Source organism: Phaseolus vulgaris, chromosome 1, assembly GCF_051622355.1.
Source record: "Phaseolus vulgaris cultivar YP4 chromosome 1, ASM5162235v1, whole genome shotgun sequence".
In the NCBI taxonomy this organism is placed as follows: domain Eukaryota; kingdom Viridiplantae; phylum Streptophyta; class Magnoliopsida; order Fabales; family Fabaceae; genus Phaseolus; species Phaseolus vulgaris.
This window is the reverse complement of record NC_143498.1, coordinates 10,256,945-10,325,311: the sequence shown is the minus strand read 5'-3', so window position 1 is coordinate 10,325,311 and position 68,367 is coordinate 10,256,945. Positions and strand designations below refer to the sequence as shown.

General features: G+C 34.7%; 3 protein-coding genes and 1 pseudogene across 4 annotated transcripts; 3 read left to right on the top strand and 1 right to left on the bottom strand.

Annotated features, from left to right (window-relative positions):
* Positions 1-3,218: 3,218 nt before the first annotated feature.
* LOC137813499 (rust resistance kinase Lr10) lies at positions 3,219-5,870 on the top strand. The gene is made up of 2 exons (XM_068615790.1): positions 3,219-4,115; positions 4,295-5,870. The coding sequence occupies exons 1-2, from the start codon at positions 3,356-3,358 to the stop codon at positions 5,383-5,385; spliced, it is 1,851 nt and encodes a 616-aa protein (XP_068471891.1). The 5' UTR covers positions 3,219-3,355; the 3' UTR covers positions 5,386-5,870.
* Positions 5,871-19,927: 14,057 nt separating this feature from the next.
* LOC137815484 (uncharacterized) lies at positions 19,928-23,547 on the top strand. The gene is made up of 4 exons (XM_068618601.1): positions 19,928-21,077; positions 21,287-21,584; positions 21,675-22,260; positions 22,369-23,547. The coding sequence occupies exons 1-4, from the start codon at positions 19,928-19,930 to the stop codon at positions 23,545-23,547; spliced, it is 3,213 nt and encodes a 1,070-aa protein (XP_068474702.1).
* A 1,342-nt stretch (positions 23,548-24,889) lies between these two features.
* Positions 24,890-39,611, bottom strand: LOC150029511 (LEAF RUST 10 DISEASE-RESISTANCE LOCUS RECEPTOR-LIKE PROTEIN KINASE-like 2.1). Its single transcript, XM_068615788.2, has 4 exons — positions 38,784-39,611; positions 37,260-37,283; positions 27,515-27,538; positions 24,890-26,246 (listed from the first exon to the last, which is right to left on the bottom strand). The coding sequence occupies exons 1-4, from the start codon at positions 39,556-39,558 to the stop codon at positions 25,009-25,011; spliced, it is 2,061 nt and encodes a 686-aa protein (XP_068471889.1). The 5' UTR covers positions 39,559-39,611; the 3' UTR covers positions 24,890-25,008.
* An 8,462-nt stretch (positions 39,612-48,073) lies between these two features.
* LOC137813498 (rust resistance kinase Lr10 pseudogene) lies at positions 48,074-49,661 on the top strand (annotated as a pseudogene). Its single transcript, XR_016519422.1, has 2 exons — positions 48,074-48,224; positions 48,420-49,661. The product of XR_016519422.1 is annotated as a rust resistance kinase Lr10 pseudogene (transcript).
* Positions 49,662-68,367: the final 18,706 nt, after the last annotated feature.

Genomic DNA, 68,367 nt, shown 5'->3' with positions numbered 1-68,367 from the left:
GCTGAGACCACACCCTTTTGGGTCTTCTTTCAATCGGAATGGATGAGATATGTTACTGATTTTTCCACAGGAAGAAGGGGGGCAAGCATTTTCTCCATGAATTAGGTGGAGCAGAAACAGCAAGACTATCAAAGCTCTCTCTCTCCACATGCTCACGCCCAAACTTTTTTCTGTTTAAACTTTTACTGCCAAAAGAATTAAAGCGGATATTTATTGGCAAATTTCACAGACATACGAACAGTGTATAAACCAGTAAAAGAAAATTTATATATTTACAGTAAAAGTATATTTTATATAATTATAATTTTAAACTTTTAAAAAGTCATTAATATTTTTATTCAAAAATTTATCATTTTTATTATTTTAAAATTTGATATATTTTCTTTATTTAGTCAAGTCATTTTTTTAAAGCTAGTTGATTAATTAGATTTAAGTTTTCTTTGTTTTTAGAATTTTTTATTTCTCAATTTTAAGGGTTACATCTATTTTTTTACAACTTTTATTCTGTGTAATAAAATATTAGTTATGTGTAATAAATTATGTAATAAAATATTAGTTATTTCATTGTTGAATTGTGAACTATACCAAATAAAGAAATAACTCGATAAAAAAAAATAGCATAATGATTATAATAAATATTTGATACCTCAAAGTTCAACCAACCCTTTAAATGAGTTTTTCATTTTGTACTTAAACAACAAAGTATAAAACATAGTTTATCAGTATAAGTTCTTTCATTCACAAACATTTTTTGTTATGTGTTTTGTCTCATCGAAGAGATGCAGCTATGCTTGCTTCATCTGATCAAACAACACAAACACTTTGATTGTACACTTTGTGATGCAATTCTTCTTGAGTATTGGATGTAATTGATAGAAGGCAACGAAAGACTTGTAGATTTGTGGAAGAAACATCGAATAACTATGCAAGTTTATGGGTTTAGGTGTGAGTTTACAAGGTGAAAGGACCAAGGAAGAGGTTGGACCAACTTCCTTGAGTTTCTAATAATGCAAGAAACATTATAGAGAGAGACTTTGATAGAATGCACTGAGAATTCTAGAAACAAAATTTCATATATCAATCAATTCTGAAAATTACAAGAGAGGAGTCTCTTATTTATAACCTAAGGAGACTCCTAAAGAGACTACTGAGTTCTCAAAATACTTTTCATTCCTAGCTTGTCATGTTACAATCCTAAACATAAGGAACTCTCCACTCTTGTGTTGACACATGACAAGGAGTGATTGAAGATGCCTAGTCTTTTTTGGAGAGAAAGATATTCTTATTCTATAATTGGCTTAGAAATACAAAGCCAGAAAATATTATTATATTATTTACAAATTTATACAAGACTAAGACATATATTACTTCTTGTATTCTTCCAAAATGATCCTTTGCTCTTAGTTGAAAGAAAAAGTGGCTTTAGCTAGGGTGGTCCTCCATTATTTCGTCTTATAAGTTTTTATTTGAACAAATAAAGGTTATATGAAGCCTAAGCACTCATAGTACATATTGAAGACTTATAAAGGCTTATTTTGTGTGCAAATAATGTTTGTTTCTTCATTTCTCTCAAGTGTATCTTGCTCAAAATCTCTTAAGAAACATGCATAAAGCTACTTCACGCAAAAAAAATTTCTGAAAAGATGAAATGAAAGTCCTGTGAATAGCAAGTTATCTTAGGTCATATACGTAACACAATCTGCCTACACTTGATAAGTCATATAGTGCGTAAGAGAATTTGCGTAAAGAAGACACATGTTTTTAACGTTTCATGAAAAGCATTCAGTGCGTAAGACTAAGAAAATTAAGGATTCAAATTCTTAGAACAACTTCCAAAAATATTTGTAATGATGCTCTTTTCTTCTCAACTTGTATAAAGAATATATATATATATATATATATATATATTGTGAAGAAGATAAATATATTTGTAATTACTCTTTTCTTGGTTTAATATGCTCTAAACGATTGACGAGTGTTGATATGTCAAAGTGGGAATATAACATTCATAATAAAGACATATTATTTTATATAAAATAAAATTTTTTTTAAGAAAAATTAAACAACAACGACGAAAGTACTTTACTATACCGACATTGACACAGATAGACGAATGCTTAGGAAACGAATGAGATTAGATACCTTAATAATTTTATCCGTAAACGATGAATACTAAACGTTGTGTATATGAACCAGTGGAATGTTGTAGCTATGCGTTAAGTATTCTGCGAAGAGAATACGTTTGCAAAAATTAAATTCAAAGGAATTAACAGAGAAAAACTTAAACTAAACTAAAAGGAAAGTTGATAAAGAGAGACACCAAAATGTACTTCATTATAAACATGGGTGTCACAAATTTCAAAAATATCCTATTCAAAGACCTTTATTCAACAAATATGTTTTACGCTACTAATTACACGTGGCACATAAAATAATGTTATTAATGTCCCACTTATCTTACAAGCAAAAAATACAAGTCCATTAAGTAATTTTGTCAAAAGAAAAACATTTTCTTCTATTCTTTTATGATTTTCCTCATACTCATAGCTCTTTACCCACTCCTTTTCGATGTATCGAGTTTCTTGACTATTTTTTTTCTTTAAATTCGAAATTTTAACAACTACTTTTTATGAATGGACCACAAAGTTTTTTTTTCACATTAATGTCACTTTTAAGTAGTGAAGTTTATTTAATAGTTTCATTTTCAACGATACTTTGACTAAATCATCCCAATTATATTTATTGGAAGATGCGCTTATGTTTAAAGATAAGTATGGTTTACGATGTTGAAATTTGCTTATATTTAAGTTCATTAGTTTTTTTTTTTTAATTGAAAGTAAAGAGAGAGTACTTAGTAGTCTTTATGTGTTTATTGGAACAAACTTTTGTTGTTGTCACATGCACTGCTCATTAGTCTTTGGCTTGACTTTTCTGCATTATTACGCATTGAAGATATAGGACTTTTGTGGCAGTGAATTTCCAAGAATTTGATAAGGTGGTCTTGCATACAAGAGTGACTCTCAGTGCATTATTGTTGTTTGGGGGAGTCAATTCTTGGCACTTAATATGCACCTTCCTTGACATTCATACAACTAAATGTGAGACGTACGAACCAAATTAAGGGACTTCACTTTTCCATTAAAAGAACTATTTTAAAACACAGACTTTGACTAATTTTTATTTTTATTTTTTATGAGAAAGACTTTGACTAATGAGAAATCGTAGGTCTTCTTTTTTATCTTTTCTGTGGTTTCTGCAACTGATTGCAAATGTAAAAAACAAATACAGATTAGAAGTGTTAGCATAAACTAAAAGAGGAAGCTCGGCTAACAGCTGTTTCCCGTAAGAAATCAAAATGGCAAGTGTGTTGCTCTTCCAACATGATTCTGCACTGATGACGCTATTGCTGTTGCTACTGCTAATGCTTCTTCTTATCACAACTGGCAGCAGCGCTCATAACGAGTGCGATGAGGAATTGTCTTGTGGGCCGAACCAACCCCCTATCAGATTTCCCTTCCAACTCATCAAGGAGATGGGCGAGCCATGCGGTTATCCCCGTATTTGTCTTTCTTGCACTGAAAATAATAAGACCATGCTTGCGCTTCCTACTATGAAACTCCTAGTCACTTACATAAACTACCGATATCAGGAAATTGGCTTAACGGACCCCGAAAACTGCTTTTCCAACAAGTTTAACCAAACCATCAATTTTATTCGAACTTACCAATTTGAATCACTACATGATGGACCACACAATAACTTGAGCTTCTTCAACTGCACTTCAGCTGAGCATTCACACCTCAGAAACTACTACGAGGATGGCTCAGATTCACAAGACATGGTCTCCTGTCCGATTTACGTTTCTAATTCTTTTGAAAGTGTCCTCCAATTGGATCTAACATCCTGTACCAAGATGTTCGACCTCACTGCGCCATTCGCATCCATCCACTGGAATGAATTGGTTTTGAGATGGTCCAAACCAAATTGTGCTGAGTGCAAAAGAAAAGGCAAGAGATGTACATGGAAGACCAACAACACCACAGGAGACATCGATTGTTTTGAATGCAAACCGAAGAGAATTCACGTTCCTAAATCTTTTATTTTTGCTTCTACAGGTAATATCAGAGACTCTTACACATTCGCTTTTTAATATAGTTCAACTTCTTATTCCTACAATTTAGGATGTCAACAATTGAATGGCATAAAAACTGAAACAAGCAATGTTTAAGTGTAAAGACTGAAACAAGTACATAAATCTTTCTTTTTTTAATGAAGTCTCCAACCGCTATTCTAGGTTCGATCCTTTTGGGGCTGCTGGTCATTGCTGTCTTCAAGAGCATCCTTTATTTTAGGAAAAAGCAAGAAGACCAAGCAAGAGTGGACAAGTTTTTAGAGGACTACAGGGCAGAAAAGCCTGCAAGATTCACCTACGCTGACCTTAAAAGAATCACCAATGGCTTCAAAGAAAAGCTAGGAGAAGGAGCTCATGGGGCTGTGTTCAGAGGAAAACTTTCGAGTGAGATTCCGGTGGCTGTGAAGATCCTCAACAGTACGGAGGGAGATGGGAATGAGTTCATCAATGAAGTGGGAATTATGGGCAAAATCCATCACATCAACGTGGTGCGTTTGCTTGGCTTCTGTGCAGATGGACTCCATCGTGCTCTTGTCTACAATTTCTTTCCAAATGGTTCCTTACAAAGCTTCATATTTCTACCAGAAGACAAGGACCATTTCCTTGGATGGGAGAAGCTTCAACACGTTGCTCTTGGTATAGCTAAAGGGATTCAGTATCTTCATCAAGGTTGCAATCAGCCCATTATTCACTTTGACATAAATCCTCACAACGTGTTACTTGATGACAACTTCACTCCAAAAATCTCTGATTTTGGCTTAGCCAAATTGTGTTCCAAGAATCCCAGTTTGGTGTCCATGACAGCTGCTAGAGGAACTTTGGGATACATTGCACCTGAAGTCTTCTCCAGAAACTTTGGGAACGTGTCTTACAAGTCCGATATTTACAGTTATGGAATGCTGTTGTTAGAAATGGTTGGTGGGAGAAAGAATGTGGACATGTCTTCTCCACAAAATTTACATGTTCTATACCCGGATTGGATCCATAACCTGGTTGATGGAGATGTACATATCCATGTTGAGGATGAAGGTGATGTTAAGATTGCAAAGAAACTAGCAATTATTGGGCTTTGGTGCATTCAGTGGGAGCCAGTGAACCGTCCATCCATAAAATCTGTGATACACATGCTACAAACTGAAGAGGAAAACCAGCTTGGTGTGCCTCCTAATCCATTTCACTCAACAACTTCCACTACAGCTAAGGGACTCAGTTCCACAAGACGACCTTTGCAGTTGGAAGTGATTCAAGAATGATGGAACAAATCTAATTACAAAATAAAAACTCAAATTTATGAGACAACCAAGAAGCTAGTTATATAAAATAGAAAAAATTAATAAAATTGAAATCCTTTCTATAGCTAGTTTGTTACTTCTCTAGGGGTTGTCGAGGTTTTTCTATTAGTGTTGGTAATTTTAGAGGTTTAACTTATGGGTTTACTGGTAGTTTTACTATTTTTAACACTATTGCTAATGTAATTTTTGCTAAGTTTTACATGATTATGATTGCTATTGAATTTGTACATTTGAAAGTATGTAATTCATTAAGGTTGGAATATCACTCACTACTGTGGCTCAAGCTTTTTATACCAACTTTGAGGTCTCTTGAAAGATTAGAAGTATATAGAGTAAATGGAAGTCTATAAGTGAAATTTTAGATTTTAAAGCTAATTTGGCTATTAATACCAAGTATGATTTTCTTATGGTGAAATTCTTTACTCTTATATTCGATTGTTTTTTTTTTTTTCTAAAAGCTTTCATATTATATATGTATTATGTTACTAAGGGACAACTTTCTTAATGAATAGATAGATTTGACTTTTTGAAATTTTTGTTATTTATATTTTTTTTCATAAATTTAACCTAATTCTCTTATATTTTTTTTTTTAGTTTAACATGTCGTAACATTTTGTTAGAGTATCATATTCATTGTGAATGCATTTTTTTTTATATAAAATAGAATAAAGAAAAGTATACTTGATGAAAATAAACTCAAATTTTTAACCAAGTAAATCTAAAGTAAAGGAACTATAGATAACTAAAAGACATGAACAACCTCAAAATGAAGTTATTTAACAAAGACATAGATAAATGTACTTCATTAGTCATATATCCATTAATATAAATTTTTTTAGAATAATACACAAATATCGATAAATATTTTTTACACGATTAATTACACGGGTCACTTAAAACAATGTTGTTAATAACACTTATCTTACAAGCAAATATACATGTTCATTAAGCAATATTCTAAAAAAATAACCTCTTTTTTATTTTATTTTATGATTTTCATTAAACTCATAGCTTTACCCTCTCCTTCTCCATCTATTTTAACAATGAACAAGTATTTTAACCAATTAAAACAGAAAAAAGTTCTAACTTTTTTTAAATCGAATAGAGGATTAAAAGCTAATATAATTGATTAAAAACCTTAGTATTAGTTTTTAAACTATGATTTTGAAACTATAAATAGAGTACATGATAAATATTTCATATAACACATTTACAATTTAAAGTGAGATAATCTCACCTTTTTTAAAATTTCTTTTACATTTTTAGCTCTTAAGATTTCAAAATCAAGGGTGTACAAGTGTTCATCATTGTGTGCTTCTACCATGGAAAGCGTGGTAATAACTTTTTCTGTTTTCTTTTGTTTTTTTAACTGAATTGTTCCATTGTTCTGGTTCTTGGTGATCAAGAATTAATAAACTATATATTCTATTGGGTTATAAAATCTGATATAAAGCTAATATCTTCTTGGATCAAGGACTGTTGTTGATATCCTCTTGTAACTGTTTGATTTGTTTGTAATAACTTTTTTAAACTAGTGGAATCAACAATATTAGGTTCAATTGTTTAGACTGGATGCACAATCTTGTTGATACGAACCAATATAAAATTCTTTATGCAATCTTTCTTTCCTTTTCATATTATATTTGTGCTACAATCCAATTTCTTCTAATTTTGCTTCCATTATAATTGCATTCATATTTTTAGTTTGAAAATAATTACATTAAAGAACTTAAAGAAAGGGGATTATTTTTTAAAAATATTTGAAACTCAATTCACTCTCTCTTGAGTTAAAACAAGTCATCCATCTTTTTATAACAATTGGCCTCAGAGCTATTTTATGAGAAATATTCAAAACAAAGATCCTAATTTTTTGAAATGGCTTTACAAAATCAAAACCTTTTTGGAATGTGCTATTATGCATAACATTTGTCTACGTGCAAGATTCTAATAATATCTAAAAGACTCTTACTTAAAGGATGTAAAATGGATCTTTTAGTATCTTGTAGTCAAGAGGGGAGGGGTGAATTGAAGTTATAAAATTTTTGCAAACACAAACTGATTTACAGTATTTCATAAGAAAAGGAACAAAATGATCTTGAAAAGAATAAATTTATTTTTCAATACACTTTAACAAAACCTGAACTTGTTCTGATTAGTATTGTGATCAAACAGAGAAATCTTCATAACAAATGAGTTATTTTTACAGTAGCTATAAAAACAAGATTTACACCAATAGATCAAGCACAAGTTCTTTTTTATACAATTCTTTTAAAGAAAGTGAATCTTTAACAAAGATATTATAAAGAAACTGTTTGTCCTTAAATCAATCAACACTCAGATTCAGAAAGCTTTATTTGTAATTAAAAGAATTTTCTAGAACAATATGAGCAAGCCCAGAAATAACAGATTCAATTTTAAACGAACAAATTTATTTTCGGACAAATTATCCAATTAATCAGAAAAGAGTGTAGGGATGAGAAGAATGATGCAAGCACAATCTATATTGGTTCACTCATAACGAGCTACATCCAGTTTCACCTCACTCCAAGGTGAAATTCACTAAAAACAGTTCCAAACAAATACAACACCTTGCAGTTCTTGAACCCTACAAGAATTAGGTAACCAAAGCTGAAAAGCTCTATTTCAGTACTACTTGCACTTCAAGAAACCATATATCAAGAAGTGACTTACACAAACACCTTTATACAAGAATGAATTAAGGAAGGATAACGCCTGAAAGAAGATGCAAAAACTAAAAACCAATAGCCCAAATTGCAGCACAATTGCACTAGCACCTTCACCAAGATCAAGGCACACTAAGAACAAGCACTCTTGAAGTTCTTTTTGAAAACCTTTCAAAAACTCATTCAAATCCTTCTTCTCACAAAAAAAAAAAAACGTTTGATCTCTTTTTAAACCGTGATTGCACAACAAACTTTCATGTGAGAAATTCCTTTCTTTATATAGAAATCAGTTTCTAACAACTTTTCAAAAAACAGTTGAAAAGCTGTTATAAAAAGAACAGGTTAAATCCCAAACAAACAAATTGTTTTTCTGAAGGACTGCTAGCTCATCTTAACTGAAATAATTGCTTAAACAAACTTTGGTGCTTTAACAGAATTTTGAAAAACATTTCTACACTTCAAAAATAAATCTATTTTTTTACAAATAAACAGATTTATTTTTGTGCAGTAACTTGATTTTTTTAGGAAACTTTAAAGAGATTTTTGGAAAACATTGAATGACTTCTAGTGCTTGATCTTACCACCTTGATTAGGCATATAGGGTAGGTCATGAAGCAAAAGGCAACCTTAAACTCACTCTAACCTATATACAAGATAACCTAATTACACATTACAACCTTCAAAGCAAACTAGCTATTTTCTTCGTCAAACACACACTAAGACTTGACAGAGAAGAAACTTCATCCATCTTCAACAATCTCCCCCTGTTTGATGGAGACAAATCCATATTGCTTTGCATAGCTTTGAAGGATGGTCATGGTCAATACCTGTACTGCACTAGATTCCAGAATATACACAGAAAACTTTTAAAGGTAAAACATAGCATAACAGATATGAGAAGTGTTATACCTCCCTGCAATTTAATACCTGAACAAGATCAGCAACTTACATGAGCTATTCTTCAACTAAAAACAACCTGTATTGAGCTATTCTTCTCCCCCTTTGGATTCATCAGACAGAATGGAAGCATAGAATAAAAAAAAAAACACACCATAGCCATACATGACAGTTCAAAATAAAAACCCATGAAGTGCTATTACAATTCAGAAATCAAAACACAACCAGTGCAGAAAATTAAAAAGCAAATTGTTCAACAAGACATAAAAGTGAAAGATTTGAAAAGGATCACTTGTGCTTGTAGTAAATTTCAACTAGCTGCTCCTGGACTCCTTCAATTTGATAATCTAGGTGTTGAAACCTAGCTTGAGTAATTTCAAAATAGGTCTTTTGATCATCTGTGAGAGTATCAAGCCTGTCCAGAACATGTCTTTCAAACATTGATAAAGGTTCACCTCTATACTCAGGTGCTTGGTTTGCAACCAGTGCATTGTAGTTTGTGGCAGCAACATCTTCATTCATTCATGAACGGACTGGTGATTCCTCCATGTGATGCATAGATGGTTGAGTTGGTGATTCCACCCTGTGTGATGATGAATGATGCATCATATAGCATGATGCTTCTGCAGCCTGCACAGTTTCATCTTCCATAGGCACTCCAACATTATCTTCCTCTGCATCTCCATGATTGGAGGCTTCATGCTCAACTCCGTGAGCAACATTCCTTCTAAAAACCCAATTGTCTTCCTCCTTATGAAAATCCATTTTCATGAGAGTAGATTTGTCTATCTCACTTGATGCTTTGATAGTATCATTTCTTTCATTTGTAGTATCCACTTCAAAATAGTCAATTAGTTTGGATACAAATATTGCATATGGAAAGCGATAATATGGGAGCCTTGTTGATTTGAGCATATGTTCCACCATAGTACTCACGCAGTTTACCTTGAGTTGATTCATTATGCAGTAAAGCAATATCAAGTCTTCCTCATGAAGAACACCATGATTGCTACCTCTAGGAGTGAGTTGACATGCAATTATGTGAGCTAAGAGTCTTGGAATTAAAGTCAAATTACCTTCATGAAATCTGACCACTGGTTCAGTGGGATTCCTCACACAGCTTCTATAAAACTGCATCATGTTGAACTTTTGAATCCCATCAATATTCCCTTTGCTCACTTTCAACCCTGAGTACTTAATTCCACCAATGCTGCTCCAGACCTCTCTTGTGATTTTTAGCTTCACTCCTTTCACATAGGAAACAAGATTCTTGTCATCTTGAACAAGGTTGCTATAGAACACCTTCACTAGGTCTGGATAGACATTTCCAGTCATTTCCAGGAAGTGTTTCAGCTTTTGATGCTTGAGAAAGGTTTTTGCTTCTATCAGATTTTCACTACTCAGCCATGAAAATTCCAACACCTTGGGTACATTGATTTTCTTTCTGCTTGTCTCATGTATGAACTTTGTCATAGCTTCAGAATTCCAGCAAACCAGTTTTCCAGAATACCTTGGTTGTTGTTGTTTCTCTCTTGATTTCTTCTTCTTTCTGTGTGAAGAAGATGTCATTGCTAATCTGTTTTATCTACACTTGTTCCTCAAGAGATATAGTTCCAGCTAGAAAGAATGTTAGTGCAAAGTTCATATGATGAAATATAAAACCTAATAAAGTAAAGAATGTGAACCTGAATAACTTGTAGCAAAGAAGGAAAGTGTGAGATACAATTGTTTTAAACCAGATTTATGTAGAGCAACAAATTGTATTTCATAACTCACAGGTTTGAAAACAAAATCAAGAAACCAGATGCAGTACAAATTTGATTTTATGTAGTACAGAAGGGTGCAGTTTTGAATGATGCATGAATATATTGAAAACATGTTTTTGCTAACAAATCAAATATGTTGCACAATAAATGTATCAAATCAGTTAGGATTTCCACACACGAATGTCATAAACTTGTTGGTCAATAACCAGAAAACAGTAAAGAACCAATTAAACCTCTATATTTTGATTGATCCACTGATTTTCCTGCATGATCCTGATCCAGTTGACAACTTGTTGAGATTGGAGTGCTGATTGCTTTGCATTTGTCCATCTCAAACTTCCTAAGCAATTCCTTGTAGTACTTTGCTTGATTTATGAAGATTCCATCCTTGAGTTGTTTAACTTGCAATCCAAGGAAGTAATTCATTTCTCCCAACATTGACATCTCAAATTCACTTTTCATTGCATATAAAAATGTTTCACATATCTTTTTATTTGTGGATCCAAAGATGATGTCATCCACACAGACTTGCACAAGTATAATGTCTTCTCTTTTCTTCTTTATGAACAAGGTTCTATCATAGGTGCCACGGTTATAACCTTGAGAAAGCATAAATTCACTTAGCCTCTCATACCATTGTTTGGGTGCTTGCTTAAGTCAATAGAGTGCCTTCTTTAGCTTATACACGTGTTCTGGATGTTTGTAGTCTTCAAATCCTGGAGGCTGAGAAACAAACACTTCTTCATTGATATATCCATTTAAGAATGCACTCTTTACATCCATTTGGAATAACCTAAATCCTTTTATGCTTGAAAATGCTAAGAGAAGTCTGACAGCTTATAGTCGTGCCACTAGTGCATAAGTCTCATCAAAATATAGTCCATCTTCTTAGTTATAGTCCTTAGCAACCAACCTTGCCTTGTTTCTGGTGATAGCCCCTTGTTCATCCATCTTATATCTGTACACCCTTTGGTTCCTATGATGTTCATCTCAGATGTTCTTGGAACTAAAGACCATACTTCATTGTATGCAAACTGGTTTAGCTCTTCCTACATAGACTAAAGTATACATTCCCTATTTTGATGGAAATAAAAATGTTGAAGCATATTTAAAATGGGAGACAAAGGTTGATAATTTTTTTGAAAAACACCAATTGGATGAATTTAGTAGATTTTCCTTGGCTACCCTAAGTTTTCAAGAATATGCTAGGTCTTGGAGGACACAAAGGGAAACAGATGTTAGAATTGGCAGAAAATCAAAAGTACTGAATTGGGATGAATTGAAGATGTGTATGAAAAGAAAATGTGTTTCGCCTTCATATGTGAAAAAGAATAAGCTTAGAGAAGAAATGAAAGAGTTTGAAGAAAAAGGAAGAAATTTTATAAATGGAGAAAATAAATGTTAGAAGAGAAAAAGAATTTAGAGAAAAATTACAAGCTCTTAAAGAAAGGAAGATACAGGAAAAAAGAGAAAGACAAAAAAGAATTAAAGGAAAATCCTTTTTCTGGAGTTGAACAAGACATTGACATAAACTCTTCTTCTATAGAAAACCCTTGGGAGAATATGCTTGAATAAAAATTTGTGCCTGGACAAAAAGAAGAAGAGGAATCTAGAAAGGACGAGGAGTATCTTACAACACCTCTTACAAGCATAGTTGAAAAATAATCCTTAAAGAGAGATTGGAATACTTTGAACTCTCCTTTTCCTTTAAATCATGATGCTTACTATTTTTCTAAAAAATCACAAAAACAACACTTTCTGATGTTGTTGCTTATCTTGAGCAATGAAAAACACAAAGGAAACAAAAAATATTTTTGAAAAGGACCCTATTTCTTTTCAACAAAACTTTTATAAAAATAAAGAGCCTTATTTTCTTACTCTTTTATTTGAATATCGTTGTCTTAACTTTCTTATCTCATTTTTCTTAGATGTTTATTGTAGGTTAATATTTGACCCTGGAGGAAAATACTTAATCAAATAAATAGAGGTTGTTGTCAATGAGCATCATTCAGATATGAGGACAGATCCTTTTCAAGAGGGAAGGGATGATGGCAACCGTCCACCCTCGAAACTTTCGGCCAATAAGATAGACGGAGATCGAGCTTTAATGAAAATTTTGTAGAGTATTTTTCTTCTTCTTAGCCTTGTAAACATTGTATAAAGTAGTTAGGAAGTTTTGGGTCTTGTATTTTGGGCCAAAGTAGAGAATGATGTATAAAAGTAAAGTGTAAAATAGTAAAAGAGAGGTGCAAATAGAAATGTAAGCAAGGAAGGCATGAGGCTTCACATGTCTTCTCCTCGATGGAGAGGATTTGCACCAATAAGGTGGTGTTGTCACACTCTCATTTGAGAGGTTTTGATAGACTCTATAAATAGGAGTCTCTTGTACATGTATTTTCAACTTGGAATTAGTAATGAAATGTTGCCTAATTTTGACCATTCTACTTGTTCTTAAGTTCTCCCTAGGCTAGTCTCCTTCAAGATTTAGCTTAGACTTTTTCCTAGTGAATTGGCCTCACCTCTCACTCTCAAAAATTCCTAACTCCACTTTAATCCATGGAAACTCCTCTTGAGTTTCTTTAATGCTTCCTCTCCCCAAAACTCCTTCATCATCCATCCAAAGAAGAAATTACAAAGATCACTACTAGAAGAATAGCGTTTTTCCATCAGTAGTTGTCCTGGAATCACCGAGATAAACTTGTTTTTCTCCATCCCCACACTTGTGTAGGAGGTAAACACGTTTATATTTGCACAGATGTATCTGGTAGCTCCAGATTCTACCACCCATTTACTCACATTGGTCACAAGATTTACTTGTGAAATGACTGCAACAATGGTATCTTCCCCTTCGAATATATTTGCCTTAGAAGGATTTTCGTTTTTGGCCCTATGTCTGCATTGAGGTGCATGATGACTTGGCTTTCCACAAACAAAGCAATTTCTCTTTTTATTGAAGGTGGAGTTAGTTTCATTGGGACGAGAAAATTTATTATTATATTTCTTTTTGTGATAAGGTTTTTTCTCGTACCTTTATGGAGCTGGTTTGTCTTCTACAATGTTTGTTTTGGCAGACAAAGCTTTGACCCTTGTAGCAACACACTTCTTTCTGTTGGTGTCTTTTATGATGATGTAGTAGTGACATTTTTGTGTGCTTGTGCTACAATTGTTTTTATAATCATTCCAAGATTGCGAAAGCTTTCGATCAGCAGTTCGAACACAAATTCATCAGGCAAGGCTATTCTCTCTGCTTTGATATCTTCAAACAGCTTGTGGTATTCATTTATCTAAGTTTTTATGGCCTTGTCTTTGATCAAATCCCAACAATAGTAGTTTCCAATCACGAACCTTTGTTTAACGACGTATTCAACAGTGTATTTGAGGATAAGCGAATCCCAAATATCTTTTGCTTCCTTGTAAAAGCAATAGACATTGAACAAATCGTTAGATAACACACCGAGTAAGGTGTGACGACATACGTTACTTGCATGGGCCCAAACATCAATTTGTTTCATAGGCATGATTGAGTCGGTTTAGAAGTTGTAAGTGCAAAAGTGAATTCGTACATGTCCAACAGAATGAACACGCGTTCTTCCCAACGTTGAAAATTCTGATCGGTGAAGACTTCAATTTTCGAGACGTCCAAAAATGGATTCGCAAAAATGGTTTGCGTTGTGGAAATAACGTTTGATGTCTTTGAAGTAGAGTTGTTGTTGTAGTCTGTATTGTTAGCCATAAGTCCTTATGATTGTTGTAAACTAAAATTTTAAAACATGAACAATGTTGATTTCTTAAGGTGTGGTTGATCACTGTCTGTTTTTTTTTTTTATCAGCAATAGATCACTGTCTGTAAGGAGTTATCCGTAGTGTATCGCACAACTCCCTCAAGATACAACAAGAACTTCTCAGAAAATACCAAGGATAACACAACTAGCAAGCAACTTTGAAAAGAGTTGGAACCCAGGATCCTGTAAATATTTAGAATAAAAGAAAGAGAAAGTAGAAGTTTCCTCTAAATCATGTAAATATTTAGAATTAAGTGGGTTTTTCAAAGGGACTGAACATAGTCCATGTTGGTCGGTGAACCAGTATAAATTGTTGAGTATCTCTCTCTCTCTCTCTATAATATCAATTGATTGATTTTTGTGTTCAATGAATTATAAAAGTGCTTAACAATAAAAAACGAAAGATCAATTAGTTTTGTACTTTTTAAGCCAATTGAAAAACTGAGAACTACAGATACAACAAAAATAAAAATGTAAAGAAAAGGATATAGAGAAACACACAAATGTTTTATACAGGTTCACTCTCACCACAAAAGGTACATCCAATCCTCAGCCACACCAGTTTTCACTAAAAAGCATGTACCGCCCTGGTGGACGGGTGTGATGACGTGGCATCCTGCTACAGTGTAGGCGTGTTGACAAGGCGCCAGGTTGGCAGATAGGAAGGAAGTCGGGAGGCACGTGTGGTCGCCGATTGTTAAGTTGGCGTGTTCCGATTTCCAGTTTATCAGAATGGGCGATCGCCTGGTTGCAGATGGAGTCGCCAGATGCAGACTCAGGCGACCAAGAAGTCGGAGATCGCCAGAACAAGCACATCGCCGAAGGTGAAGGAGAAACAGATTATGAAGGCGGCCGGCGAGACCACAGGGAGGGTGTATGAAGGCCCTAACTCGCCAGTTTCAGTAGAGATCGCACTCCTAAGTTAGCTATGCACTGGGCAGTACCATGCATAAGTAACTTAGCCAAAATAAGAGTAGAAGCGGCGCCAAGTCAGTGAGCCTCCAGATGATGGCACGTGTACAGACGGATGCGAGCCACGTGTCCAAGTCTGTAACTGCCAGGAGAGAGAAAACCACCAGGTATATAAGAGTTCTTAACAGACTTTTTGAGGTACGCACGTTCAGTTCATACACTTTACGCTTGCGAGTGAGAGAGGATTTGCACGGTTCTCATTCTTAGTATTTGGTGATTCCGTCACTGACTTGAGCGTCAGAGTGCGATCGGCCGCAGCGGCGCCGTATCGTTTCTTTGCAGGTTCTTGAGATAGATCCAGAGGAGGAACGGAGGTGAGAAGCGGCGCGCACGATCCTTTGACGAGGCATTCTCCCGCGCTCCGGTCAACAGGCAGGATCAAAGCACAAGATTACAAAATCTACTATCAAGAAACAACTTTTTAAACCCGACAAGAACTTTTACACATAAACAAAATACAAACCACTGCAAAAAAAAAAAAAAAAACTCTATCTAAATCTGCCCAACACACTACAAATTTTTTTTTAAAGGGATTGAAAACACATGAGAGACAACAAAGAACATTACTATTGTAAAATCTCATATGCACCTCCTTCACAAACACAAAAATGATCCAAAAACACAAGAGTTTCTCCAAGATTTCAAAACAAAGTCTCTCTATTCTTTTTGATTAAAAAACTTCAACTTTTTGAATTCAAAAATAAACTATTTTATAAGAATTTTATGAAAAATCAAAAGTTTTAACGGTTGAAAAATATTATGATATAATAAACATAAAAAGTTAAAATTCAACAAGTTGATAACACAAAATAACAAGTTGATTTCACTTAACAGTAGAAATCAACAACTTGAAATAGATTGATTTTTTTAAGACATAGTTTATCTTCACAAAATACAATAGACTAGATGAGAACAAAAGCAAAACAGTTGAAAACCTTAAGTGATTTTAATCTTTTGATGTGATAAATCAATCAATTAAAAATACATATTATAGTCCAAAAAGATGATTTTTAACAAATTAATATCTCAGACAACGAGTTGAAAAACTACGAAGCTTTTAAAACAAATTGTTTAAAAAAAATCTTGGAGCAAACTTGGATCATAATGCATGGTTAAGAAGAAACAACCAAAATACATCAAAATCTTCCTAAACACACACAATTCATGTCATCCAATGTACAATGTAGGTTTTGGAAACATCAAATAAAGATGTGACTTGATCTTCAAGGTTTAGAAATTCACTCTATTGAAAAGTATAGATTTTTCTCTTCATGAACATTCTTATATGAGGTGACTTAACCTCGTACAATTTGATGAATGTCTCCCAAATCTTCTTCAAAGTAATAGTCTTCTCTACAATGCTAGATAAAATTGCATTTATCATTACTATGTGCAAATTTGAAATAGCATTTGTCATTCACCAGTCTATCTCATATTTTGCTGACATGACTTTATACTAACTTATGCACTTTTTATTATCAATTATATTTTCTACTAGAGCAATAGTGATAGATCGTGAACTAGTATACCAAGTATGTTTTCAAGAAAAAAAAGATGAGTCACTAATGGGTACAAGTATGATTAAAAATGTGAAAATTGATAAGAGAGATAAGTGTGCTGCGAAATGAGATTGACTATGTTGAGGGGGCTTGAACATGAATGAAAATGGTTATGGATGGGGTGCAACAATGAACACAATTGAAATTGGGGATAAAAATGAATCACTAATGACAGATTCCAATTTTATGGCATTAACATGATTAAAAAATGTCGGTTATATCACACATTAACGAGAAAACTACATATAATGTTATGGTGACAAAATTGCATTGTCTACTGGTTGGCAGATAATACTAGGGATATTTGGTATTAATAAGGATTTTCTAAAAACCTGGTAGTAAATTGTTTATCACTAATGTTTTGCCGACAGTTCTTACGATTGTGAATAATATGTTTAACGGGTTTAAAATGCTAATAAAAAAACACTAAACATAAATTTTTGTAATGTATAAAATTATTAAGATTATTACTTTAAAAAAAGTCAATGAGATGTTGTGTAACAACTTAATTATAAAGATACTAATAGTGTTCCACTAATATGAGTTTAGGCAGTGAATATTCGTCGTACGATGGAAGTTGGTAACATTGTACACATGGCTTTACTTATTGGAGAAATTTTAGTTAAAAAACTCGCCAAAATATAAGTTAATGGTTTAATATCATTTGGAATATTAGAAAGACTATTTTATTTCACACTCATCAAAGAGAACATGACGCAGAGGCAAGGAGAACACGGAGGATCTGGTAGTAATCGACACGCTTACGGAAACTCAAATGGTTTGACGACGTTCTTCTTTGCAAATTTCCCAAACGGGTATGGGGAGCTGGATATGATCAAGATTTTTAGAAGGTGGGCTAGGGTTAAAGAAGTGTTTATCTCAAGAAGACTTAACAAATGGGGAAGAAGGTTCGAGTTTGTTCGATTTTTTGAAGTCAGGGATGTGGGGAGGCTGGAGAAGGATCTTGATCAGATCTACATAGGCAACAAAAAGCTGCATGTAAACGTTCCGAAATATAGGAGGAGCGAACTGGAAGCTAAAGGTCAGGGGAGTGAAAACAGAGCGTACCATAAAGAGCAGGGAAAGAGTTACAGGAAACCGCAGGAGGAGCCATTAGCTATCAGCGGTCAGAAGAGAAAAACGGAGGTATGGAGAGTGAAGGCAGGGAGCAAGTCATATGCAGATGCTATCAAAGGCGATGCTCAAAGAAGATGGGAGGGGTCAACCTTTACCACTGAGAAGAACGTCTTACCATGGATGGAGTACAGTATGGTAGGGCAGTTAAGGGAAGAACTAAGCTCTGAAGAACTTGACGACGAATTTATTAAAGGGGGTATGAGCTTAGTTTGTGTTAGATCCCTGGGAGATAATCTTGCTCTCCTGACTCCACGAGAAGGGGTGAACATGAAGGAGGTAATAGACCTCAATAAGGGGTGGTTTGAGAGTGTGTTCCAAAAAATCGAGCCATGGACGGAGGAGTCTATTGCAGAGCACAGAGTAGTATGGGTACGTTGTTATGGTCTGCCTCTACCGCTGTGGACCAAGGCTTGCTTCTCAAAAATAGTTGGAGAGGAAGCATCTCTAGTGTCTATAGATGCAACAACGGTCATGTGGGAAAACTTGGAGTATGCAAGACTCAAAGTTCGCCTACGCAAAAACCATAACGCCAGAATGGTTAAGACTATGCTGATTAATGGCCTGGAGGTGTCCGTTTATGTCGAAGAAGAACAACCCTTTAGACTTGAAGGGCAGTGTATGTGTCATCGGAACTATCTAGATACTTCGGATAGCGTCTCATCTTCAAAGACCTATGTGGAGGAGTCTGATACCCCGGTGTTCAACGGTGAGGAGGAGGGCTCAAGTGGACGGAGGGTTCGGCAACCGGAGGAGAAGGAGGAGGAGGACGAAGACCTAAACGCGAATACGACAAAAGTCTCCCAATCTCGAGTATCTGATATGAATGGGAATAAGGGGCAGAATAAAGTAACCAAGGTATACACTGAAGAGGAAACTAAGGGAAAGGAGGAAGCAGCTTTAGTATTTCAGTCTGCACAGGATAGCATGTTTTTTGCAAAGTCACCTTTTTGGGCATGCTGAGCTGGCTAAGTTAGTGGTGGAATTAGAAAGCACAAACCCGCCTATAAAGCCCAATATGCATCTGGGCCAGAAGGGTGAGGGGAAGGCCCATACGGAAATAGGGAGTGAGGAAGGATTGAACCTTACACAGAAGGAAACCGAACAAACATCTGGAAGGGCGAATGAGTCAGAGGGAGATGATGAACAACGTCATGAGGGAAATCCTGAAGCACTGTGTCGAATGGAAGCGGGAAGTGGAAGCGAGAGCCGCCATATTGAACCAAATTCCAATCAGGAGGGACGACTTACTGTTGAGAGAAAAAATCAGGAAGGGGTGAACGCGCATGGCCTGTCTGAAGAAGAGGTAGCAGAAGTAGGTACTGCAAGCAAAACCCAACCACGGAAACAGAAAGCACTTCGTGAGCTGGGGGACGCAAATACCTTCCCCAGGCGTTCTATTCGGTTGAGCGAGAAAATATTCCAAAAGAAGAATGACTTGGTGAACAGAGAAGGTATGTTCTCAGCATCAATTTCTGACGGGGACATATTGTTATGTAATGCTAGAGTACATAGTCCAGAAAGCAGGGAGGAGTCAGATAACCTTTGGGCAGTTGGAAAACGGTTTGGGTTAGCCTACAGAGGAGAGGAAGATGAGGTGGTTCAAGAATTTATCATAATGGAAGATAGAGATCAGGAAGTGAAGAATAATGCAGAGTAGGGTAGACAAAGAGATTTAGATGCTGATTTTTAACCTGAATATTAGAGGTATGGGGGGAGGAACAAAAGTGCGTTATTTGAGAAGGTGTATTTTGACGGAGGGAGTGGAATTCATGTGCTTACAGGAAACAAAGACTACAGAAATAACAGATGCTAGGTGTTTCTCTATTTGGGGGGATAACAACATTGGTTGGATCCATAATGGAGGGGAGAGTGGCAGAGGAAGTCTTCTCTCTTTGTGGCATAAAGATGTGTTTAAGTATGAAAGTCATTCAATGGGGAAAGGGTACATAGCTGTTGTGGGTCTGCATGGGAAATCATCTCGAAGGTGTTGTGTGGTTAATGTCTATGCAGCATGCACTCTAAAAGAGAAGAAAATTCTCTGGGAGGAATTGTCCAAGTGTAAAGAAAATTCACAGATTGGGATGTGGTGCTTCTGTGGGGATTTCAATGCTATAAGAAGACGAGCTGAAAGACAAGGGGTAGATAGGGGAGAATTTATAAAAGAGATGAAGGAGTTTAATGGGTTTATAGAGACAAATCTGCTGATGGATTTGCCCATTGTTGGGAAAAAGTTTACTTGGTTCAAAGCAAATGGAACAGCAAAGAGCAGGATAGATAGAGCTCTTGTAACAGAGGAGTGGCTACAGTGTTGGCCTACCTGCAAGCAGTATGTTCAAAGAAGGGAGGTCTCAGACCATTGTGCTTTGATGATTAAATGCCTGGACAAGGATTGGGGTCCCAAGCCCTTTAGGTCGTTAGATGCATGGCTCTCGGAAAAAGGCTTTGCTGGAATGGTGGAGGAAAAGTGGAAGTCATATTCAACCGAAGGAGGTGCAGTTAAAGGGCTTAAGGAAAAGCTTAAACTCCTGAAGGTGGATCTGAAAGTTTGGAATAGGGACGTTTTTGGGAATTTGAACTTGATCAAGAGCTCTATAATGCAGGAAATTGAGACCTTTGATGGTCAAAATTGTAACGGCCAAATGGGGGAAAGTCAGAAGCAAGCTAGAACAAATCTGATTAGAAGGCTTTGGGAGACGGATAATAAGCTAGAGTCTCTTATCCGTCAAAAGGCTAGGACAAACTGGTTCAGATTTGGTGACTCTTGCTCTAGGTTTTTCCACTCAACTCTTAGGTGGAGGAGACTAAGGAATGAAGTGAAAGGGGTAGAGGTAGCAGGCCTATGGTGTGAGGAGCCTAGTACTGTTCGAAGAGAAGCTAAAAGTCTTCTGGAGACAACTTGCGAATGATAGAGATCTTCTCTGAGGAAGAAATTAAGGAGGCGGTGTGGCAATGTGAAGGCTCAAAAAGTCCAGGCCCGGATGGATTCAATTTTAAGTTCATCAAGAAAAGCTGAAAGTACTTAAAGGCTGATTTTGTAGCTGCAATAGCGGAATTTTATAAAACAGGGTGTATTCCCAAAGGGTGCAACGCTTCGTTCATAGCACTTGTTCCAAAAGTTAAGGATCCTTGCAAGCTCGATCAGTTCAGACCCATATCCTTAGTGGGTGCGATTTATAAAGTCATTGCTAAGGTATTAGCAGGAAGGTTAAAGAAAGTGTTACCGGCAATAATAGATGAGAGCCAGTCTGCTTTTATTAAGGATAGGGGTCTCACGGATAGTGTGATATTGGTAAACGAGGTGATTGAGGATCTTAGAAGGAAGGGGAGAAGCGGGTTGTGCTTGAAAGTTGATTTTGAAAAAGCGTATGATTCGGTAAGATATGCTTGATAGGATGGGTTTTCATGTATGATATGCTTGATAGGATGGGTTTTCATGTATGATATGCTTGATAGGATGGGTTTTCATAATACCTGGATTCAATGGATCAGAGGATGTATGGAGTCAGCCACAGTGTCTGTCCTAGTCAACGGGAGTCCAACTGAAGAATTCAGACCGACAAGAGGTTTGAGACAGGGAGATCCCTTAGCACCGTTCCTCTTCACAGTTGTGGCTGAAGGTCTTGCTGGACTAGTCAGGCAGGCGATAAAAGCCAACCTTTTGGCGGGAATAAAGATTGGAAGTAAGGAGGTAGTTGTGAGCTTCCTGCAGTATGCGGATGACACCCTTTTTTTCTGCGAAGACTCATGGAGCAATGTAGTGAGTATGAAAGCAATTTTAAGGGGTTTTGAGATAGCATCTGGGCTGAAAATTAACTTCCACAAATCAAGTCTAGTAGGTATAAATGTTGACAATTCGAATCTTAGATGCTATTCAAAACTCTTAAATTGTGGTCAGATGGGATACCCGTTTAAGTACTTGGGAATAGAAGTAGGAGGAAATCCAAGGAAAGAAACGTTCTGGAAACCTGTTTTGGAAAAATTGAAGGCCAGATTAAGTGTGTGGAAGGGGAGGTATCTGTCCTTGGCAGGAAGGACCTGTGTAATTAAGTCTGTGCTCACTGCAATACCTCTCTTTTATCTGTCCGTGTTTAAAACACCAGAATCGGTCTACAAAAGCATAATTAGTATTCGGAGAAAATTTCTCTAGGGGTGGGGAAAAGAAAACAGGCCGATTTCATGGGTAAGTTGGGGAGAGGTGTGCAAGCAGAAAGAAGATGGAGGACTGGGAATTAAGGATATTAGAAAGCTGAATTTTGCCCTTGTAGCAAAATGGAGATGGCGGCTCATCTCACAAGAGCCAGGGAAGTGGAAGGAGGTATTTCTATCAAAATATGGTTTGCAACTAGAGGAGACACGGATTCCAGTGAAATATCAATCATGGTGGTGGAGAGATTTAAAGAAGATCTGTAGGGAGGGAGAAGGAGAAGGTTGGTTCAAAGAAGAGCTACGATGGAAATTAGGAAAGGGGGATAAGATTAGTTTTTGGGAGGATGTGTGGAATGGTAATACAAGTCTTAAAACTGGTTTTCCAAGATTGTATTCCTTAGCGGCGAATCAGGAGGAAAAAATTAAGGAAGCTGGAGAGTGGGAGGGATCTGAATGGCATTGGAGGATACAATGGAGGAGGGAGAGATTTGAGTGGGAATCTGAGATGGAGAGAAATCTTAGTGAAAGAATTTCAGGTTCTGATGTGAAGAGATATGTAAACGACACCCAAGTGTGGGGGAAGGATGAGCTAGAGAGGTACACGGTGAGCTTAGCCTACATTTGCCTAGGCAAGCATTTAAGAGGGACACAACACGTGATTTTTTATCTCCTCTGGAAAGCCACAGCATTCCCTAATGTGCTAGTAACAGCGTGGAGAGTGCTCATAGACAGAATTCCAACACGGGAGGCCCTGGTGAGAAGAGGTGTGCAGATGGAATCCACAGTTTGTGTTCTGTGTCGGAATATGGAGGAATCATCACAGCATCTATTCATTGAATGTGTGTTTGCGCAGCATGTTTGGTCCCTTTGCCAAAAGTGGCTGGGAATTGTGTTAGTACAAAATAATGAGATTCAATCCCATTTTGAGAGTTTTCTTTGTACTCAGGCCAGTGGAAAACAAATCTTGGTGTGGAAAGGTATTTGGGCAGCGATTATAAGAGGTATTTGGGACCAGAGAAATTCCATTCTGTTCAAACAAGGAGTTGTGGATGTAGAGGAGATGATTCAGATGGCGCAGCTAAAATCCTGGTCTTGGCTAAAACATAGAACCAAGTCTTTTAATTACTCTTTCTCAGATTGGACAATTAACCCGGGTAGTTGTATAAAGAGTGTTAAATAGATTTTCATGTCCAGCAGAGGGGTCAAGGGGGTTAGGTTGGCCCTGAGTGAATTGGGACGTAACTAGGGGAGCTCCAAAGTGCAGGTAGTAATATGTAGCAGAACTGGAAGGGCGGCTATGGTGTAGAAGAATATCTTGGACCAGTACTGGAGTGGCAAGGAATTGCAGTAATGAGGGTGAAGAACAGCTGGTGTAAGGCGGTTAGGATGACAAGGCTAGCTCGGGGCAGAGGAGAGTTTTACTTGCTAGCGATGGACAGGGGTCTAACTACATAAGAGGGAAGCAGGAAGGCACGGTCCAACAGAACATTGAGTATATGCCTGCTGTAAACTGCTATAAGGCGTGGACCATTAACCAAAAGGGCTGAGAAAGGCGTGAGGATATGCAGCAAATGGGTGCATTGGTTGTTGGCAGGTACTGTGAAGATTGGAGCTGCTGCTTATAGGTGCTAAGGTGAAATGGACTTGGCCAGTTTGGATGAGGGCGCTGCAATGGCTGAGTTCGGTGCAAGATGGAATAGAGGAGTTCCCAGGTGTAGGTTTGGATTGGTATAGTGCAGATAAGGAATGGAATGGTGAAAGGTTAGTAGGTGCGCCACACTCATCCACTGATATATACCATAACAGGGAAAGATAACAGATGCATTCTCTGTGGATGGAAAATAGATTTTCTGTGGAAGGTTTCTGGTTACGAAGGAATGAAACTGTGTGCAGATTGGGGTTCCCGATATTTTGCTATCTTGGATAGGCCATGCTTATGGGTGATTTAGTAATAGGAATGAATGGAAGAGTGGGATTGTGCTTTCCCATACTGCCGAAGCTTAAAGGATTTTATGCAGCAAATGGTTTTGGATGGTAGAAGTCACTTGTAGCTATATCTATAAGGTTTCTACAGGTTCACACGTGTAAGTAGCTATAAGTACTTTTTGTATACGGGTTGGGACACCCCTTAAGTGTCCCAGTTTTAATTAAATTAATTCTTTGCTGATAAAAAAAAAATTTCACACTCATCAAAACTTTTCTTAAAATACGTGTTTAGAATCAAATTGAAATAAAATTAATTAAAGTAACCAATTATGTTTGATTTGACGATTTCTTGATTGTTTGATTACTTTCATATATCCTTTTCTGTTATCTAGCTTACTACACAATCTCTATTGTAGAATTTTGAAGAGACACTTACCAAAAAATATACCTATTTAATTTGTTATTTTTAACCAAATTTAGTTTCTCAGTTATTATTATATTTGATCAAGTTTTAAATTACAATTAAAAGAACTAGGTTGCTACAAATACCATAGTATAATGAACATATGGGAAAACTTTGAACACATTTTTAAATTTGGTAACAATTATTTTTAAACTTTCAATAGGAAATAACTCAGGCAATGTAAATATTGTAAATATTATAGATGAACAATGTTTAATAAGTTCCATGCAAATAAATAACTAATATGCAATATCAAATACTTGCATCTAGTGGAGCATTAGTGGCAATCTCCATGGAATAACTTGAAGAACTAATGAAGTCAGGCAATGTTGTTTGGTCAGAGAAGATTCTTTTCAATGTTTCATATGGATACAGAGAAGGCTTTGGAGGTATTTCAAGGTTCTCAATGTCTCCTTCAAGCATTTCGACTACCTTATTAATGGAAGGACGATCATTTGGTTTTAATTGTATGCACCAAAGTGAAACTATCATCATCTTTTTTGTAATTTTCTTCTCATCCTCTATGACATCTTGGATTTCTATATCTCTCTCTTTGTCAAGTTGATCATAAATCCAAAAGGGAAAGTAAAGTTGGCTTGAATGCTCGGCATGGGGGTTTAAGTTTTTCCTCTTGCTTGCTATCTCCATCAGAAGCATTCCAAAACTATAAACATCAGACTTATATGATATTCTTCCTATATTTGTATAAAACAATTCTGGAGCCATGTATCCAATTGTCCCTCTTGCTGCTGTCATAGTCACAACACTTTTGTTTGTTGGATATAGTTTTGCCAATCCGAAGTCAGAGACTTTTGGGGTGAATTTTTCATCAAGCAGGATGTTGTGGGGTTTAATGTCAAAATGCAAAATCTGCATCTCACACCCATGGTGTAGATATGAAATCCCACGTGCTACTCCAATTGCTATATTATATATTGTGTCATAGGTTAAATGTGGATTTTCTTCTCTCGAAAATATAAATTTATCTAGAGATCCATTGGGCATGAACTCATAAACAATGGCTCTTTTTGAGCTCTCAGCACAATATCCAATTAAGTGCACTACATTTTGATGATGTATTGTTCCAATTGTTGCAACTTCATTGATAAAGTCTTGTCCATTACCTTTTGAGTTTTGTAACACTTTTATAGCGACACAAGATCCACTACGCAACTTTCCTTTAAATACAGAGCCATAACCTCCTTCATCCAATTTTTCACCAAAACCTTTGGCCATCTTCTTAATTTCCTTGTATGTGTATCGAATAGGCATCAAGCTATTTTGCTCTAAATAACTTTCAATATTTTCATATTCTGAAGAATGTCTTCTTCTCCACTTGTATATCAAAAGAACAATAAGCAATATCGTGCCTACAACATATCTAACTATGAAGTATGGTATAACATAGTGTCCCAATGTAATCGTTACTGAGCCATATGCACCGTAACGTTTAAGATTTTGGTTTGGCCCATATATTACTAAAATTAATCCTGTGAATTAATATGACAAATGTCATCATACTGTAATGAAGAAAGAAAAAAGAAATTCACACCTTCCTTAAAATAAATAAAAAAATCACTTGTAAACTTTTTTTATTAATAAAATAATAATAAATCTTTAAACTTTTAAATTTATTTATATTTATTATTATTATTATCTATACTATTGTATAGTGCGAATATAAATAATTATTTTTATGTTATATTTTAATTAAAATATTATATACTTTAATAAATAAAACATAATTTTTTATTTTATAAAATGAGTAATTAAATAACTTATTTCTATTAAAAATAATATATCATTATAAAAAAAAACATTTGATAACTATCTTTGACGTTATTTATAATTATATAATTTTACCTTTTAATAAATAAATAACATGAATTTTATAAAAAAAATACTTCTTTATTTAATTAAATAATTTATCTCTATTAAAAAAAATATGTAAATAACTTTTTTACTTAAAAAGCGGTGGTTAAAAACTTTTTTAGTACATGCGCGCCTATGTATCCAATTTTTTTTATTCAAATAAAACAAAGAAAACACTAAGGGTGGTTAAAAACTCTGTGCCCTTTATATAGTGTATAGATAGCCACCATATGTTATTTTAGTATTATTTTAACAAAATTATATACATTTTAAATTTTATAATTTTATTCTTTTTCAATATCTTGTTTAGAAAATTATTTATTTTTAAAATTATATTTTTTTAATGTAATAAAAATGTGGATGAGTTTTCCCAAAAAAAGTTGTTAACATATAGAATGGAAAAAAGTTACTCTTTTAGCACCTGTACACAAATTGTTATTATTAAAAGTATATTGGAAGAGTCCAAGAATCAAAGTGATAGATTTCATCAATAAAAAATTAATAATAAAGTGAAATTATTATAGAACTATTTTTCCAAAAATAGTATGTACAAATAATATTAGTTATATTTGGAAAATTGTTTTACAAATATTTTTATAAAAGAAAATAAAAAAAATAAAAATGAAATAAAATTATTTATAAATTAGAAATTAAAATTTAAAAAGGTTATATAAAAGAATGTCTAAAAAATAGTTTACATATAAATTAGTTTTAAATTTAAAAGAATTTATTTATTTTTTATGCAAATAAATATATTTATAAAAAAACTTGTTACATCATACTTATTATTTATAGAAATAGAGGAATAAAACCGTGGGATAGAGACAAAGTAAACTATTCTTTCCCTTTTTACTTAAAAAATATATATAGAAATAGAGGAACTCACCGTATATGATATCACCAATAGTCTCTGCAAAAAATAAAAAATAAAAAAAATCTTTTGAGTTAATAAATAGTTTGACAAAATTAAAATAAAATATTCTTTTACATAAAAGGTCAAAATAAAAAGTAATTTAAAATCTAGGGAACGATTTGGTGTTTTACTCGTTTTTTCCATTGTTATAACTTTCCATTGTTATATCTTATTGTGAAATCTTTGTTTACGTAATTTACAAAATGTTATTTTATCCTTCATAGACGCGGAAGGTAATTTTGGATTTCCAATTTACTGCGATTTTTAATTGTCTAAATTTAAATTTTAAAGACGGTTTTCAACATTTTAAACTAGAAAAGAAATAAAACATGATTTTGGGAGGTTATTTGCCATAATTAATTGTCATCAAATGAAAGTTTCTTACTATAATTAATTGTCATCAAAGGGAGGTTAATTACCATTAATTGTATTTATTATTGTTGTCTCCTAAAACCACTATATATAGTGGCTTCCTTCAAGCAATGTAACACACACTTGCTTCCTCTCTCTTCTCCTATACTATTTCTGCTCTTAGGTGTAAGTGTTTTTAACCCATATAGAGAGGATTTGTTTTAGGGCTATTTATCTATTAGTCTTAGAGAAATTCATATTGTACTCCCAGTACCATTATACTTCAACCAGGATCTGTTGTTCAATAATGTCAAAATTGGATATTGAGAAATTTGGTGGTAAAATCAGTTTTGCTATCTGGCGAGTCCAGATGCTAGCTGTTCTCACCCAGAATGGTTTAAAGAAAGTTTTGACAGGTAAAATGATGAGACCAACCACTATGACGGAGGAGCAGTGGGATGAGATGGATGAAAAGGCATTGTCTGCAATCCAGTTATGCTTGTCCCGTGAGGTGTTGCGTGAGGTCATCAATGAGAAAACTACAACAGGCATATGGATTAAATTGGAGTCTCTATACATGACCAAAAGTCTTGCAAACAAACTCTGGTTAAAGGAGCGACTCTTTACACTCTGAATGTTTGAAGGTACTCCCATCCAATCTCACCTTGATGAATTTAATTCCATCATAATTGATTTGGAAAATTTGGATGTTAAAATTGATGATGAGGATAAAGTTGTTCTACTTATTGTTTCTCTAACACCCTCGCATCGACAATTCAAAGAAATTATGTTATACGGTAATTATCTTACCTTAAGCTTTGATGATGTCAAGACTAATTTACTAGCCAAAGAAAATTTTGATACTCAAATTCATTCTGAAAGTTCTGGTGAAGGATTAGTAGTTAGAAGGAGAAACCAAGAGAAAGGTAGGAACACTAAACATAAATCTAGGTCAAAATCTAGAGGCAAGAACTCCAAATATTGTCGTTATTGCAAGAAAAAGGGACACGAGATCTCTGAATGTTATAAATTGAAAAATAAGCAAGATAGAGAAGATAAGGGAAATGGTAAACAACCAGAAAAATTTGCCGAAGCTAGTATTGTTGAAACTGAATCTGATGGGGATTGTTTTGTAGCTTCCAACACTGAACAAAAGTCTAAAAATGAATGGATTCTTGATTCTGGTTGTACTTTTCACATGTCTCACAATAGAGATTGGTTTACCACATATGAACCACTTTATAATGGTCTTGTTTTGATGGGAAATGATGCTCAATGCAAAGTTGCTGGTGAAGGAACAATCAAAATCAAGACACATGATGGAATTGTTAGAACTTTAACAGGTGTCAGATATGTCCCTAAGTTGAAACGCAATCTCATTTCCTTAGGCACCCTTGAATCTCATGGGTGCTGATACTCAGCTGAAGGTGGAGTTTTAAAAGTGTCTAAATGAGCTCTTGTGTTACTAAAGGCAATTCGATGTGATAGTTTGTATGTGCTGCAGGATTCAACCGTTACAGGTTCTGCAGCTGTTGCCTCACCCAACAAAGATAACACCAAGTTGTGGCATATGAGATTAGGCCACATGAGTGAGAAGGGAATTCTAATCCTCAAGAAGAAGGGTCACCTTGGTAACCACTGTACTGGAAAGGTTGATTTCTGTGAACATTGCATTTTTGGTAAGCAGAAAAAGGTTAGTTTTTCTAAAGCCATACACAAAACCAAAGGTACTTTGGATTATATTCATTCGGATCTTTGGGGTCCGTCAAAAGTTCCCTCCAGAGGTAAATGTCGTTATATGATGACAATTATTGATGATTTCTCACGAAAACTATGAGTGTATTTCCTTAAACATAAGAATGAAACATTTTCCACTTTTAAAGAGTGGAAATTATTGATTGAGAATCAGATTGGCAAGAAGATAAAGAGGCTAAGGACAAACAATGGCCTTGAGTTCTGTTCGAATGAATTCAATGACTTCTGCAAGAAAGAAGGCATTTCCAGACACCTCACCATCCAGGGACTCCACAACAGAACGGGGTTGCAGAAAGAATGAATAGAACTATCCTGGAGAGAGTTCGTTGCATGTTCTCCCATTCTGGTTTGAGCAAATGTTTTTGGGTTGAAGCGGCTTCAACGACATGTTATCTGATAAACCGCTCTCCTAACAAATCAATTGATTGCAACATTCCAGAAGAAGTTTGGTCAGGTAACTCTGTTGATTATTCTAATCTTAAAATATTTGGTTGCCCTGCTTATTCTCATGTAAACGAGGGAAAATTAGAACCTCGTGCTAAGAAGTAGCTATGATAATTGTGTTTATTTTCAAAAGACATCTGATGGGTCATTTATATACTTGTTGTTATATGTTGATGACATGTTGATTGTCGCAAGAGATAAATCTTTAGTTAACAAGTTAAAGGCTCAGCTTAGTAGTGAATTTGATATGAAGGACTTAGGTCCTACCAAGAAAATTTTAGGAATTGAGATCAACATAGTTCGTCAAGCTGGAAAACTTTTTCTATCACAAAAGAAGTATGTTCTTAAGATGCTTGACAAATTTGGAATGCGAGATTGCAAAGCTGTTAATACTCCAATTGCCTCCCACTTCAAGTTGTCATCATATCAGTGTCCAAAATTAGACGAGGACAAAAATCGCATGTCACATGTCCCGTATTCAAATGCAATTGGAAGTCTCATGTATGCTATGGTATGTACTAGACCTGATTTAGCTTATGTTGTTAGCATTGTTAGCAAGTTCATGCATAATCCAGGCAAGGCACACTGGGAAGCCATTAAATGGATACATCGTTATCTGAAAGGTTCTCCAGATCTTGGTTTGGTATTTGATCAACATAGAGCCGATACCGGAGGAGCAGTTGGCTATGTTGATGCTGACTATGATGGTGATTTAGATCGGAGAAGTTCACTTTCAGCCTACATTTTTACCCTATGTGGGTCTACTATTAGCTGGTATTCTTCACTTCAAGCCATTGCGGCTTTGTCCACCACTGAAGCAGAATATATTGCTGCTACAGAAGGTATGAAAGAGGCTATATGGCTTCGAGGCTTGGTAAGTGAACTTGGTCCTCAACAAGATGTTCTTGTTATATTTTGTGATAGTCAAGAGTGTTGTCCACTTAACCAGGAACAGTAAGTATCACTCAAGGACCAAGCACATTGAAATTAAACACCATTTTATCCGAGACATTGTTGATACAGGAGATATAATTGTTGAAAAAATTCATACAGCCGAAAATCCTGCAGACATGTTGACCAAGCCACTTCCATCGGCTAAGTTCGATCATTGCCTGAACTTAGCTGGTATTATCCATACTTAATCAAGGCTTCTTGGCGAGAGATTGTTCCGGTCAAAGGCAAGTCAAGGTGGAGATTTGTGGGTTATGACTCACTTTTCCATTTTCTTGATATAATTTGGAGGTTACTTGCCACAATTAATTGTCATCAAATGGAGGTTTCTTACTACAATTAATTGTCATCAAAAGGGAGGTTAATTACCATTAATTGTATTTATTATTGTTGTCTCCTAGAACCACTATATATAGTGGCTTCCTTCAAGCAATGTAACACACAACAAACAACAACACACACTTGCTTCCTCTCTCTTCTCCTATACTCTCTATTTCTGCTCTTAGGTGTAAGTGTTTAACCCATATAGAGAGGATTTGTTTTAGGGCTATTTATCTATTAGTCTGGGAGGAATTCATTGTACTCCCAGTACCATTATAGTGGAAGTTTTGGCTCTCTCGCCGGTGGTTTTTTACCTCTATTTAAAGGGGTTTGCCACCTAAAAATTTCTGGTATCATTCTCATTTTCTTTGTTACTTTAATTTCTCATAATCTTTGGTTGAAATTATTACGCTTCCGCACACGATATCCCTACAACTTCTCTTCTCTCCCACCTTTTATGAATTTTTATATTTTTTTATTTCATGGAACTAAAGTCTATAACTCATTTAGCACTACTAGTAGGGTTGCCAGGTCGCCAGGTTGGGCAGACATCTAGGCTCATATAAAAACTTTCCTATTTGAGTGTGTACCATGAAGAAGAAGATGAATAATGCATAATAGGAAAGAATCAAGTCAATGGAGGTTCAAATCTCAAGGGACAAAGTTCATACATATAAAGAAAGTATTTGAAGAACAAATATATGTTAAAGACTCATCAATCTCATCAAAGCCAATATTTCCATATTTAGAGTCTAATACGTGGAAGATGATGAACAATACAAAGAAAAGAATATTCAAGTGAAGAAATGATTCAAGCTTCAATGTTTAGATTGAATATAGTTAAAGAAGAATTTTGAAATGTTTACAATGACTCAAGAAAGCGCAGATTGCACTAGAGAAGAAGTTTTCATTTCAAGCGTCTAGTGCATTCAAGGAGAAGAACAACGTGGAAGATTCAAGAGGATATCTCAATAAAGAGTATTAAAGCCTTAGCATTCATATTGGAAGTGTTGGGTATGAAGCCAGGACCAATTGGGTTGAGCTGACTAGACACCATGTTTAGTGAGTGGGTTTAATCATTGTGTCCCCTTTATAATTTATATTTAAAGAGATCATTGTACTTAATTGGTGTGCAACAGGATAGAAATGAAAACCTAATAGTTGCCCGTGTGGATGTAGGTTGTAGTTGGCGACCGAACCACGTTAAATCCTGTGTTGTTTATTTTCTGCAGTTGATTCGTGATTATGTGTGTTGCTTCCGCGTGCGTCTTTTCCCATAAAGTGGCATCAGAGCTTGGTTCGTTTAGACACTAGAGATCTAATCAGCAGAATTAATCGATGACAAGACATGAAAATTGAGGTTGCAGTAGCGTCCCAAAGCTAGGGTTTCGCAGAGGCAGCAACAGCGTCCCAAAGCTAAGGTTTCGCAAAGCGACATCAACGTCCCAACGCTAGGGTTTCGTAGGGGCTGCAATAGCGTCCCAAAGCTAGGGTTTCGCAGAGGCGACAACAACGTCTTAAAGCTAGGGTTTCACAGGGGTTGCAATAGCATCCCAGAGTTAGGGTTTCATAGAGGCGGCAGCAGTGTCACAAAGCTAGGGTTTCGTAGGGGTTGCAGCGGCGTCCCAAAGTTAGGGTTTCACAGTGGCCCAAGATTCGCGACAGCCCAGACCTCCGACTCGCGGTAGGTGCACACAGTAGGCGGTGCGACGTGTAGCGGTGTGGGTTGCTCGTAGTAGGGTCATGTCCAGGCAGTGCGACGACGGATCGTGTTTCGCGGCTAACACGTGCAGGTTCTTGCGGTGAGCGAGACGACATAGAGGTGCAGTGTGATAACAGTAACGGAAGACGCAGAGTGGCGCGTGCTTTAATCTGCTAGTGCAGTAGTGACGGTGCGGTGCTAGGTGCAGGGTGTGGCTGCTTTTCGTTGCGACACGAATTTAAGACAGTTCAGTTGCTGAGCACATTAATAAAATGAATTTGATCTTAGCCAGACTTATGTCAGTGGGCATTAAGTTCAATGATGAAGTTCAAGCTTTACTACTGCTATTGTCTTTGCCTAACAGTTGGTCTGGAACGGTTACAACAGTTACCACTTCAGCAGGATCCGATGGATTCACTTTTGAGAAGATTCGTGATCTCATTCTTGGTAAGGATGTTCGAAGAAGGAGTTATGGGGAATTATGTAGTGAATCACTATATGTCATTAGAGGTAAGAAAAATATTAGGGATAGTGGAAGCAAGAACAAAAGAAGGAGTTAGTGAAAGACTCGGAATTGCTCAAGTGTAACATGTTGGATCTGCAAGGAGGTGGGGCATTTCAGGAATCAATGCCCAAATGATAAATAAGTCAACATTGCAGAAGACTTCGCGGACGAGGACCTTTTAGTCTGTTGCGCGGATAGCAGTGTGAATTCCTGGGTCATGAGTTCTGAAGCATTGCATAATCTAGTTATTGGAGACTTTGGAAAGGTAAGACTAGCAGACAACAAAACTATTGATGTTACGGGCATGGGTGACATAGTGTTGAAGACGTCAGTCAGTTTTTGGACTTTGAAGGATGTCAGAGTTGTTCCAAGCTTGACTTAAAGTTTGATTTTTGTTAGGTAGTTGGACGAACAGGAACATTATGTGAAGTTCGGAAATCAGCAGTGGAAGGTCGTCAAGGGAAATCTTGTCATGGCCTGCGGAAGAAAGGGAGGTTCACTGTATATGGTCGGATTACCGTCTGAGGGAGTGACCGTCCCAGTTCAGAAGATAAACAAAGTCCGGTTCACAGAATCTCGTGGGCAGAAGAGGGTTGTCTTTACAAGAGAGAAACCTAGAGCCACAAGTCAGATTCAGGATGAACGAGCATGGAAAGGTTCAGGTAGACCAGTTAGAGGTACTTATGGCAGTGGGAGCACGAGTCCTGCTTCAGCTGAGGTTCTTAGACGGTAGTGGGTTAGGAGAACCAGTATTCTAGCTGTTGAAACTTTTCCAGAAAATTTCTTGTTGAATATGGAAAGTGTTTGTTCTCAGGTTGTTCCAGGATCCGTCAGTTCTTGCAAGTGGGAGCCGGTAGGAACAGAGAACGGGTCAGTGACAGTTTCAATCATGACTGACGTGTTGAAACTCAGGGGAGTTTTAACGAAGTCTTCAAAATGATTAAGAAGGCTGGTGGCAACTAGTGGTGGAACATTGAGTTTCGTCGACAGATTACAGAAGTACATGTACACAGTTGAAATGCAGGTGAACATTGTTATGTGGCTTCAAGTGGGAGATTGTTGGGTATGAAGTCAGGACCAATTGGGTTGGGCCGATTAGACACCATGTTTAGTGAATGGACTTAATCATTGTGTCCCCTTTATAATTTCTATTTAAAGAGATCATTGTACTTGTAATTGGTGTGCAATAGGACAGAAATGAAAACCTAATAGTTGTCCGTGTGGATGTAGGTTGCAGTTGGCGACCGAACAACGTTAAATCCTGTGTTGTTTATTTTCTGCAGTTGATTTTTGATTATGTGTGTTGCTTCCGCGTGCATTTTTTTCGATTAGGAAGAACAAAAAGACACAATTTGAAATGCCTCACATGCTCAAAACATGCAAAGATCAATCAAGAGTAATTATTTCTAAAAATCGAGCGTCTAATAGCTATTATGAAGAGTGAAGAACCTTAATGTCTCAACGATCATATTCAAAAAGTTATATAAAGACCTTGAAGATGATGAACATTCAAAAAGTACATAAATGATTTTAAAGTTGTGCTTTAGATTTGTGCATACACATTCATATAAGCTATTGTAGAGTGATTTGTGAGAATTGGGTTGTGAACTTAACCATTGTAAATTCTTCAAACTATGAAGTATACCCTATGACTTTTTATTTTTCTCTTAAAATGAAAGTGTTTTCTAATTATATTGAAAGGTCTTGATCTAAGGGAGAGATTGGGACTGGTGACCTGTAAAACTATAAGAATACTGGTGTACCTTAAGAGGTGGACAATATTTGTATAACCTGAAGAGACGTATAATACTTGTGATATTAAAAGGCTCTTGACTAGCCTACTCAAACGGTCTGGACATAACCCTTATTATTGGGTGAACCAATATAAATTTTGTGTGCATTTCTCTCTGTTTATTTATTACTTGTTAGATTTTGCATTTGCTTTGTTTTTTAGGTTTGAGATTTCAGTTTAGGCTCCATTCAACCTCCCTTATGGAATCAACTGTACCTTTAACTTGTTTCCCTTTTCTTCTACTAATTGTTATGTGTAAGATCCTCAATCTGGAAGGCTGAATAGGAAAGTTGTAGATAAGGGGACTTTATATATTGGATGAGTTAAAGAATCTAGTTGTGACAACCTCCACTATTGATTTATCATCTCTGTCATCTTTATATATTGGACATGTTTATTTTTCTGGGTTAAATTACTTAGTAACTAGAGTTTTAGGCAAGTTACAAATTGGTGATATTTCTAGTTGTGGTTGTAAAATGGAAAATGAGTAACTTAATCATATTCTACTACACTGTAATAAATCTTATATTGTCTAGGTTATGTGTGATAAATTGGTTAGGATCTAATTTGTACACAACTGGGACATAATGGAACATTTCCAAACTTTAAACTATGTGAATTTAAATGATAGATAAAAATAATATGGAAGGAAGTATGGATAGTTATTGTGTGGACAATTTGGAACCATTGAAACAAGATTATCTTTAAGGAAGGGAAAGTATACATGAAATATTTTGTATGACACAACTGAATGTGTGGGTATGGCTGACCCATAACGTGCCTACAACTAATTTCTCCTATTCGGATTGGGTGTTATATATAAAAAAACTTGTGACTAGTGAATAAAATGAAGTGGTAGAGGGGTGTGAAAATATTGTAGAGTTTGTCGCTATAAGTTGTAACAAAAATGTAGGGAAGGGCTTGAAAGTGCAGAGTGACCTTGTTACTGGCTATATTTGTTGTCGATGCAGAGTGAAGGAACTGAAAAGGGAAAATGGTTATGTTTTTTTATCTCAAATGTTGTTTAGTTCCAAGTTGTAAAAAATGTAAAAAAAAAAAAACCTACTGGAATACGAAGGAAGAAGTAGTTGAATTGTTGAATATCTGTGATGGTTCTTGTTTGGAATATATGTTTGTTGTTTTGCATAATTGTAATGATTATCCTTAGAAAAATTGGTAAAACTTTTAGTGTAGTTAAAGTCACCTCTTTGAGGATCTTTGAGGATGATGAGTGTTTTTTTTTTTTCATGTTATAATATCTGAGAATAACTCTATGTCATGATTGGTAACCAAAGGTTGGAAAGGTGTGTGTACATGAGCATGGATATGCAAAAAAAAAAAAAAAAAAAGTGAATTACTTCTCTATTGCAGTGGAGGCTCGACATAGCTTTGAGCAACAATACTTACAACTCTATCAAGGATATGAATAGAAATAGAGTAGGCCTAAGCACCACATCACATACAATTACTAGATTAAGGATGTGACATACAATTACTAGATTAGGAATGTAAAAAGATTCTAGTGTTGAAGTTATACTTATCCAATATAGATTTGAGAATGGTCTATAGCTAAAACTGCAAACCTGATGCAGTATTAACCTATCACAAGGGTTCTCTATATATATATATAAGTCGTTATCTTTTGTTCTCAATTACAATTAGTATTTGAATGCTTAAACCGAGAATAGGAAAAAAAATCATTTTAAAATGGAAGGGAAAACAATTTTAATTTGAAAGAACAATATAAAAATTTCAAATTTAAATTAAAAGATTAAAACTATATTTAAGCATGAAAAAATGTGTAATAGGTAACATGATAATTATGTAGAATCAAAATTAGTTTTTGGTATTACGTACCAATTCAAACATAGGTAATCCAAAGAGGTAGAATTCTGACCTGAAACATAGTGCAGCCACCAAGCTATTCATACAAAAAGAACAGAGTATCAATATCAGAGAAGCACAACGCAACAAGCAAGACTATTTACATAATTTCACAAAGGTTATGTTCATAATCTATCTAAATGCTTTTATTTCTTTTTGAAACCAAAAAATGTTATACATGAGTTCATGCATATCATAAATTAACTTTTCTTAAAAAATATTTAATTAATGAAGTGATGTTTTATCGATAATACGGAACTGAAATCTAAGATGTTAAAATATAGTTTTTTGAATAGGTAAAAGACGGTTTTAGTGATAATGGATAAATATCTCTTATTTATATGGGGAGTTAATTGAATAAATATAGGTATTTATTAAAGAAGATAATGGAGATAAATACAAATTACCTTTAGTCAGTGATTAATGAAAGAAAAAATATCAATTTCTCTTAACATAAAAAAAATTAATTAGAAAGATTTGCAAATTATAGAGTGGACAAAGATTATTGTTTTAAAGTGTGAAGTTTTGAATCAAAAGAATGAAATCACTATGACTATAGCAATAAATACAATAAGCATTGACATCTGAAAAAGAATTTAGTAAATCTTTAAATCTTGCTAAAAACAAGTTTACAATAACTATGCAAAACACTTAACCTTAATCAGAATAACGAAGAAATAGTTATCAAAACGTTATTATATCAGGGGAATACCAAAATCAATTACATAAACGTAAATTCAAAACTTAGAGAATTAAAAATTTAGTTATTATGATAATTCATAATAAAGAGCAGCCTCCAAAACATCAAAGAAAAATTATAATAAAATATATAAAAAAAAGTTAAGTACAAGAGAATCCTTTATTGATTATTAAAGATTATATCATTACTATTGTTATTATTACAGAAATTGTTTAATAATTTTTACTTTATTTATTTACTATAAGAAAAACAAACTAAATTAAACGGTTTCAGACGGCTTTGAAGCATTTTATGGAAATAGGTGAATTGAAAGCCAACTATTTTTATAAAATGATTTAATAAGGTTTGATTTTTTTAAATATATAGATATATTTATCTATACTTTATAATAATATTTAATAATATTTTATTATTATACAATTTTTTCTATGTTATCTTTAATGATATGTTTAAATTACAATACAAATTTACAAAATAAATATAAAATACAGGGAAAAGAACTAATTATAAAAAAATAACTATTCACATTTTACATTTAATTAAATTATAAATATTTAAAATATTTGATTCCTTATAATTAATTTTTTTATAATGTAAATTCAATATAATATATATAATATATTTTATTATTTTATTTTGATATAATAAAAAACTCACATAATATACAAAATAATATACACGTGTTTATAAAAATTTATAATAAAAAAATGTACAGATAGAGTGTTTAGCTCGTAAATATAAAAAATAAAAAATAAACAAACTCAAATTTAACCGAACAATTGGGTTTAGTTTTACTTGTAAAAAGAAACATTAAAAACAGAGTCTGAACTGCCTTACCTTCTTTGTAGCATTCAAGGGTCTGGCTAGAAGAACTGAAATAGCAGTCAGTATCTGCACAACGATCATGACAGACGAGAGGAATCCATGAAAGCTCAAATCCATAGACTAGCGCAGTATGCATCATGGCATATGAATATGTATTTGTGTCCAAACCCCACCAAGATGTGGGAGCAACCAGCTTCACATCACAACCAACTTCAATGTCCTCTGCAATTAGGTCACCAGCCACAGTGTATATGTAGCCGGTCGACTCCCAAGTCACGCATCCACCAGTATCCACATACTTAGGGATCTCAGTCACTCCATGGCTACAATTCAAAAACACTATATGCTCATAAACAAGCGGCTCGGTATAATAATACCGGTAAACCGAAGGAATTGTTTGGTAAGAAGAAGTATTCTTGGGACTATAATAATGGAGATACGGAGGAATTGGTTGGTAAGAAGGAGTGAAATTGGATGGAGAGAAGAAATAGCGAGGAAGAGAAGAGCAGTTTGTTTGTTGAAGTCCAGGATCCACCACTCGGATTGTGAAATTATTGTAGTTGAAGGCCTGCACATGAAATGTTCCCGAGTACAAAGAGAAGAGCGCTATATTGTTTTTACAAGATAGCTCATAGCCGGTGAGACCGCACCCTTTTGCGTCTCCTTTCAATCGGAATGGATAAGATATGTTGCTGATTTTCCCACAGGAAGAGGGGGGGCAAGCATCTTCTCCATGAATTAGGTGGAGCAGAAACACCAAGATTATCAAAGCTCTCTCTCTCCACATGGTTACTCCCAAACTCTTTTCTGTTTAAACTTCTACTGCCAACACAATCCAAGCTGACATTTAAAGACAGATTTCACGAACACACGAACAGTGTATAAACCAGTAAAAGAAAATTTATATATTTACAGTAAAAGTATATTTTATATAATTATAATTTTAAAATTTTAAAAAGTCTTTAATATTTTTATCAAAAAATTTATCATTTTTATTATTTTAAAATTAGATATGTTTTCTTTATTTAGTCAAGTCATTTTATTTAAGCTAGTTGATTAATTACATTTAAATTTTATTTGTTTTAGAATTTTTTATTTCTCAATTTTAAGGGTTACGTCTATTTTTTTTACAACTTTTATTCTGTGTATTAAAATCTTAGTTATGTGTAATAAATTATGTAATAAAATATTAGTTATTTCATTGTTGATTTTTTTTCTTTAATTTGAACTACATAGCAAATAAAGAAGTAACTCAATAAAAAAATATTACAATAAATATTTGATACCTACTCAACGAATTCTTTAAATGAGTTTTTTATTTTGTACTTAAACAACATAGTATAAAGCATAATAGTTTACTAGTATCAGTTTTCGACATACATAAACATTTTTTTTATGTCTTTTGTCTCGTTGAAAAGATGCAATTATTCTTACTTCATCTGATTGAACACACAAACACTTTCATTGTACACTTCATGATACAATTCTTCTTGTGTATTGGATGTAATTGATGGAAAGCGGCGAAAGACTTGTAGATTTGTAGAAGAAACATCGAATGACTATGGAGGTTTATGGGTTTGGGTGTGAGTTTAGAAGGTGCAAGGGTCAAGGAAGAGGTTAGACCAACTTCCTTGAGTTTTTAATAATGCAAGAAACATCATAGATAGAGACTTAGATAGAATGCACTAAGAATTTCATAAACACAATTTCATATATCAATCAAGTTTGAAAATTATAAGAGAGGAGTCTCTTATTTATAGCCTAAGGAGACTCCTAAAAAGACTATTGAGTTCTCAAAATACTTGATGACTTTTTACGGCAAGTGTACCGCGTTTGTCAAAAGTAATAATTGTCCCTAAGGACGGATATCGATCCCACAAGGAACAGTGAATTATCGAATACAATATTCGCTAAATATAACAACATAAGAATAAGAATAAAAAGAGTTTAGAAGTGATTGTGTTGGCACTGATCAATAAGAAAACAAACAAAGAGTTAGTTGCTTCAATTGGAAAAATAGGGATTAAGTTTCATCTCTCCCACTCTCATGTATTTTGATTAGCATGTTAATATTGAGTTCTTTTATTGAAATTGATGCCCGTAGAAAATTCATTTATATCGATCTCTCGCATATAAAATCCTTAAGAATGTTTCCTAAATATCGATCCCTCACATATTTATAAAAACAACTTAGAATCACACTCAGACGTTAATGGCAATTAACATTTCAAGTTTATCCCTAGCACTCAAATATGTTAAGTATTGATGTTTAGGTCCAAACCCTAAAAATACCTCTCGGTCAAATTTAAGATTCTCAATTTGTCACGGAAAGTTAAAAGTAAAACAACAATACCAATAATCAATCAAGAACTGAATATTAATATATAAGATATCACCTCAATACATAAGAGATTGAGCATATTACTCTCAATCCCAAAGGGTAGAATTAGCCACGCATACTTCTAGCACCTTCCATTCTCCCAATTGGGTTACAATTCACTCTATGGTGTTTTACTCTCAATTTGGCACACTACAGTTGAGCTTCTAGCCCTCTATTTATCCTAGTTTTATAGGGTTAGGTTGCTTCCTATGTCGCGCTAATGGGCTAAATGATAAAACATAAAAAAAAGCCCAATCTTTCTTTGCATCTTTTTCCATTCTGGGACCTTCTATCTTTATCTTTTTAGCTCAAATCATTCATCTTAAATCCAAATCTTCAATCTTCCTTAAAAATCTGCAATTAACACCAAATTCGGCAATAAAATACTCTTATTCAAATAAAGATCATAAAAAATATAAAAAGGTATAAATTCATAAATTAGGGATGATTTTATATATAAATTAACAATAAATCCTCATAAGTGCCTATATTTTAATATGAAATATTACTGAAATTAGGCACTTATCAATACTCTCAATTCCTAGTTTGCCATGTTACAATCCTAAACATAAGGAACTCTAAACTCTTGCGTTGACACATGGCAAGGATTGATTGGAGGTGACTAGTCTTGTTTGGAGAGAAGGATATTCCTATTCTATAATTGGCTTAGAAATACAAAGCTAGAAAAATACTATTCTATTATTTACAAATTTATACAAGACTAAGGTAGATATTACTTTTTGTATTCTTTCAAAATGATCATTTACTCTTAGTTGAAAGAAAAAGTGGCTTTAGCTAATGTGGTCCTCTATTACTTCGTCTTATAAGTTTTTATTTGAACAAATAAAGTTGATATGAAAGCCTAAGCATTCATAGTACATATTGAAGACTTATAAAGCTTATTCTTTGTGTACAAGTAATGTTTGTTTCTTCATTTCTCTCAAATATATCTTGTTTTAAAGTGTTAAAATCAAAATCTCTTAAAAAACATGTGTAAAGCTACTCCACGCAAACAACTTTCTGAAAAGATGAAATGAAAGTCCTATGAAGTCAGCAAGTTATCTCAGGTCATATACGTAACACAATCTGCCTAAGCTAGATAAGTCATATCGTGTGTAAGAGAATTTGCGTAAAGAAGACACATGTTTTAAACGTTTCATGGAAAGCATTCAATGCGTCTACGTGCTGAACATTGTCAAACATAAGACTAAGAAAACTAAGGATGCAAATTCTCATAACAACTCCAAAAAATATTTGTAATGACTCTTTTCTTCTCAGCTCTTTATAAAGAAGATATATATACGAAGAAGAAAGGTTGACAACGATGGTACTTTGAAAAACACTTAATGCTCTCCAATTTTGAAGGAATCATTAACCTTTTGTTTTGTGAGGAAGAACATTGTTTGTATTCATAGCAACCTAGAAAAAAGTACTCAATTTATAATTTATATTAGGACATTATTCCCTTTTAGTGAGTCAAAACCCTTATCGTAATTTAAGTATTTCAAATCAACTAGTATATAATATTGTGTGCAAATCTCTCTAATATCTTATCTATTTATATTGTACGTTATTTATGTGCACCTAACTTAAAAAGGATAGTTTTACAAAAATATGTTTTGAAATTTTTTTAAACAATATATATGTCCTCTTGAAGTTGCGTTTAACGAGTTTCATCAAATACATCTCTTATATAAATAATTTAACAATGCATTTATCTATCCTAAACTTGTTCTATTCAAGTCTTTCAGACACTTAAAAATTTGGAGTACATCATTAAAATTGATGGAGCATGAAGAGATACTGAAAGTGTGATTGAAGATGGAGAAGTAAAAACTTTGTCCTCGTAAAATTAAAAAAAAAAGTAAAAATAGATAAAAAAAAATATAAAGATGATAATAAAAATATATCAAAATATAAAATAGAATAATGAAAAAAAATTAAATAAGCTAAAAAGATACAAAATACTTGAAGTAATTTATAAGTAATAAGTTATAATCTCACAAAGTAAAATATATGTATATATCTTACCAAATACTTTTGTGTTGGTCAAAGTTAGTTTATAAACTAGTCAAAGAAGCAACCAGTCTTACCAAACACAATTATAAAAAAAAAAGTGAAAAGAAATAAATGATATGACAAGAATATAAATATTGATTGTAATAATTTATACTTATTTTATTTTAGCAGACGTGTATTTAAATGGGTTATAATTACAACTTTTATATATCTTACCAAATACTTTTGTGTTGGTCAAAGTAGTTTATAAACTAGTCAAAGAAGCTACTAGTTAACTTATTAGTCTTACGTACCAAACACAATTATAAAAAAAAAAAGTGAAAAAAAAAAAGAAATGATGTGACAAGAAGATTAAAATATATAAATATTAATTGTAATAATTTATACTTATTTTATTTTAGCAGACGTGTATTTAAATGAGTTATAATTACAACTTTCTTAAAACATAAATTGTTAGGGTATTTTTTTTTTCTAAAAATTAAGTGGGTATATATGTAGGCATGTACGCATATATAAATTAAAAATCAATGGACACTTAATAATTTTGTTCACTTCATTTAAACTATAAAATTTAAAATATGTGTATACTTTAAATTTTGAAATGGAGCTGCGGCCCACATAAGCATATTAAATCAACATATATAAATATAAAAAGTTTTCTAAATTAAAAAAAACCATAATGTTAGGAGTAATACTATCTGTAACTTATATCTTTCGAATACCACAATTTAAGTTAAAATACTTATAAATAAAAATTAAATTTATAAGAAATATTTATTTAATTATCATACTTACTTATATGCTTATAATAATTTTCTAGATTCTAATTAATTTGATCCTAAGATCATTTTTACAAATAAATTTCTCATCATGCGACAAACTCGTTGGGAAGAGAAACTACTTCCTTCCATCTCAAGATACTTTTTTTCATGAAGAACGCAATATTTGTGTTCGGGTACAAAAATTTAGTTAATATTATGATGTCTATTTTTTAGTTTTCGAGTTTACCTTTATGTATTATTTTTTCCACAACGAAGAAGACAATTTATATTACAAGTTCATTTTTAGAATGTAACCAAAAGTCCATCTCACACGTCTAGACTTATGGCAAATATACGACTTTCATTAATATCCGTCTTCATAAGATTTATAGGTTTATGTGTGAATTTCTTTATTTTTTCCTTTACTCCTTTTAACGCGAGATAGTTATTCTTTAAGTTGTACATTAACCGATGTTGAGTTGGTCACACTCAAATATTCTTACATATTTTCGTGTGTAAAACTTATATTATTTATAAGGAAGTGCAACCAATAATACACAATTTTATAGTTACAATAAAGTAATCATTATAAGAAAATAGAATAGTACTAACTGGAAAGATATGTTTGTAATAAAAAAATTATTGGTATTTACATTTTTCTTTTGTGAACTCTTTAGTTTTGGAATAGATGAGGTGTCATGACAAATGTTAAGATGACTTGGTAAGATATAAGAAGATAATTGATGTATAAACTTAAGTCTTAGTCAATTTTGTTTTATCTACAGTATTTATCATCACAAATTTTTACTCTTATTATACTTATCTCTTATTTGATAAGATAAATCCTCTTTATAATTATTATATATGTATATATTTTGTTGAGATTCTAGGTAACCTACTAGATAATTAAAGAGCATTAGACCGTTTTAAAGCGTCTAATATGTTCTTTGTATAATATGAATGTATATAACTTTAAGTGATTTAAATAGGAAAATAGTAACAATGAATATTTTTAGGAAGCAAAAGGTTTTTCTAGTATATTTTCCAAAAAAATTGTTTTGAACCAATTTTAACTTACTGGGATAGATTGCAAATATTATTGAAATAATTGCAGTTCAAACATACTCTGTTAGCCCATATTTTTGGTGCGGTTATGAATTATGTTTTTTCTTTAGTAAATTTGTCAAATTAAGTTTTGTAACGTCTTTCTAATATATTGTGAGTATCTCTTATTGATTTTAAACATCTAAATTTAAAGAATTTAAATATTTCATATATGTTTTTCAAATCATGTTTTACCGTGATGAATCTGAGTATCTAGTGCTAAGAAGATGAAAGTTTTGGAAATATCATAGAAAATAAAAATTAATAGTTTCGAAAAGTATAGAATAAGTACAACACTTATTTAAAGAATTTGAAATAGTAGAAGAGGGTAAAACAAGCCAAATAAAATGGATATATATATATATATATATATATATATATATATATATATATATATATATATATATTAAGTGTTTAATCATTGTAGTGAGTGAGTTTTTATTGTGATATCTGTGAGAATGTTATTCTTTTATTTTTTTTTAGAGTTCTCAATCTCAGGAGATTAGATGATCTCTTGATTTAAAACTATATGATTTTATGTTTTAAAAATAATAAAATCAAATAAAATATTTTTTTATTCAAATAATGATTTGTACAGGCTAAGCGTCTAACAAATTATTAGATTCCTCATTAGATAGTCTCATTATTATTATTAGACGATCTTACAAAGACCTTATTGTTAAACGTTATTGTTGGATCATGGATTTGGCCCGATGTTTGATCATTTATGGGTCGTCGTTTCCCCACCTGTGTATCTATCATTATGAGAGATCACAGGCCAAAAGATCTCGATAATTAGACTTAATCATCCTTCATGACTCAACTAAGACATAGTCATGACTAAAGGTGGAGAGGTTACAATTCAGTCTATATATACCTGATTATGCTCTACAGAAAGGGACATCATCTAAACATATAATAAACAACACAGGGAGTACTCTCAACTCCTATTTCATATTATACTCATTATATTTATGCTTTTACTGACTTGAGCGTCAGAGTGTCATCGCAGGAATAGTCCCCTCTCGTTTCCAGAAGGCATTTGCAGGGAGACCACAAGGAGCTCATCCAGATTCCGACCGACCTTAAGTTGGCTAGAACAGTTATATTACTGTATTTAAAAATATTATAAATTTTTGGATATTACACTTTTAATATTTTTAACAATGTTGTTAATGTAGTTTTTGCTAATGATCGCTATTGAACTTACCCATTTGAAAGGATGTAATTCATTATTGTTGGAATTTCACTCATATGTGGTTCAAGCTTTTTATACCAATGTTAAGGTCCCTTAGACAATTAGAAGTAGATCAAATAAATGTCAGTTCATAAGTAATTTTTTGGATTTTAAAATTTCTCATATTTTCAGGAAGAAAATAAATATGTTGATACTTTAGTTAATTTGGTTGTTAATATCAAATCTGATTTTCTTTGATGAAATTCTTTATGTATTCATATTTTTATGAAATAGATTTTACTTTCTAGAATATTATTTAGTGATTTGTTTCATGACTTTAACCTATATAGTCTCCTTATATTTGCTTTCTTTTTTCTTTTCTTGGTTTAACATGCTCTCAACGATTGGTGAGTGTTGATGTGGGAACTTAGTGAGAATATAACATTCATAGTGAAGACATGTTATTTTATATAAAATAAAATAAATAAAAAAGTTTAGACAGATTAGAAGTATTTGATGAAAATAAAGGTACAAAATTAAACATCAATGACGAAAACACTTTGCTAGACCGACATTAACATTGAGAGAGACGAAAGTTAGGGGAACGAATGAGATTAGATGTCCCAATAGTCCTAGTAGTAGACGATGGATACTAAACGTTGTGCGTATCAACTCGTACAATGTTGTAGCTAACGCGTTAAGTATTCACAGGAGAGTATGTTTGCAAGAATGAAACTCTAAGAAATTGGAAAAAAAAACTTCAAGAAACTAAAATGAAAGTTACCAAAATATAACGATAAGTGTCACAAATTTAAAAAATATCCTATTTAAAGACCTTTATTCAACAAATATGTTTTACACTACTAATTACACACCTAGAATAATGTTGTTAATGTCCCACTTATCTTACAAGCAAAAAATACATGTCCATTGAGTAATTTTGTGAAAGAAAAACATTTTCTTCTATTCTTTTATGATTTTCCTCAGACTCATAACTCTTTACCCATTCCTTTTCGATGTATCGAGTTTCTTGACTATTTTTTTTCTTTAAATTCGAAATTTTAACAACTAATTTTTTTATGAATGAACCACAAAGTTTTTTTTTTCACATTAATGTCACTTCTAAGTTAAGTTTATTTAATAGTTTCATTTTCAACCATAGAGATACTTTTACTAAAACATCCCAAATATATTTATTGGAAGATGCGCTTATGTTTAAAGATAAGTATGGTTTACGATGTTGAAATTTGCTTATATTTAAGTTCATTAGTTTTTTTTTTTTTTTAAATTGAAAGTAAAGAGAGAGTACTTAGTAGTAGTCTTTTTGTTGTTGTCACATGCACTGCTCATTAGTCTTTGGCTTGACTTTTCTGCATTATTACGCATTGAAGATATAGGACTTTTGTGGCAGTGAATTTCCAAGAATTTGAAAAGGTGGTCTTGTATACGAGAGTGACTCTCACTGCATTATTGTTGTTTGGCGGAGTCAATTCTTGGCACTTAATATGCACCTACCTTGACATTCATAGAATTAAATGTGACACGTACGGACCAAATTAAGGGACTTCACTTTTCCATTAAAAGAACTATTTTAAAACGCAGACTTTGACTAATTTTTTTATTTATTTTTTATCAGCAAGACTTTGACTAATGAGAAATCGCAGGTCTTCTTTTTTATCTTTTCTGTGGTTTCTGCAACTGATTGCAAATGTAAAAAACAAATACAGATTAGAAGTGTTAGCATAAACTAAAAGAGGAAGCTCGGTTAACAGCTGTTTCCCGTAAGAAATCAAAATGGCAAGTGTGTTGCTCCTCCAACATGATTCTGCACTGATGACGCTATTGCTGTTATAACTTGATTTTGAGATGGTCCAAACCAAATTGTGCTGAGTGCAAAAGAAAAGGCAAGAGATGTACATGGAAGACCAACAACTCTACAGGAGACATCGATTGTTTTAAATGCAAACCGAAGAGAATTCACGTTCCTAAATCTTTTATTTTTGCTTCTACAGGTAACATCAGAGACTCTTACACATTCGCTTTTTAATATAGTTCAATTCCTTATTCCAACAGTTTAGGATGTCAACAATTGTATGGCCTTATAAAGTATAAGCGTATGAATTGAAACAAGTAATGTTTCAGTGTAAAGACTGAAACAAGTACATAAATCTTTCTTTTTTTAATGAAGTCTCCAACTGCTATTCTAGGTTCGATCCTTTTGGGGATGGTGGTCATTGCTGTCTTTATGAGCATCCTCTATTTTAGGAAAAAGCAAGAAGACCAAGCAAGAGTGGACAAGTTTTTAGAGGACTACAGGGCAGAAAAGCCTGCAAGATTCACCTACGCTGACCTGAAAAGAATCACCAATGGCTTCAAAGAAAAGCTAGGAGAAGGAGCTCATGGGGCTGTGTTCAGAGGAAAACTTTCGAGAGAAATTCCGGTGGCTGTGAAGATCCTCAACAATTCAGAGGGAGAGGGGAATGAGTTCATCAATGAAGTGGGAATTATGGGCAAAATCCATCACATCAACGTCGTGCGTTTGCTTGGCTTCTGTGCAGATGGACCCCATCGTGCACTTGCCTACAATTTCTTTCCAAACGGTTCCTTACAAAGCTTCATATTTCCACCAGAAGACAAGGACCATTTCCTCGGATGGGAGAAGCTTCAACACGTTGCTCTTGGTATAGCTAAAGGGATTGAGTATCTTCATCAAGGTTGCAATCAGCCCATTATTCACTTTGACATAAATCCTCACAACGTGTTACTTGATCACAACTTCACTCCAAAAATCTCTGATTTTGGCTTAGCCAAATTGTGTTCCAAGAATCCCAGTTTGGTGTCCATGACAGCTGCTAGAGGAACTTTGGGATACATTGCACCTGAAGTCTTCTCCAGAAACTTTGGGAACGTGTCTTACAAGTCTGATATTTACAGTTATGGAATGGAATGCTGTTGTTAGAAATGGTTGGTGGGAGAAAGAATGTGGACATGTCTTCTCCACAAAACTTCCAAGTTCTATACCCGGATTGGATCCATAACCTGGTTGATGGAGATGTACATATCCATGTTGAGGATGAAGGTGATGTTAAGATTGCAAAGAAACTAGCAATTATTGGGCTTTGGTGCATTCAGTGGGAGCCAGTGAACCGTCCATCCATAAAATCTGTGATTCACATACTAGAAACTGAAGAGGAAAACCAGTTTGTTGTGCCTCCTAATCCATTTCACTCAACAACTTCCACTACAGCTAAGGGACTCAGTTCCACAAGACGACCTTTGCAGTTGGAAGTAATTCAGGAATGATTTACAGGCAAAAAAAAATAATGTTTAACTTCTAGAAAATTATAGTATATTATTTTATGAAATATGACGAAATCAATAACATCTAGTCTATAAAGGTATTTTGTAGTGTTAGAAACAATAATGAAATAAAGGAAATTCTTAAACTAGAGGTAGAGTATTTTGTCAAGTATTCGTCTCATTCCACTGTAAGAAAAAAAAAATATTTCCCAAAGATTATTTAGCAAAGATTAATATAATTCTAGGAGAAGATTTTTTAACCTGTGTAGAAAAAATAAATTACCTGATTGATGATGGTTTTGCTATATAGGCTTTCTTTTCTTTGTGGTGTAGAACTTACCTATTTTGATAACGTTCACTAAATATCAAGATATAATATCAAGATATGTGTAAAAGTTTAATTGAAAAGATATTGACATTATAAAAATAAATTCGTGTGAAAATTAAACAAAAACATAGTAAATACTTAGAAGAACTCAATTGATAAAATCAGGATTGAAGTTAATCTTTCTCACTCTTTTGAATCATGGATAAATAGAAACATCCAATATTTTGAATTAATTGATGATGCAACATATAAGAGTTATTCATATTGATGTCTCAATTATGAAATTATTAAGATTATCTCCTAAATAATGATGACTTAAGTATTTAGAAAACATTCTCATCATTGAGAAAAAATGTTATATAGCAATTGATATATTCTATGTCTAGTATCAAAACATATCAACTATTCTCATTTAGGTCAGATTCTTAGAAGTACTTTTAAGTTAAATTCAAGAATCAAGTTCATGAATAAAAACTCAAGTTTTAAGCACAAAATACAAGAATGAAGTTCATGAATAAAAATTCAAGCACTAAGCACATGATCCAACCATCAAGTTCATGAATAAAAATTCAAGCTTTTTACAAAAAAAAATAATCAGGTTCATGAATGAAAATTCAAGCTTTAAGCATAAAATGACAATACCAATATCAAATTAGAAAAAAATATCATATATAAATATTATCGGGATTCATTAAAAATATCATATATAAATATTAACACCAAATTTGGGAATAAAGTGTTCTCATTCAAATAAAGCTCATAAAACATGTAAAAAGGTATAAATTCATAAATTCATGAATGAAAATTCAAGCTTTAAGCATAAAATGACAATACCAATATCAAATAAGAAAAAAAATATCATATATAAATATTATTGGGATTCATTAAAAATATCATATATAAATATTAACACCAAATTTGGGAATAAAGTGTTCTCATTCAAATAAAGCTCATAAAACATGTAAAAAGGTATAAATTCATGAATGAAAATTCAAGCTTTAAGCATAAAATGACAATACCAATATCAAATAAGAAAAAAATATCATATATAAATATTATCGGGATTCATTAAAAATATCATATATAAATATTAACACCAAATTTGGGAATAAAATGCTCTCATTCAAATAAAGCTCATAAAACATGTAAAAATGTATAAATTCATAAATTAGGTTATTTTATATGTAAATTAACAATAAATCCTCATAAGTGCCTATATTTTAATATGAAATATTACTAAAATTAGACACTTATCAACTACTTACTAGGGTTTCTTTTTTCCCCCTTCCTTTCATCCTTATGCCCTTATTTAACTTAATTGCACTTGGGCTAAGTGACATCTCTATTCATAATTGTTGAACAAGGTGTTTTGATGTTTCCAAATCTGCTTTAAAGACTTGAAGGATTTGTTGTTGTGTGTGTTGTTTAGTAGATTTTGAATTATTAATTCACATCTAGTTATGATCCAAGTTCATTTGATTCTAAATTTCTTTTGAAAGTTTTGTTTTCTAAAATCTGTGTTACCTTAAGTTAGTTGTTTCATGATTTAAATCAGTTGAAAAAGCTTTTTGTTCAAAGTATGGTGACTACAAAAGTTTTTCAACCGGATGATTTATCATGACAACCGATTGAATTGCACTTAGTGTTTTTTAAAAGGATTTAAAAATGATTTGTTTCCTTTTGTCTTTTCTGTAAATCCAAAATAGTCGGTTATTTCGATAATTGAACTGACTGTTTTATGTGTTGTCTTTACCAGAAAAAGAAATCAAATAGTTTGTTTTGAAAATCAATAAAGTGTTTTTAACAGAATTTTGTTATAGTTTTTCAAACTGTTTTTCAAACTGTTTTTAAATGCTTTTAAACTGTTTCAATTAATGATCTAACAGTTTTAACCTCTTTTTAAAGTCTATATAAAGGTTGGTTTTTTATCATTTGGAAAATAAGGAGTTTTGATAAAAATGTTTTCAAGAAAAGATCAAAGAGCTTTTACTCATTCTTAGAGTCTTGGATCATTGCTTGTATGTGAAGTAGGAATCTGGGTTTTCTATTCAATTTCTACTGCTTTTGAAAAGCCCAGGTGTATTCTATTTCTTTCTTTGAATCTGTAATTGTGTGTAAAATAATTTTTGAAAGTGGTTATGGAAATTATGGTTTTGGGTAAGAGTGTTGTGTGTTCTTTAGGAATTCAAGATCAACATTTTTGGTGTGGTTTTGTAATTTGGTTTGGATTTCATAGTGAATTCTCAGTGGTTAGCTGAGGATTGGATGTAACTCTTGGTTAAGAGTGAACTAGTATAAATCTCTCTTCTATTCTCTGATAAACTACTATATAATTTGTTCTATTATGCTGCATTAAACAATCAGTACTTTTGATAAAACAATTGGTTGATATTTCTTAAAGAACTGTTAATTTGTTAATAATCTAGTTGAACAGATAAATCAATTGGTTGATTTTACAGATATTTTCACTCTATTTCCAATCTTTGCGAAAATCTTGTGAAAACAATTCACCTCCTCTTATTTAGGCCATACATTCTAACAATTGACATCAGAAGTCGAGTTCTTGAAAGTTACTCAAGTTTCAATCCTAAATCTTTTTGAAAAATGGCTGAAAAACTACCCTTTTCGAAGGGTGCTTCTATAAACAGACCACCTTTGTTTTGTGGGTTAAACTATCAATTATGGAAGGTAAGAGTGAAAATTTTTGTTGAGTCAATTGATAGGTGAATATGGGGTGCTATCACCAATGGTTCTTTTATTCCTAAGCTTGAAAAAAATGATGTTTTTATTGAAAAATCTTGGTCCCAATGAACTGAGAGTGAAGAAAAAAAAGGCTCAATATGATTGTATTTCCAAAAACATCATAACCTATACTTTGAAGTCACATGAATTTTTCAGGGTTTCTCAGTGTGGATTAGCAAAGGAGATGTGAGACATCCTTGAGGTGACTCATGAAGGTACAACAAACGTAAAGAGGGAAAGGAAGCATGCCTTGATCCAAGAGTATGAGTTGTTTAGGATGCTGAAAGGGGAAATCATCTCTAATGTGCGGAAAAGATTTACTCACATAGTAAATCATCTCAATGGTATTGGCAAAGTCTTTGAACATCCAGATCCTAAAATGCTTGGACAGATCTTAGCAGTCAAAGGTCACTACCATTTTTGAATCAAAGGATCTAACTACATTGATCACTCCATCCTTGTTTGGAAAGCTCAAGGAGCATGAGCTTGAGATGAATCGATCGAATGACCAAGAGAATGAAGAAAATCAGGTGAAAAGCATTGTTTTAAAAATCGCAGCACAAAAGATTGATCAAGACTCAAGTGACTGTAATAGGATTACATTTGTATTGATTTCAGATTGTTTTGTAAACAAGTGTAATCTCTTCTCAACCTTCTGTATTTCTGGTGTTGTGTTGCCAAGGAGTGTTGTGTACTCTTGAGGTGGTCAAGATCAATACTTATGGTGTGTGATTTGCCAAAGTGAGTGTGTTTCTTGAAGGGTTCAAGGTCATTGCTTTGGTGGATTGTGTGTTATAATCTGGTTTGATTACTTAGTAGATTACCCAGTGGTTTTCTGGGGACTGGATGTAGCTCTTGGTTTAAGAGTGAATCAGTATAAACTGTTGGTGTATCTTTCTCTTACCCTTAAACTCATTTAAATTATGTTTTAAGTTTTACTGGTATAAACAACCGATTGTTTCGCAGAAACAACTGATTGGTTTTCTGTTGCTTTGCTGTTTTATTGCTTTTGTTCTTGGCTAACCTGATTTCTGTTCTGGATTCATACAAAGAATTTTGTTAAAATTTAAAAAGATTTCAAAAACCTCTCTTAAACAATTCACCCCCTCTCATTTAAGGCCATATATTCTAAAAATTGGCATCAAGAGCTTGGTACTTGAAAAATATTCAAGTTTGATCCTGAAATCTTTTTTCTATGGCTGAAAAACTACCTTTTGGGGAGGGTGCCTCAATTAACATGCCACCTCTGTTCTGTGGTTTGAATTATCAATTTTGGAAAGTTAGAATGAAAATCTTTGTTGAATCTCTTGATAAAGGAATTTGGGATGCAATTGAAAATGGTCATTTTATTCTTAAATTTGAAAAGGATGGATCTTCTATTGAAAAACCTTGGTCCCAATGGACTGATGCTGAAAATAAAAAGGCCAAGTTTGATTGCATTGCCAAAAATATCATAACCTTTGCTTTGAATTCGGATGAATTTTTCAGGATTTCACAATGTGCATCGGTTAAGGAAATGTGGGATACTCAGAAGTCACCCATGAAGGAACAAATGATGTGAAGAGAGCTAGGAAACATACTCTAATACAAGAGTATGAGATGTTTAGAATGCTCAAGGGAGAATCAATTGCTGAAGTACAAAAGAGATTCACTCACATCATCAACCATCTAATGAGCCTTAGAAAAACCTTTGATAAAGAGGAACTAAACATCAAGATTCTCAAGTGTCTTGATAGATCTTGGCAACCTAAGGTAACGACAATCTCTGAATCAAAGGACTTAACATCCTTGACTACGACTTCCTTGTTTGGTAAGCTTAGAGAATATGAGTTGGAGATGAATAGACTCAATGTTCAAGAAAGTGAGGACAAAGATGTAAGAAACATTGCCTTGAAAGCTGCCAAGCACAAGAAGAAGCAAGATTCAAGTGAGGAAGAAAACCTAAGCTTACTGTCCAAAAAGTTCAGCAAATTCTTGAAGAGAAATCGCAACAAAGAATCCAACAAAGAAAGGTATGGAAACAAGAAAACTAGTGATTTCAATTCTAACAATTATACTTGCTTTGGTTGTGGTGAACAAGGGCATATAAAAGCTGATTGCCCAAATAAAGAAGGCAATGAAAAGAAGTCAAGCAATAAGGAAAAGAGAGGGAAATCAAAAAGAGCAGATATTGCTTGGGATAAAAACAAAGTCTCCTCATCAAGTGAAGATAAAAAAGCCAATCTTTGTTTAATGGCAGAAGGAGATGATGATTCAAGCAGCTTAAGCAGTGTAAGGTCTTGTGCTTCCTTAAGTGCTGAAAATTATAGCCAACTACTTCAAGCTTTTAAAGAAATTCATGAAGAAGCTAACCGATTGGCTCTCTCAAACAACCGATTGAAAGGGTTGAATAACTGGCTTGAAAATAGAGTCAAGACACTTGAAAAAGAATTGGAAAAGTCAAAAAATGATTTTGAAAATCTGAAATGCATTGCAAAAACTCTTCTCATTTGTGTAACTCTAAAGTTTGTTAAAATTGTAAAACTCTTGAGAGTAAAGTCCACTACCTTGTAAAAATTGTGGATAAACTTTCAAAAGGTAAGTCCAACTTCAAAACTGTCTTAGCATCCCAAAAATGTGTTTTTGGAAACAACCGATTGAAAGATCAAAACAACCGGTTGTTACATGCTTTTATTGCATGAAAAGAGGCCACTCAGTTAGATTTTGTAAAATCAGGAAATATTCTGTTCCTAAAGGTATTTTACAATGGATTCCCAAAGTTTGTGAGGTTTCAAATGATAAAGATAAATCAAAAGGACCCACATTTGTAAGGGGACCAAATCTTGTTGCTTGAATTCATTATGATACAGGGATACTAAGAGAAACATGAAGTCCTGAGTTATCTGATCAAGTCCTTGGAAGAAAAGAAGTATGACTGGAATTGAATTAAGGGTATGTACCAGTCCAAGATATCTGGAAAGGCAAAAGAAGCATTCTTGATCACAAACAATGACTCATTGAAGGAACTTCATAACAAAAGGATAAGACCTTCCCTATCTCTGCTTTTCAATTATAAATTCATATCAAATCCTTCATCTACATAAGAGAAATTGCATATGTTTTAAACTCTTCTCAGTTTCTGTTTAAAATACAAACTCTGTTATTGCTGCAGAAAAACAACCGATTGTTTCCTCGAAACAACCGATTGTTTCCTCTCTGTCAACACTGCATAAATAGATTTAATTTCTTTATGCATTTTATCTTTTGCAGATTCAAATCTTAATGAGTCTTTAAGTCAATAAAGTAGTCATGAAAGCTTGATTTGGTTAAGAAGGAAGTTACATCTTGTCATAAAGGAATATATTCCATATCTTGGAAATTCAAGTGCCTTTATGTCTAGTCAAAGTCACATGTGTTGACCATGTGTTTTTCTGCTCTAAGCTGACGTCTTTTTCTGTGCAAAAGCTGGACCAGATTTCTTCCTTGAAGACCGAAACCCACTTCAACCAAAGGTTCAAAGAGGGATTCTGTTTTGCTATAAAACCCTTTGTAACTGTTTTCCTTCACAAAAACAACCCATTGGCTCATCTCTTGCAACATCTCTTTCTCTCCTTGTGTGTGTGCCTTTTTCTCATTCTGTTTTCATGGATTCCACTCCTCCTACATAAAAGAGGATTAAAACCAGGGCTGTGAGATCAAGAGGACGTCTTGAGGGCTGGTTTTCAGGAGATAATGAATTGATTGAGAAGTATCGCTTTGAAAAAAGTAGAAAAATGATAAACAACCCAAAAGTTGTCTCCTTTGATTGGTTGAAAAGACAAAAGCTGGACAATGTGAGGAGGCTTATCAAAGAACAGTTGTTGAAGAGGTTCTTGGAGATGAAAGGAAACATTTATCCGGATCTCATTCGGGTTTTCTACACCAACTTGAAATTTGAAGGTAACAATCTTGTTTCTCATGTCAAGGGTGTGGATATGGAGATCACTCATGAGGTGTGAGCTGTTGTGGCTGGCCTAAAGTATGTGGGGTTGAGAATCAACAAAGGGAACATTGGTGTGGTGAAGACTTCAACAAGATTCAATATTACAAAAGTTGTTTGAAGAATCCACATGCACAAGTAAGGACTTGTTCGGTTGGAGGGTTGAAATTAGATGAAAGGTTGTTGGCTCTCTTTGTCACTTGGATTCTAACACCAAGTGGAAACAACCATTCTGTTCTAACTGAGGAAGATCTTGTCTGCATCTACTGCATTATGAACAAAGTCAAGATTAATTGGATTAATATCATCAAGGAGCATATGCAAAAGTCTATGAGGTTAAGTAATTATCATCACCCTTATGCTATCTTGATTTCTAAATTCTTACACTATTTTGAAGTGAATCTTGAGGGTGAAACATCTGAGTTAGTGAAGTCAACATTTGAAGTGAACAATGGGTCATTAAGCAAGATGGATTTTACCAAGATCAATGGAAAATGGGTAAGTAAGGAAGATGGACAAGGTGGTTCCTCAAGTGGTCTTCATGTTGAACATGGTGAAGAAGATCAAGAGGATGTTGAAGGTGCTGATATGGAGCTTCCAGATGCAGAACAACCTGCAATTGATTTTGGTGCTGGGACAAGTGCTAGACATCAAGGAGATGGGACTCCTTCAATGACTTCCTTTGAGAGCTACATGGTGAATAGGCTAGATGGCTTTGCAGAAAATCAAAGGAATCTTCATGATCTATGTGTTTCAAACTTTCAGAACTTTGATAATAGATTCCAAAGCATGGATACACGGTTTCAAACGCTTGATGAATAGATTAAAGCTGTTCATAATCAAATTTTTTAGCTGTAGTATGGAAAGGAACACTGAAGAAAAACAATCGGTTGATCTGTCGAAACGACCGATTGTTAAGCTTGTCTGTTAAGGCTTTCTTGTTTTCTATCTTTGTATTTCCTTATTCTGAACTATTTTGTCTTATCTCTTCCTAAAGTCTATTTGTGAAGACAAATAGGTGGAGAATATTTGGTTTTGTGTTGCCAAACTCTGATATGTTTGAATGTTGTTTAAATTCTGCTGCTACTGCTGGTGTTTTAAACTTGGTTTTTGGCTGGTTTTTTCTGCTCAAAGTTTATGCAGAAAACTAGTTAATGTGCTATTCTAACCTGCTGTTAAAGATGTTTTGGTTTGCATAAGTTTTGCTTTGCATGTGCTGCTTCAGATTCAAACAAAGACCAACACAAGCAACCAGGGATTTGTCTTCATCAAATAGGGGGAGATTGTTGATCAAGAGTGATCAAGTGCTTTGAAGAATTCAAATTGTGCTTTGAAGAATCCAAATCCTATGTGTTTGATGCAAGGCTGTGTTGCTGCTGTGTTTTGGGAGGGATCTGGGTAGTTTTATTTGTAATCCACTCCTTTGTTGAACCTAAAGCAAATGTGTTTTAAATCCTTTTTGAAATAAAGTGTTTTTCCAACTAAGTGAAAAACAACCTGTTGTTTTGTCGAATCAACCAGTTGTTTTACTCTTAGGAGTTTTTGAAAAGGTTGAAAACTGTTTAAGTTTGGTTGACTTAACTGCCAAACCAAACAATCGGTTGTTTCGTGGTTTCAACCGATTGTTTTTTTGAAAATCCTAAAAAAATTTTGTTTTGGTGGTTGAATGTGCTTTAAAAGATTTTCAACTGAATACGCCCCTTCATTAAATGCTTTGACCAATCTTTGGAAAATATAAATAGTTTGTTTATGTTTTCAAACAAGTAAGAGAAACATATTTGAGTTTTTCAGTTGTGAAAGAGTTGATTCAAGATTTGAACATTCACATCAAAGCTTTGGGTTTTCTAAGAGAGTGGAATAGGATTGCATTTGTATTGATTTCAGATTGTTCTTTAAACAAGTGTAATCTCTTCTCAACCTTCTGTATTCCTGGTGTTGTGTTGCCAAGGAGTGTTGTGTGTTCTTGAGGTGGTCAAGATCAATACTCTTGGTGTGTGATTCGTCAAAGTGAGTGTGTTTCTTGAAGGGTTCAAGGTCACTGCTTTGGTGGATTGTGTGTTGTAATCTGGTTTGATTACTTAATGGATTACCCAGTGGTTTTCTGGGGACTGGATGTAGCTCTTGGTTTAAGAGTGAACTAGTATAAATTGTTGGTGTATCTTTCTCTACCCTTAAACTCATTTAAATTATGTTTTAAGTTTTACTGGTATAAACAACCAATTGTTTCGCAGAAACAACTGATTGTTTTTCTGTTGCTTTGCTGTTTTATTGCTTTTGTTCTTGGCTAACTTGATTTCTGTTCTAGATTCATACAAAGAATTTTGTTAAACTTTAAAAAGATTTCAAAAACCTCTCTTAAACAATTCACCCCCCCCTCCCCCTCTCGTTTAAGGTCATATATTCTATCAATATTTGGTAAGGAGTATCCGGGTCGAGTTAAAGGGCTATCATATGGAGCTTGTCCCAGCCTTGCTTGCAATGGCAACTAATTTGGTTCATGTATCCACCAATGAGGTATTTAAATATTTATTGGTGTCTTTTATTTTATAATTATAAACATACAAATTCATTAACTTAAAATTATTTATTTCAGGCATCAGATTTTTGAAGTGGTGCTCCATCACCTAATCAAGTAATAGGATCAAGTGCTGGAAACAAAACTGATTAAGGATGTGTGTTTTAATTTTAAACTTGATTAGGGATGTATGAACTTTTGAACAATTATGTGTTGTAATTTTAAGCTTGATTAGGGATTTTTGAACTTTTTATGTGTTTTAATTTTCAATTATATATAAACTTTTGAACATTATTATGTATGTTTTAATTTTCAATGAAATTAATGGATGATTATAACTTTATACATTATTTTATTTTATTATGAAAAAACTGGTGGTTAAATTTTATTTATTCAAAATTAAAATTACGTTAGTTAAAAACGTCACTACTTACTTATATTATGGTGCCATAATATTCTTCAATGAATATAAATTGCGACAGTAAGCAACCAGAAAGGAAATCATCAGTAGCAAAAGTACAAGGAAATCAAATAAAGAAAAATGAAGAAAATAAAGCACATAAATAAAGGGAAATAAAAGATAAAAAAGGAAAAAGAAATTTGGCCCTTAACCAAGCTTTAATCCTTGTCTCGAGTCTTCGACTTCTCTTCCTTAGATGTCTCACATACATAGTCTTGTGCATATAATTATTTAAAATTTAATTTCATATATTTACTCTTTTATTTAGAATAAGGAAATTGAAGTTGTCTTTAAAAAGATTATTTTTTTCAAAACATATTTTATGGTGCAATTTATTTAAATTTACTTTTTAGAAAGACCAAATTTATTTACAATAATATTCTTCTTATGGGATTTGTTTACAATTTGTTTCAAAACATTTGAATTATAATTTAAAATTATTTTTATACAACTTTATATTTTAATTTTTTAAATATTTTTATTTAAATATTTTTAAAAATACATGGGTATCAATGAATACACACATGCATAAAAAAAAATAGCGAATAATTTTTCGTGAATACCGACGAGTAGCGGGGTGAGTAATGAGGCAAAATAATTTAGATGGGATGGGTAGTGGGTAAGTATTACCCCTATCCTTCCTATCCCATTGTCCTCCCTAAGGGGGACCATGATCTCGAAGCTTACTGGATAAGCAATCCGAAGAGTATAATCAAAGATACAATTTTTTTAATTTTAAATTTTAAGAATTTTTTTAATAAAAGGGATAAATGAAAGAAGAAAAACATGACAAATAAAAGAAAAAGAGAAAAAACTTACCATTGGATTGCCTCCTAGCCAATTCGTCTTTTACATCATTAGCTTGACGCATGAAAAGAAGTCTTATTAAGTACCTTAATGTGGAACACGTCTTTTATTTTGGGTTTTCCTTAGCTTTGAAGACCAATAAAGTAATCTCTTCATCATGTACCCTTAACTGAGTGCACTATTAAACATCAATTAAGGCTCTTGTAGTTGTCATAAAGGATCTTCTAAAAAATAATGGGTACCTCTAAGTCTTCTTCTACATCATAATAACAAAATCTGTACCTTAACCAACATGGTCACCACTATCTTGGGGAAATTTTAACTGTTTTGTCTGTCAATTGAAAGGTTGTTTGCTTGGATTTTACTTTTACCTGAGAGTATGGATAAGGACATTAAATTAATGCTAGCCCATAGATCAATAATGTCTTTCCCATTGATAACTTCCTTATGATGATGGGTATGATCCTTCAACTTGGGAGGTAAAATATTTTTAAATTATTGCACTCCAACTTTTTTCTAATTTCGTAGTTTCCTCCTCATTAATTGGACATGATCCTTCAACTTGTGAGGTAAAATATTTTTAAATTATTGCACTCCAACTTGTTTCTAATTTTATACTTTCATAATTAATTGTCTCCTTTTTCAACAACTCTTTCATGAGTTTTGAAAAGTTAGGCATTGATGGGTTATTTCTCAGTTAGTGGATCGAGTGTAGTATAACTGATAAATGGATTGTCGTATCCTCAAGAACTATAATTACAACAGATGTGTCTTTCATTATAAATTGTGAAAATAATCATCTAAAATTGTACAAATGATAGTGAGTTAAACTAAAGATAAAGTTTGTGAGATTAAAACTTGGTGTAAAAATGAGATGTTCTTAGATTGAATAAACGTTGTAACCTTTATGTACTTATTTATTTATAAACACAATGTGATTCAAGTTCACTACTCCCTAAGACCAAACCAAGTTAATTCCGTAATCATGGTTACCTAGAAAGCAAACTATTATAATTGATCCCTTGACTTACAATAGTTTGATTTATGCATTACTACATGATAAATCTTACAAAGAAGACAAATAATGGTTATTCATACTCAATTAATAAGGGTCAATTCGTTGAACGAATTTCAAACTGCTGAGCGAATTGCTAAAAATTACATTGCCACCACCTTAAATTTGTTGAACACAACCTCACGTGATGAGAAGATTTTCTCCCAAGTGCAAGTATGGAGAAAGACATTCAACAAGAAAAAAATTGCTCAACACAACCCTCATGTGTTGAGTATATTTTCTCTAGAGACAATTTTGGTGCAAGGCTAAAAATGACTTAGCCATTTTGACTTGTGCTAAGTAGATTAAAAGGCTTAGGGAACTTATTCTTTTTCATTATTTTGCTGCAAAGGAAATTTGTTTAGGAGATTAAAGATTTGTGGATGTTACAAAAAGTTGTCCAACATACCAAGACAATGGGGATATGTATATAAAGAGTTTTCTTTCATTTTCATTAAGAAGAACAAATAAGAAACATGAAAAAGATAGCGGTTATAAATATTAAGCAGTAATTTGTATGACACAAATGGTGAAGTTATATATATATATATATACATATATATACATACGTACGTACATATATATGTATATATATATATATATATATATATATAGACTAACTATTTGATTCACTCATATATGAGACCAATTAATCTAGTTTAAATACCATTTTTTTAAATTCTCAAGGCCAAACCTCCAACTACAAATAATTTAAATTTTCACTTCTTAAAATCATGTCATATATAAGGTCAAATCAAGAACACCGTATTCAGGTCAAACAATATCAATCAAAACAAAACAATGAGATTAAAGAACCCTTACTTGACAAAGAATATTATATTGAACAACAAATATAAAAAGAAGACGCAATACAACGTTTCATTTAGGCTTGTTTTTCATTTATTTTGAAGAGTGCAAGTATTTATCGCATTGTAATGTTCTTATTTACAAAGAAAATTATTATGATTGCATTCTTTTCATTTTGAACTCTAATTTCAAATTTCGTTCCAATTGAATTATAATTTTTGGGATTAGTTTGTTAGAGATAATGAAAGGGTAAATCTTTCATGTAAATTGTAAAGCATAGTTCAATAATTTATACCTAAAGGGTTTCTAATGGAGTAGAAGAAAAGAATATAATCAAGTTTATATCTCTTACATTAAATTTGTCATGCCATGAACAATACTAAATGCTAAAACAATCTTTTTGTTCTTATTTGAGTAAATGAATATCATAAGAAAGAAACATAAGTTTGTAGTTTTGTTAATCTTTGTGCTAAGATTCTTATTAGTCTTATGATAAGTAGTTTTGTCCAAAGGGTTTGTTAAGACCCTAAATGATTTTATTTCCCTTTAATTGATTTGAGTTTTGGTGCAACTATTGTCAAATATTTTAGATGAAATATACATTACTCAACTATTATTCTTACATACCTTTCTTAAATACTTCATGTATTGGCACGACCAGACGACTCATTGAGTCGGCCAGCAATCGACCTACGTCGCCGCCAAGATAATAAATAGACGGCCACGTCACTACGCGTGGCCGACCGACCCATAACGTTTGAGTCAAAGGTTGACCAGGTTAGCAAAGCTAATCCATGGTTAAGAGTAGCTTAACACAACCCTAAACGCAAACCAACTCCCTTAACCCGGCCCAACAGTGAAGGCCCATTAAGGTAATATAAAAATAGCATGCATTTCAAGAGAAAGGTACGTCATTATCTACAGTACTCTGACAAGCGAATACCGACACCCTAACTGACTTGAGTGTTGGAGTGCCTTCTCCAGGTACCATCCCCGCTTGTGGAGGAGGACGATCGAGAGGAAGGGAGCACATTAGGAAGCGCGAACGTATTGGGGAGTCTCGAGAGTACCAGGCCGACCGAGCATAGGAATAGGAGCAATCGTTCTCTAGGTCCCCAAACCCGTTCGAGAACAATTGGCGCCCACCGTGGGGCCGAGAGAGCAATGTGAAGAAACAACAACAGATGGTATCGACCCGCAGTATGGCAAGCGAGAGAATGTCTGAAGCAGACCAAGCGGCAATGATGTTGGCGCTCCAGAGGGAGCTGGCGGAGATGAAGAATGCCCATGAGGAGGCTACCAAGAAGAACGAATGGGAAATCAGGAACCTCCGAGAGGAGAACGGAGAGATGAAGAAATTAGTGGATGGAGGACCATCTCTTGTCCCGACCAACCAGGTTGGTAGGTCCTTCGCCACAACTGCTGGCCCCAGGCCGAGAGGGAGCCGAAGAACAACAACCTCACCGTAGGAATGGATGGCGAATCCCACCCCAACAAAACGGTGAACACAACAGGCACCACTGACCCTGACCGGCGTCATCCCTTCACCGATTTTGTCATGGACACCCCCTTGTCAGACAAGTGGAAGGGATTCAACAAGAACCAGTATGATGGGACGATTGACCCTGACGAGCACATGGATGCGTACACCACTCACACGAGTCTGTACACAACTAACGATGCAGCCTTGTGCCGAGTTTTCCCAACCTCGCTGAAGGGAAAAGCCTTAAGCTGGTTTACCAAGTTCCCCCCAAATTCAGTGGATTGTTTCGAAACACTGATGGCCAAGTTCGACATTCAGTTTCCAACAAGCCGCCCCCACCATCTGACCTCTCTGAGAACGTTCATCGATCGGTTTGGAAAAACTGCTATGAGCATTCGAAACCTCAGCCCTGAGGTGGTAATGCACCACATGCTGACCGCCCTTCGGCCGGGACCCTTTGCGGACAGTTTGTGTATGCAACCTGCGGCAAGCTTGGACGAGCTTAGGCGCCGAGCGGCCAAGTTCATGCAGTTGGAAGCGCTACGTGAGTTCAGGAACCAGGCTCAAACCGAAACAAGCAACGAGAAGAGAGACAAGAAGGAACGACAAGGGAGACCCCTCACGGTACACAACCGTCAATGTCGACAGAGGAAGAATATTACAAGAAGCCCTTAGTGCGGAGCTGATGCCGCCACCGAGAAGGGCTTTTAGCCATGATTTCGCCGACCGTAGCAAGAAATGTCGGTATCACAAGAACACCGGTCATTCAACCGAGGAATGCCAAGCGCTGAAGGAAAAAATAGAAGAGCTGATCCAAGCAGGGCACCTACGCCGCTTCGTGCGAGGCAGTCACACAACCAGACATTCCCCTTGTAGGGAAGAAACTTCAAGGAAAAGAGACTGCACTCCTCCGAGACTGAGGGAAGACGACCGTCGCTGAGAACGACGAGGGAGGAGGGATGATCCTCCCAAAGACGACCGCAGAAGAGGCCGCGAGGTCATTAACACCATCGCCAGCGGGTTTGTCGGAGGTGGAAATTCGAATAGTGCACGGAAAAAACACATGCGCGCTGTCCATCAGGTGAACTTGGTGGCCGAGGCTGAAAAGCTCCTCAAAGCTAGGTTCATCCGCGAAGCCCGATACTCAACTTGGTTGGCCAACGTAGTGATGGTCACGAAGTCAAACGACAAATGGCGAATGTGCGTCGACTATAAAGATCTAAATAAGGCGTGCCCCAAAGACTCATACCATTTGCCTAACATCGACCGACTTGTTGACGGGACGACCGAGCACAAAATATTGAGGTTCTTGAATGATTATTCTGGCTAGAACCAGATAAGCATGCACCATAAGGACAAGGAGAAAACAACCTTTACAACCAACGGTGCAAACTACTTCTATGAGGTAATGTCGTTCGGCCTAAAAAATGCAGAAGCTACCTACCAGAGGTTGATGGACAAGATTTTCAAGAAAATGATAGGCAAAAGCGTCGAAGTCTACGTGGACGACATTGTGGTGAAATCTGACTCGTGCGGTTAGCACGTCAAAGATTTGCCAGAAGTCTTTGACGCCTTAAGGAGGGTCAGCATGCGCCTCAACCCCGAAAAATGCGCGTTCGACGTCGAAGGCGGCAAGTTCCTCGGTTTCATGTTGACACACAGAGGAATCGAGGTCAACCCCGACAAGTGCAAGGCCATAACTGAGATGAGAAGCCCAAAGAACCTAAAAGAAGTTCAACAACTGCTCGGTCGTCTGACAGCCTTATCAAGATTCGTTCCTTGTTTAGCTGAACGAATAAGACCAATGGCACAAATGCTTCGAAAAATGTCAAAGTTTAACTGGAACAAGACATGCGAAGGCATCTTCTGCCAACTGAAAGAATTCTTGTCATAACCGGCCGTCATTCAGAAGCCAAGACTCGATCTGTCGATCGTAGTATACTTGGTTGTCTCAGAGGAGGCAGTCAGCTCCGCCTTGGTCCAAGAAATCAACAATGAAGAACACCCAGTGTACTTTGTCAGCCGCACGCTCCGCACAACCGAAACAAGGTACTAGATGATCGAAAAAGTCGCCCTAGCACTGGTATTGACCGCCAGGAGGATGCGGCCATACTTGCAAAATCACGCCATTATTGTAAGAACCAACTATCCTATATATAAAATACTGTCTAAACCCGACCTTGTAGGACGAATGATAGGATGACCGGTCGAGCTACCGGAATTCGACATTCGGTATGAGCCAAGAGGTGCCACAAAATCTCAATGTTTCGCAGACTTCTCAGCAGAGCTAACACCACAACCCGACACACCGACCGGGTGGGTACTCTTTGTAGACGGTTCGTCCAATAAAACTGTTTGCGGTGCGGGGGTCGTCCTGGAGGGTCCAGGGGACCTCCTGATTGAACAAGCGCTCCAGTTCGCTTTCAAGGCAACAAATAACCAGGCCGAGTACGAAGCCATATTGCCCGATCTCAACCTCGCACACGACCTAGGAGTACGTGAAGTTGTATGCAAGAGCGACTCGCAGCTGGTTGTCAGTTAGATAAAGGGCGAATTCGAGGTAAAAAAACCCCTCCTCCAGCGCTATTACCACACGGTCAACAACTCTATTGCCAAGTTTGACAAAGTCATCATCGAGCATATACCACGACAGGACAACGAACAAGCAGACACACTCTCCTGTCTCGCCTCGTCTAAAAAGCAGAGCCATCATCGCTCAGTCGTCCAAATACGCCTACAACAACCAAGCGTAGGTGACGCCGAATGCCTGGCAGTCACCGAGGCCAGTACCTGGATGAGCCCAATCATCCAGTACCTAGAACATGGAACATGTCAACCGAGCGAAAAAAAGAATATCAGGCGGCAATGCGCCCGATACACCATGGTCGACCAAGATTTGTATCGAAGGGGATACTCGACCCCACTCCTAAAATGCCTCATCAAAGAGCAATCCCAGTACTTATTGCAAGAGATTCACGATGGAGCGTTCGGCAGCCATTCCGGGGCTCGAACTTGACCGTTCATGGAGATTGCACAGAACATGTCAAGAGGTGCCAGAATTATCAAGAGTTCGGCCCGCTCCAGCACCTGAAACCAGATGAACTACATAGCATGACATCGCCCTGATTGTTTGCCATATGGGGAATGAACATCATTGGCCCATTCTCGCCCGGCAAAGGCCAAACGAAACACCTGCTAGTTGTTGTGACTTACTTCACAAAGTGGATAGAGGCCGAGCCCCTAGTCACCATATCCGCCAAGAACGTCAAAAATTTCGTAGGGAAGAATATAGTGTGCTAGTTCGGAGTGTCAAACACAATTGTGTCCTACAATGGCCGACAGTTTATTGACCAAGGCCTCCAAACCTTCTACGACGACCTCGACATCAAATCCGTCACAAGCTCGGTCGAGCAACCACAAATGAATGGTCAAGCAGAAGCGGCCAACAAGGTCCTTCTCAACCAATTAAAAAAGAGGCTCAGAACTACAAAAGGAAGATGGACAGAAGAGCTAATAGAAGTCCTATGGGCATACTGGTGCACCCCACAAACCACCACACAAGAAACCCCATATAGCCTCACATACGCCACGGAGGCGATGATACCGGTGGAAGTGGGTGAACCGTCCATCAGACGACAACTATTTGACTTGTCCCTCAACAAGGAAAGTCTAGTGGTCAGACTCAACCTCCTTAACGAGCTTCGCGACAAGAGCAAAATCCACGAAACAGCGTGCAAGCTTCAGGCGGCGAGAAGATACAACACGAAGGTTCGACCAAGAAGCTTCCACAAAGGTGATCTTGTCTGGAGAATGTGAAGCAATGCCAGGAAGACGGACAACAAATTCTCGTCAAACTGGGAAGGACCGTTTCGAATACGAGAGGTAGGAGAAGGAGGAGCATGCCACCTAGAATGGCTATTAGGCAAAATTGTATCGAGCACGTGGAATGCCACGCACCTCAAATTTTACTTTAGCTAAACATGAATAAAATTTACGCACTCTTTCCTCGCCCGGCACCACCATCGGTCAGAGAGGTTTTAACGAGGTGTTTTCTTCAAGCAATGCGCACACTACAAATCATACACACAACTCGACCAGGATGAAGCCTTAACCGACATACCCTCTTGAGACCCAAACGTGGGTGTTGGCCAGGACGAAGCCTCACACGACATACCCTCCCAACACCCTATACATGGTTCGACCAGGACGAAGCCTTAACCGGCAAAACCCAAACACAAGTGTCTGTCAGGGTAAAACCTAGCGCGGTATACCCTCCCAACACTTCATCCATGGCTCGGCCAGGACGTAGCCTTCATCGACATACCCTCCGATACCAGTAAAGGCATATCGGCCTACCCCAAACGAATAATTTAACTTGCGCAAAACAAAAGTTCACAATTTAGTTATACTTCAGAGGTCGACCGCCGTCCTGATTCAATTCGTTATTAACACACGCCAACCAGGTTCATTAATGTTAATCGTCTTAACTCACATTTACACCGACCAAAAGAAAAGACGTGCAAATAAAATTAAATAAAGGTGGAGGCCACACCGCAATCCCAAGGGAACAAAACGAACAAGCTTAAAAACCTAAAGCCTAAGCCCTAGTCTTCAATATCCTCGATCGGGACGGGCTCGTCGGCGCTCTGAGCATTCTGGACGTCGTTCGCAAGTACCAAAAGGCCATCGATGACCTCCATA

Coding starts and splice junctions, on each gene's coding strand:
- LOC137813499 (XM_068615790.1), top strand. CDS start 3,356: ATGGCAAGTGTGTTGCTCTTCCAACATGATTCTGCACTGATGACGCTA. Junction 4,116..4,294: donor TTTTATTTTTGCTTCTACAG/GTAATATCAGAG, acceptor CCGCTATTCTAG/GTTCGATCCTTTTGGGGCTG.
- LOC150029511 (XM_068615788.2), bottom strand. CDS start 39,558: ATGTGGAGAGAGAGAGCTTTGATAATCTTGGTGTTTCTGCTCCACCTA. Junction 37,284..38,783: donor CCTTGAATGCTACAAAGAAG/GTAAGGCAGTTC, acceptor TTGTATGAATAG/CTTGGTGGCTGCACTATGTT. Junction 26,247..27,514: donor TATTGGTGATATCATATACG/GTGAGTTCCTCT, acceptor ATTAATTCACAG/GATTAATTTTAGTAATATAT.
- LOC137815484 (XM_068618601.1), top strand. CDS start 19,928: ATGGGGGGAGGAACAAAAGTGCGTTATTTGAGAAGGTGTATTTTGACG. Junction 21,078..21,286: donor CCTATGGTGTGAGGAGCCTA/GTACTGTTCGAA, acceptor TTTATAAAACAG/GGTGTATTCCCAAAGGGTGC. Junction 22,261..22,368: donor CCTTGGCAGGAAGGACCTGT/GTAATTAAGTCT, acceptor AAATTTCTCTAG/GGGTGGGGAAAAGAAAACAG.